Consider the following 72,089-nt stretch of genomic DNA (forward strand, 5'->3'; position numbering starts at 1 on the left):
CAGGATCAATATGGTCAGGCAATCATTGGATAAATTAATATGATTATGGATTATGTATGCATCTAAAAAAAGAAATCAGTGTAAAACTCAGATTGCAATGATGATGTAAACTTGTTGTTGACTTTCCCAGTCTGAATGACTGAGCAGAGGAGAGGGGGTGGGGTGTCATTAATCCACGGCGAGTGATGACCACGCATGCAAAAATGAGGTGTAGTGGGGGATGGGCGAGGACACTGTTGTTATGACTGGTGCTTGGCTGCGGGACAAACTTCCAGAGGCCTCGGCATTTTTTTCCCTCTGTTCCACCTCATTGGTTGGATTCAACGAGGAAATGTGGCTCCATTTTGCTGTAAACCTGTCAAACGGACCAGCAGCTAATTTCAAATCAACGCTTGAGGGCCGCTTGCACCTTTAACAAACCTTGCTTTTGGAAAATAGGTTAGTCACCGCGTTATATGATTGTTATGTGTGGATGAAATATGAAATAACGCTTTTGTAACATGTAGTTGTATTAGCTCATTCTACATGAATAACCCATCATACTGTGCCGTATTTGATCGAGGAGGCGGTGAATACATTATACATTGCCGTCGTCACGGGTTAATCGTTACATTGAGTTTGAGCAATTTGAAATAACAGTAGTTACAGGCGGCTCATTTCTGCATGTTAGGTCACCCCACTGTGTCGAATGTCTGAAGCCGTTGCTGGGTTCTTACCGCCTGCCTGTAGTTTAAATATTATAACCATAGAGATTATAACCTATCGATAGTTAATACATGTGCGTAAAGGACTTGTCTTGCAATCGATAAAAGAGATAACATGGTCTGACGTGAACACAAGAGCTGTGGAAGATATCGTCCATTGAAAGGTTTTATCCAAGTAGGTACGAGATTATAGCAGCACTGTCATTAGCATAGCATGCTAGTGTTAGCCACCTAGCTAGCGTGTTAGCAGAGTGGTAGCAAGCTGATGGTCTCACTGTACTTGCCATAAACCCTGTTTCAAAGAAGCGTACTTGATGCTCTCGCTATTTAAAAGAACCAAACACAACGGTTACCCATGTAGCTTGGACTGCATACGTTTGGTAGCTATACTACTCGTGACATGCATAAAATAAACAAAACGTTAAGACCCCTGTGCCTGCCTGGCATGTGTGGCGACCGTTACAGCCGCCGCCAAGGCAACATTAATGTTAAAGCGCATGTTAGCCTCTGTGCTAACATCTCGTTGCTCATGGCAATGCAGAGGGGGACTTGCGTTATAATGGGTTGTAAATAAACGGATAATTACACCATTTTAACGAGGTAAAAAAACAAGGCGCAAGTTCACGCGTTTACTTCACAAAAAGCTTAGAATACAAACGCCGATAAAGCCAGGTCTCATTTCCTCCATACATTCACGTAGTGACATGTGGACAGTATTGTCAGCCTAGCAGTACAGTACAACTGTAACGTGTTAAAGGGGTTGTTATACTTTATAGATGCAGCGCTGCTGTTTACTTGAGATTCCCACTGACGAATGAAGGGGCATTTGATTCAGTCTCATCTTACAGCATTAAAGTGCATTTTGAGTAATTCATTGGCACTAGCCGGTGTTGCTTTAAACAGCATGTCGGATAACGTACACACTGTAGTTTGAGCCCATTCAGTCGCCACGGTGTGTGGGGGATGGGCAATGTGTTTCCGCAAGTAGCTTGCCTTGCAATGAATTAATGCTAGTTTAGCTACCGGCAGTTTAGCATGGTGACTTAACTTGCACGAGATGAAACTGACTTTAGGAGGAAAGCAGAATGGCGACAAAACATTTCAAAAATAGCTACATACAAAACAAACTAAAACACTTCATTCAATGACTCTAGTTTGTGATCCAGTACCAGCAGTGAGATGGGGGTTAATATATCGGTGGCAAACATGAAGGAGGTTTTTTTACCTACTTGCATTATATATTGTATTCATTCAATACAACGCATATGCGTACTGCCCCTTTAATAACTATCATAATCATCAACATCATCAGGTGTAGTTACAACGTGCTGTGCATACATATTCACAGGCATTGCTGACCCAGTTTCTTTAATTGTTTTGATGACACAACCCGTTTCACCCACTCACTGACACACTGCTGCAGAATGTCAATTGTAATTAGGGTACTTTTTCACAGCTCTGTTAGAAAAATATGGTCTTGAGTGGATATTTGGCAGGGCCTCCATGATTTTTACTAAACTAGATTTTCACATCTATTAACTTCTATGACACGTGTGATCAGGAATTACTTGGATGCCAAATAAAGTTGGGGGCAGTGGTCCCATTCTACTTCTTAGCCCCCCAATTCAGGATTTTCTTACTATGTTCTTCGTCTATGATCTCAATACACACCTGTAAAGTTCTGTGACTGCATCTGGCATGGTTGCGATCTATTATGGTCCCTAAATGTGTCCATTGTCAAATAAATGACCAGCTCAGAACCTCCTCTGTGGTAGTTCTTGCTACGCTAGTGGCCTCCAGGAGCACTTTTTGCCCAGGTGACACTCACAAAGACTCACAGGGTGAAAACAATACCAGCGTAGCTCTTGATCTTAACCTATAGTTCCTAAGTGATTTTACTTTGGGGAAGCAGTGCCGTATGTGATCCAGGTGAAATGCCCACTCCTGGTGTTTCTTAAGTGTAAAACGTTGGAAGAAGTGTACTCATTTTCTTTCTTTTCTTCTCAGGGGCTGAGAGTTCCTGCTGAGGACAACAGAGCTATGACGGGCTTCTGAAGACCTCTTGATCACATGGGTAGGATATCTAACTGTCACACGTGTTTCCCATATGTAGATTTTGTTCGCCTATTTCTATGCCTGCACACCAATATATATACCTACAACAGTGGTCACCAACCAGTCGATCGCAATCGACCGGTAGATCGCGCCCCGTTAAAAAAAGTAACAAAAGACTGTAAAAATGTAATTTAAAAAAAAGTTTTTAGATGTAAGCCTATCATCCACCACCCCGTTAGCAGGTGCCACTTGATTGACGTGTCTTTGAGACATTCCCTGTCGCTCCCGGAAATAATAGACTGACTTCAAGTGATGCTGCATATTTTGGAACTCACTGCACTTATGGTAGATACCAACTACAACAAAATGAACATATTTTACCGTGATTTAATTGTAATACACGTTTCAAAATGATGCCGGAATAACTACAAACTGATACTGGTTAGTAAAAACCATGAATTAATGCTTTGACAAGTGTGCAAACAAGACGGCAGGCGAAAAACCTTTTAAAATGCGTGTTTTTCTGAATGGAGATCGGATCGATCAGGATAAACTAACCTGTAGCTGCTCCGTCCACACTCACAACAACGTCATACAGACAGAAATAAAGCAGCGACTATATTCGCCATGACACAGACAGTCTGTGTTTTGTTAATGTTATAACTTTTCTCCAGTTTCTGAACAGATATGAGGAGCTGTGAGCTCCGTGTGCTAACAGCTGACGGCTGATGTTTTGGTTTTCTGATTCAACATGAGTGACCGCAGGCTGAGATCCTCACCGCTGATTGGCTACAGCGCGAACGCGTAATTCGCATCAACCGCGTCTGTCCGAGTGTCCGCGTCTTTGCATTGACTTTACATGTAATCACGCCGCTCCCAAAAATCGCATCGCGTCCGGTGTGAACGCAATGCATGGATAAAGAATGTTGTTAGAATTTTGAATTTGTAAGAATTGTGTTAAAATAACTAGTTTTAATGTTGAATGTTGCACTTGCATGAAGCTTCAGTGGATAAGCCTCACAGTTAAAATGGCACTTTATGTTATCTGCTCACTGCAAGATGTTGTTTTTTTCTTTGTTGTTGTCGCTGTCAACAAAATAATTTACTCATTCACTCAAACAAATGGAAAATAAGCTACATACATTTATATTTAGGATTGTAATGAAGGAATGAATGAAACTTAAAATGATAGGTATGATGTAAATATATATATTTATCCTTTTTGACATGTTAGTTATGTTGTGTTCTTGGTTTAATCAAATTGGAAGTTGCACCAAATGATTTGATGCAATTCAGATGCAATTAGCCTACATAAAAGGCCTCAAATTGGAAGTACAGTCTGGGCTGTCTTTTTCACTCAATTCTGCAATAGGTAGATCTCGCCTTTCACCAAGGCCGAGGTCGGGGATCTTGGGCTTAAAAAGGTTGGTGACCACTGACCTAGAAGATCACATTATATATCATATAGAGAAGAGGGGAAGCAGAACAAATATACCTCTTCAATTAAATTCTTAATTTTCTCCGAAAGGCAAATACAAGAAAATACAAGGCAGATAGAGAAATACATTCAAGAAAACAAATAAATCCAACAAGGTTAATAATAATAATGGAGAGAGATCTGTGCGAAATTCAATGCAGACAGTGGTTAAGTGTCTGATAGTGTGCGATGTGTAAATATTAGGGCTGTCAAGTTAACGCGTTAATAACGCGTTAACGCAAAAAAAAATTAACGCCACTAATTATTTTAACGCGATTAACGCATGTGTATTTTTTGTCCTCGGGCGCCCCATAGTTTCAGAGCGCATCGAGTTTAAAATACCATCTACAAGCTGATGCTGACAGCCCCGCTCCTGCCGCCCGCTTGTGGCAGACCACACTTCCACGCTCCCCGGCAGGCCCGGACTGGCCATCGGGAGGACCGGGAGGGTGTGTGTATGTGTGGGGCGAGCGAGGCACACCTTACGTGTTGTTGTTAGCATCTGGTGCTAGCTAGCTGCGCTAACGGATATAAGGAGCTGTTTCAATGAAAACAGAGGAGCGACATTTCGCCGACAACTGCGCCGAGCACTTGACTTTATGCAGGTAGCCAGACAGAGGGACATTGTACGAAAAGTCAGCACGGATAGTGCGCGCAACATGATTGCAGCGTCCAGGCAGCTCCCGTTCGAGCATATATGCCTTGAGCTGCACATAGCTCCAACGATCCATCACAGTGTCTCTCCACACACACACACACACACACACACACACACACACACACACACACACACACACACACACACACACACACTGTATTATTGTATTATTGTATGAGAGAGGTTCCAGGTTGAATTGAGGCGAATATTTGTAATGTTCAGGTTGTTGTGTTTAATATTCATGAGAATATTTGTCATTGTTCAAATGATAATAAACAAACATATAAAGCATATTTGTCCACTCATATGTTGATAAGCGTATTCAAAACTTGAAAAATATCCCTCTAAGGTACATTTAGAACAGATACAAAATTTGCGATTAACTATGGACAATCATGCGATTAATCGCGATTAAATATTTTAATCGACTGACCGCCCTAGTAAATATATATATTAGTATTTATGTATTTGTGGGTGTGTGTAAGATAGGGTCCATACAAACAAAGTGTTTATTATTAAATAGTTTATTACGCACATCATTATAAACCAGAAATTGACAACAATACGACAAGTCCAACAAAGATTATGCTAAAATGTATATCATTTGTCCAGACAATTTAAAAAATATTGGGTATACTCTGGTTCAGTACACCTTCTCTGTTGAAATTCCTATAGGAGACTGTTCAAAGAATAGCTGTGCAAATATAGAAACGGCGATGGCCTTGAACCCCATGTATGTTGCTTAAGTGTGTGCAGAAATATTTTTTTAGAACGTGTTTATGTATGTCTTAGCTACTTTAAGAAAACATATATGTTGTATTGTTATTTTAGGTCCACAGTATGCAGATATCTTTGGTGTACTTCTTTGTTTGCACAGTTGACTCCTTTTTGTGCTGTTTTTTACACCCGTTTGAACTATTTAGAAATATATAGTGGGTGGTCAGCTTGGTTCAAAGTCCAACAGTGTTACTTGTTGATCATTTAGGGGGTTAAAAGGGAAGAAGAAGAAAACAAGACAAAATGTGGCAAAGTATCCAGGATAATGATTCACTAGTGCAACAAAGTAATTTTCATGTTATTACTTCTTATGATTAATTGCATGCTTAATCATATAATGAAGCGCACTGGATACTCTTGTACTGATTCACAATCAGATTGCATATCACAAATTACAAGATTGATCAATGAGTGCTCCACTCCAACGCCGATGTTAAAGGGGCCCTATGATGTAGGGCTGTGCAATTAACCGTATTTTAATCTCGATTACAATTTTGTCTTGCAACGATTACGAAAACAACGTAATCTAAATAAAACGATTATTTAGCTGCGTGCGCTTTCGCCCCTCCCTAAAAGCCCTCTTGGCCAGGTTGTGAGTGACAATAGTTTTGAGTTCAGCGCGAGCAAAGTCGGCAGAACAAGAGCAACTTGTGAACAAGAAAGGTAAAATGAATTTTTTAAACGTCAACATTTCAGTTGCGCTGACAGGCGACAGAGGTCCACAGTTTCCCCGCAGCTTCCCCGCAGCGAGGCCCCCCCCCCCCCCCCCCCCCCCCGTTGATAGTTCACAAGCGTGCCCCCTCTACTTCATCCACCACATCACAGTCATCAATTAAGGATGCGCTTTACAGTGCAACGGCCTACTCAACCAGCTCGCAAAGACACAAAGATATAACACATGCCATCACATTCTACATAGCTAAAGACATGTGCCCAGTTAGCACGGTGAGCAACCAAGGGTTTAAGCAACTGGCTAACACTATGGACAAGCGTTACGCGATGCCATCTCGGCATCATCTCACCAGATCTGCACTGCCTGCCCTATATGACAAATGCCGTGGGGAAGTTGAAAAAGATGTGGCTTCAGCTGAATACTTTGCAGTAGAGTTATACTTTAAGTTCAGGGTAATCAACTGTTAAAAAGATACTGTTCAACTTATTATTCTTTTTAAAAGTTCAATAAATGGATGTTTTCAAAGTCAATGAATAATCGTGATATCAATATTGACCAAAATTATCGTGATTATGATTTTTGCCATAATCGAGCAGCCCTACTATGATGCTTATTTTTTTTTTTTAGCAGGAGTGCATTTTAAATCTTTAAACCAGTTTGCCATCAAATGTTTGTTTTCATTTTGCCTGGTCATCAATATTGTGTCTTCAGTGGTTGACGATATGGATAGGGGGAAAAACCCTTTTTCCACTCACAAAGCCTAAATGGCACTGTCTAATGTAGTCTACTGATTGTTTGTGACCAATTTCAGTAAGTTCAAATTCTGAAAGCTCTCCATTCTAGCGACATGAGCCAATATTCGTTATTTGTTTGACAGACAACAGCTTCATAGATCTGAATCTTTGGGAATTATAATTCTGAACGGAACTGATACGTTTTTATAGCCTAAACTTGAAGATATGTTTGTTGACACCGAACTCTAGTTTACGGTCTGCTAATTAACATGTCCTTTTCTTTCTTATCACATCTCCACCTGAAAATGTTTTGGCGGAATTTGAATCAGTCTAGTGAGGATATAATTTGCATGTGTTACTCCAGTGTCATTTAGCAGCTATTTATCTTATAAGCGGGGATGTGTCAGGGCTCTTGATCGATTCTCACGTTCACAAAAGAGTGAGGTAATGGACGTTATGTCAGCAGAAGAAGAACTGGTCAACTTATTCTTGTAAAGAGCTCTGACCCTGTTCACTGCTCCTGCGCCACTTGCATAGTGATGACATTTGCCAGCACCCTGTCAAAACAGGCTAGTGTCTGAAATGCAACAGTGCAATGTGCGTGTAGTGCACCATGACTACACTGACCCTTAAAAGACCCTGTAAATGAAAAGTCAATTTTTCCCAGTTCTTTTTTTATTTAATATTATATATTTCGTTTTTTTCATCAAGAAACCTGTCTTTTGCCTTCCTGTAAAAGTGTTTAGATATTGATAATAAAAACACAGGATGTTGCTCAAAGTGCTTTAACAATTTACCCACATTCAGCATGTATACATAATACGCTCATATATAATTGCGAACCACTTCTGAATCACTTTGCTTTTCCGCCGAGCAGAGCCAGAGTGTAGCGACGACATACCGTCATTGTTTACGTCACTGCAACACAAAAACAACAATGGTGAACTACGTTGAAGCTGTGCTCATGTTGCCATTAAACTAACAAAGCCAGATTAAATTGCAAGCATGACTTCTAATTATATACCCTTCTCCAGAGTCAAATGGCCAATGCTATGTCAACACAATTCAGTGGTAATTCTCGACCACTGGAGTAGTACGCCGTTCCCGCTCCATCCACGTATAGCCTACAACTTCCTAAAGCCAGCTGCTGCTTGAAAGTATTAATTCACTGTCTGACTGTCACACAAACAACGTCCTATGACGCATATTGAGTTAAAAAGCATATTCCGTGTTTTATGTACACAAACAAAATGACGACACAAGCAATTCGCTGTATTCTAGTGGTAGAACTTCAATTTGAGAAAATACTAGCCATCAGGATTTTTTTGACCACCATGTAAGGGATGTCAGACGGACTTCTTCCAGGGCTTTTGGTCCAGTTGATCTTGGACTGCTGCCTTTGGGATGCGGCAGCAGGGCAGGCAGGCGTGATGGAAACAGTTGATGTTCTGTCCGCCATCCAGACCCCCTTGTTTATTTCCACTGTCCCATTTAAACGGTGCGGGTTCTGCGTGAATAAACACGAAGCCCAGACGCAAGCACTTTAAGATCTGCTACTGCTGAGCTTCAAAACCAATACTTTATCCCACAATACCCAGCCTGCCTCATGAAGGCGGCAGGTCATTATTTCCAGTTGTAGGTTAATGAATGGAAACTGGTGCCCTGCCTGGAGCAATAATGCTTCTACAGCCAACACAAAAACTAGGGAGGAAAGGCAAAACTACTAAAGCCTTCTTTCTGCTCAGTTCAATGGTCTGTAATAAAGAATCATCAGTTGCATTTTTGCATTGCATGATTCCCACTTAAAAAAACCTGAACCGCTGATTCCTATTTTTCTTTCTAAGAACTGGAATTGATTTATGCAAACATTTTGTAATTGATATTTCATCGAAAATTCAATTGTGTCTTCATATAAGAAAGTTATGTTTCAATATTATTCAATACTGTGTATATTGGCCTATTATAGACAGCCAGCTATTTATTATCTATCTGCAACTATGTATCAAGCTAGTTTGCAGCAGGAAAAGGGACAATAAAAACCAACCAATAGAAAATATCCCTTCCCTGATTCAAAGGGAGTGGAGGAAGGCTAGGCTGTTTTGGGAATTTTTCTCTGAACCCAGCAGCTGTTTGGGAACACAATTCCAAGCATCATCAATAAAATATTCATCTGTCTGGTGCCCAAATGTAATTGAATCCTTCAGGGATAAAACCTACGCTACAAGTTATTTGTTCAAAACTATTTATGAATCATTATCTATTTAAAAATAAATTACTTTATGTGTGGTGTGTGACGTTACTGGAGTTCCCGCTCTGTAGTGTGTAATACCATTAACTCTTAATTAAGCAGCACTCCCTGCTCTGTGTTTTTTTTTTTTACAGACTCCTATCCTGTGCTGACCAAATGGTTTAATCACAAGGACTAAAAATGAGCATAAGCAGTGATGAAGTCAATTTCCTGGTTTACAGATACCTGCAAGAGTCAGGTAAGTCTTGCTTTAATTTTTTTAAAGTACAATTCTGTGAAAAGAGCGTTGCGTTAATGGGGCCTAAAACCCAGAAAGTAGTTAGCATTTCCCCACTTCCGGTGTGGCGCTTTCACACCGGAGTACTTTTCCCTGTACTTTTCCCTTTTAGTTCCGATAGTTCCTGAGATTTTGCGTTCACACCAAAAAGATCTGGAACTAGAACTTAGTTCATGAGAACTTTTCCCCCCTTGTTAGTCCCTGCTAGAGAGCAGGTACTTTCCTGGGAGAAAAAGGTTCCTATTTCTGATTGGCTCGGTGAATTGCAAACCACGCCCCGTAAAACTCGGAAAGTTTTGTGAAGCCGCCATTGTATTTGCTGGCATTAGCATTATTAGCATTAGCCCAGCGCACCAACGGAGAGAGACTAACTTATGGCAACACAAACATGAGAGTGGTGGAGATGAGGAGGTGTCCGCGTTCTGGCGATTTACTCGGAAGGCTTCAGTAGAAGCTGCTGGGACTGCCAGCAGCTTCTACTGAAGCCAGTCCCCAACTCTGGGGACTTCCGGCCGGGGACTTCCGGCAACTTGTAAATGTCAGAAGCCTCTGACATTTAAACGGAGGTTGCTAAGCTACCTTTAGCTTAGCAATGGTGACGCGAAGTGATAATGTAGTTTCATTAAACTCTACCATTAGCTTTTTACTTCTGCCGATTGCATTTATGCCTCACAAATGATAAAGTGTCATTAATATGTGGAGATTACCCTGCTGATACAAATGTCGAAGTATCATAAACGAATTTGCCACAAATCTTATCTTCTCCAATCCCATTGCTTTTTGTCGACGGCCCCCTTGCCATGCTAACCTCCGTGTTAGTCTACACAAATAAGTCATCACTGTATTGCACTTGTTTTCCTACTTGTAATATTTCTAATGGTTTATTATACACTGCTGCTTGAATCCCTGCAATTGACTCATCCTTCCTTCCTAATGATCCCCACCTCCTCCAGGCTTCTCCCACTCAGCGTTCACCTTTGGCATAGAGAGCCACATCAGCCAGTCCAACATCAATGGAGCCCTGGTGCCCCCTGCTGCCCTCATCTCCATCCTTCAGAAGGGCCTGCAGTATGTGGAGGCTGAAGTCAGCATTAATGAGGTCAGCTTTTAAACTAATAATTAGTTTTATCCTACAACATTCAGATTCATTTTGACTAGAGTTGGTTGGTTTCTTTGCTGTATTTGTCATATAATCTAAAGGATAATGTGTATATATTTATGTATTTATTTATATTTGTCTTCCTAGGATGGGACCTTATTTGACGGGCGGCCCATCGAGTCCCTGTCTCTGATCGACGCTGTGATGCCAGATGTCGTCCAAACCAGGCAGCAGGCCTACAGGGAAAAGCTGGCCCAGCAGCAGCAGCAGGCGGCAGGCAGTGACAGCGCTGCAGGGCCCCAGGGAGGCCCCAAGAACGGAGAGGGCACTGCCAACGGGGACGAGAATGGATCCCACGCCTTAGCCAGTAAGCTAACTCATGGTTACAAAAACTCTCTGAATGAATAAGCTCTAAAACAAACGGATAGTCCACCAAATTCCACAAATGTATTTATGCAGGATGTTATCTCTATACAAATTACATAATCAGTTGTGTTTATAAGAGGCTGTGTAAGCTGTTTGGCATTCCCCCGTTAATATAGTTCTCTTTTCCATTCTCAATACCCAATCTGATACAACGGAGAAAAATTCAAGCAAAGCAATACCAAGTTTTAATGCTACCTTAACATGAATAGAAGCTCACTCGCTTTGAATTATATGAAACAATTCTGGGTGTTTTTCTTTGAAGTGCTTTGCTAAGTCGGAAAGGCTTCCCCCGTCTGTAAATGGCCCTGTTCTGGTTCACTTTTGCAAATTCATTATGATCTGCCTCAAACTTAATTTCAACGTACATTTGGAGAATGTGCAGGAACATTCATTACGATGTTATTTAATTATTCCCAGGTTAGTAGCTGGTTTGGATGTATTGCAGGACTGTAAGAGTTCTTATTGCATGGAGTTAAAGCTTACCACCTCTGTTTGTGTGTGTCTGCTTTTTTCCTTTGTCATGACAGCCGCAGTACAACATTTGGTTTTCCTTCTTTTTTTTAAGTCTGTGGCTTGCTTGGTATTACATAAAGGCAACTCTGTATTTTTCTTTAACCAGCACATATTCCCTTCTGGTTTTGTCCTTCCTGTGTAGCACTGTCTCCATGTTTTCACTAACCTTTTCCAAACACACAATTGTTTGTTTGTTTTAGCGTAGAAAGGAAAAATGTGGTCCGCTTGTTTTCCCTCAAAAACCTCCTTCTTTCTCCAATGGGTTTGAATCCCACACAACAGGACTCACACTAAAATGATAGAGTGTTATGTTCAGGTTCTTACGGGCTAAACACAAATCCAACGTTGGCTTACAGCGAGTTTAACCTGGGCTCGACAACTTGTTTTTTGTTCCTTCTTTTGCTGTGGGTTGGGCACAAGCTTTGGTTCTTTTAACAACAAGCACAGCCTGCTCTTTAATTCCACAGCTGTCAGCTGTTCAGTCTGGTGTTCACTCAGAGCAGTAGTGGTTACTCATTTCATTTCTTTTTTATTTAATCGTTTATTTGAACCGGGACAGTGCACATTGATGAACATTTTAAACAAAATAATGCTTTCAAATGTAAATGAGCCGGATTTTAGCTTTGAGCTAATTTCCATCCGCAGTCCCGTCACATACAACATATAAGAACATGACATTTATATACATGGCAAAAATAAATACATGATATGCAGAAAGAGCATGAGCAGCATACAAGCATTTACCACATGGCAGTACAATGTAGCAGCTACGACATAGTGCAAGAGAAGATAAAAGAGCCACATAAAGTGAGATACCCCTGTGTTAAAGTGCATTTAGCGGTGATTGCACTCGAGCCTTGTCCAAAACATACTGGTGTCGCCATTCGGTTTGAATGAACGAGATCAGACGATGGCGTACATGTGAAATTAGATCATGTCAGACTGTCCTCCACCATTATTAAAATGGATGTTTGCAGTTCCAACCCAAATGAAGCCTTTGTGTAGCGAAACACTGGCAATTGAAAATTAACAGGCAATTTACCTTGAAGCGGTGACTCATCTTATCTTGTTTGTACTCCATTGCCCTTGCTTCCCTACTACCTGCAACAGAAGGTAATGGATCCTGTAATGTGAGCTTTAAGTTAAAGGTTTTGTTTTCTCACTCCCTCCTTAAGATCACCACGCAGAGATGATGGAGGTGGACAGGGAAGTGGAGATCCCCCAGAATAAAGCCATGGTTCTCCGAGGCCACGAATCCGAAGTCTTTATCTGTGCCTGGAACCCTGTGAACGACCTCCTCGCCTCCGGGTTAGTATCTCCATATCATCCTGTTGTTGGCTATGGCCGTGCAGTGTCTAGAATATCAGGCAAAAGTGTCTCTCCTACTGGGACAGTGGATTTTAGTAATGCATTAACATCCTTAAAACAAGTTAGTGATGTTATTGGCTCTTTTCTTTTTCTTTTTTCATTTAATACAAATGCCTTTTTAATGACGGCCTTCAACCATAATGATTTGAATACACACTGCAGCAAGTGTTCTAATGAGTCCTAATGATGCCTACTGGTCCTGTGTGAGGCCAAGAGTGGGTTTATGCATTTACCTAAAAGGACCTGCATGAGTTAAAGCAAAAATCTTGATCACTTATTGTTAGAGATGCCCTGATCCTCCTTTGTTTCTGCTGCTGACTTTACTTTTTTTATAATGGTTACCAAGGGGTCTTGAACTCCATGAAAGTTTATGAGGGTAAAGAGGAAGTTTCTTGCCAAAAACTACATTTTGTAAGATTGCATTTGAACACATCATGATGACGCTTTAACTTTACAGGGCCACCATCTGCTAAAAGCTAATGTAAACAGCAGCAGGCTCCTCGAGTTTCATTATAATGCATTCAATTAAAATGTGTATTGGGCAAAGGTAAGTTGCGTTATCTTGATACGTTCAAATGTAATCTTAAAATGTATTTTTCGGTTTAAAAACATTTTTTTTTAACTTTATCAGCCCTTGTGCCAAATTTAACACAGGGTGGTTGTTTACAAAAAAATCACCCCCTGTACTTGTTGATGGTGAGTTTGCTGACCACAATCAAAAAAAGGACATTTTATTGTTGTTTCTTTTTGCAGATCGGGGACTAGAAAGCATTAATTCCGATTGCATATTTTAACTTCATTAAGGCAGATAACAATCGGAATCAGATCCTTCGGGGCATGACTTAAAATAACGTTCATGAGTTAAAGCAAAATAAATCTAATTTTGTCAGCTAGCTAATTTTTAAACCATTTACAGGGTTTTTAAATACGGGTTACTTCAAATTCAGGGATAACATTAATAGAGTGGTGCAGTGACGAGTCCTAAAACCCGGAAGTGAGTCAGCATTTTACCACTACCTGTTCCCTCGTCTCAAATCCAATGGGATTTCTCCATAGAATGTGGAAAATAGCTGGAAATAAGGTCTGTGGTTGACACACATTTAAGAGACGGATCACGTTTTGTTCTACGACATTAAATACATCAGCAGTGACCCCACTGGTCAAAAACGATGGTTGTTAACAAGTGGCTGAATAGGACTACAGAAGTTGTCGAGGCCGTTGTACGTCATTACACCGAACACGTAAACACTCCCGCTAAGTTTGTTTGCCCTGTTCTGCTTAAAAGCAAGTACCTGCCTCCTGCAAACTGTTCAAACAAACGCTTCAACTTGTACAATTTTGAATCTGTATTTTTGAATATCGATCTTAAGTTGGCGTGATGTTGAAGTCGTGCAACCCTGCTGTACTCGGCTGTAGTTAGTTTATAGCATAACGTTAGCATTTTGCTTCTGGCGATTAGATTTATGATTAGAAAATTATAAAAGTAGGGTAGACATGTGGATATTATCCGGCTGAACAAAACGTGCATTTATCAAACCGGTTCGTTTTCCAAAGACCTTATTTCCAGCTATTTTCCAAAATCCTATGGGGAAATCCCATTGCTTTTTTGTCGATGGAACCCATGCCCAGCTTACTTCCGGGTAAATACGTCATCCCTGCACCACTCTATGTGGGTGGTCTTTCTCTGATATACCACCACTAAACAAATCTTTGTTGGTTTAAGTCATTGTTTTTACAGTATGCTTATCCCTCTCTAGATGAATGGACTCATGCAGAAAAATCTATGTAATGTTTGTTACAGAGCATAGCATGTTTTACATGATGGCGCTGTAAATGAGCCGGATTTTCCAGCAGTAACTAATGACTAAAGGCTTATTGTTCAGTCAGTAAGACTAAGCCGTTATTTGGCAACCATGAATCTACTTACAGATCAGTAGACTAAGAGGGTTAGTTTTAGAATTATGTTGAGTTCACTATTGCATTCTTGGGAACCATGTCTGTGGGGGAAAGTTTCTTCATCTTTTGCAGTCAGCACTATTTACTTTTTAGCTTTAGAAAATAACAAGCAGATAGCCTCAAGAGTAGTGTTGGAATCTGTCTATGCTTTATAGTGTTTCCCACTATGGTGGGGGTTGTTGATAACTTCCCCTAAATGAAAGTTTTGTAAATTGTAAAAAGTGCTTCAGAATGCAATTGTCTGTGAAAAACACATGTTTTTTGTGTATGTGTGTGTATATATATAGCAGTAATTGATTTTGAGAGTCAGTTAGCAAAACACACACTTTACTAGTCCAAACACAGTTAAAAACCAGCGCTTTTCTAAAAAGTTTAAATATGTTCAAGCTCAAGCACTCGGAACGGCTGAAAAAAAGAAGGTGAAGCGCTTAGAAAAATGCTGGGTGTAGCGCTTTTTCCCAAGGCGGCCGCATGAGATGGCTTGGCTCTGTTATTGTAGAAATCCATTGAAGAAATGCGCCTAGTGTACCCGCTTCAAGACACTGGTACTGGCCTACCATGCTGATAATGGATCAGGCCCTTCCTACATCCAGGACTTTGTTATGCCTCACACTCCAGCACAAGCACTTCGTTCTGCAGTGGCCAATTGGCTTGCTACTCCCTCACTGCGAAAGAGACCCAGATATCCCTCAACAAAACATGCCTGTTTGCTATCCTGGCCCCAAAATGGTGGAACAAGCTCCCCATTGATATCAGGATTTGTGCTCTTGAGATTGCGTCAGCAAAATGTAATGTAGTCTACACACACACTGGTATTTTTAAACATATTCTATATTTCGTCCACATTCAAAAAGCGTTATGGTTACCGACAAAGACGATTTTATAAAACCCCTTCCAGGATGAAGATGATCAGAAACTCCGTTTTTATTGTAGACTGGGAGAACAGAGATTCTGGCCTGTAACGTTAAAGTTTGCACCGTTATCACCCTTGTGAGGCCTCGCAAATGAGGAAATATTTCATGCAGACGTATCCAAAATAGGGCTGGCTCTAAACTTGCTAACAAGACCTTTTCCATGGTTCATAAAAACGTTACTCTTCCACTGTATTGAGAAACAGAGTCGTCAGATTTCGATTCAGGGTGATTTACAGCTACAGTATCCAACACTTTTGATCCATATTCAGTGTTTCCCCTAGGTTTACTGCTTTGGAGGGGTGCTGCCTGAGCGGGGGGGGGGGGGCATTGGGATATTATTATTTTTTTAATTCCACTGGAGCAGAGAGAGGAGCTGTGGATTGTTATTGATTATTGCATCAGTGTTTCTTAGAGTCTAAAACACTAAACTCACAACTTAAAATGTAAGCGTTTCGTTTATTTAATAAAAGAGCACATGTTCAATGTGAGAAGGGACACTAGATATAGATTAGTTGCAATTTGGTGCTATATATATATATAAAAAATAATTATAATTTTATTTTTTAAACACCTTGAATTTCAGGGGGGGCGCGGGGCTCCGTTGGCGGGGCGCAGCGCCCCTCCAAGACAATGGTAGGGGAAACACTGATATTGGAGGATTGTTTTAAAAGGCAGTACGTGTATCGGATAATGGAAGAAATCTAAACATTGTACATGTGGAATACACCTAAAATAATAAAACAAGTTTTTAACAAGTCAGAAAAAGGCATGAACATGTGATAAATGTACTGCCCCTTAAACACCCATCCCAGGAAAAGCCTTGTCCGACTGTAAATGGCCATTACTGTGAGCCATCATTAACAGTTAAGTGTCAATCCATAACATGAATTTCCTTCCAAGCCCATGGATCGAAGCCAAGGGAGTAAAAATAATTGACTTAACTTTGAAAAAATTATTATTAATCATCTTCCTTAAAATGCCTTAATCTACAATTGAGGGCTCATTAATATAAGTGTCCAACCCAACAGTGTGCACACACTGTCCTGCTCCAATGCATGAGCACGCCTCACAAAAATAAAAAAACAGACCTATACATTTGACAGGGTGCATTAAGGGCCACGTAATCGCAATTAAGTTTTGTGCCTGTAAAATGTATTTTTCCTTTTTCCTCAACAGATCATGTGAAAAAGGGTTGTTTAGTCATTTAGAAAGATTTACGGAATTGATACTGGGTTCAGGTTCGAATAAATGCTTTCAAACCCCAGCCCTACTCAAGAGCAGCGATGGTCAGTTGGATAACATTTCAGTACTGGTTTGAAGAGTGGAAGCCATGTTACATGACTAACGTTAGATTGTGTGTGTGTGTTTTGACTGGGCAGGTCCGGGGACTCGACAGCGCGGATCTGGAACCTGAGTGAGAACAGCACAGGCGGGTCCACCCAGCTGGTTCTGAGGCACTGCATACGGGAAGGGGGCCAGGACGTACCCAGCAACAAAGACGTCACCTCACTAGACTGGAATGTGAGTATGTGTGTGTGTGTGTGCCCCTTTGACCACTACTCCTGCCGAAAGCATTCCTTCCATCCACACACATGGGGGCGAGTCTCTCCCATGGGGGAAAATACTTTTTCTACCGCTCAGCTGCAAAGTATTTTCAGCACTAATATTTTGTTTAGTCATTAGCTACTGTTGTGTTAAGAGAGTCGTGCAGTGATGACATGTTTCTGTAGGCTGATCTGGAAGTTAACATCACATCCTAAATCCTAAATCACATCCTAAATCCACACTAAATGGGATATTTGAAAAAAATAAGGTCTGTAGCAAACACACGTTTTGGTTACACGTTTTGTATAGCAGGATATTCTCCACCTAGTACCACCACATTTCGATTGTTTGAACTGTAAATGCAATCAGGAAATATGAAATGCTAACATCAGGCTATAAAGAAACTACATCCCGGTCACATGACTTCACGCTAACACCGCTGAGCTAACTGTGGCTAATGTTAGGTGTGATGACGATCATTAGTCTCATTTAACTACTTCTTAGTTGTTTCTTAGACACATAGGGCGCGGCAGTAGCTTAGTCTGTAGGGACGTGGCTTGGGAACTGAAGGTTCGCCGGTTGAAATCCTTATGTTTTTGGTCGGGGCCTCCTTTCCCAGGGTTTACAGATTCATTCCTCCACCACTCTATGTGTCTCGTTAAAAAACTGTGGAATATAAAATCACACTCAATCTGCCTGAATCAGCATGTTCAAATAAAACTGAGAAAGACTGAATGCCACTGACTTCAATTCTAATAAGAATCATGGCTCTCTTTCTTTCAGAGCGAGGGAACGTTGCTAGCAACAGGCTCATACGACGGCTTTGCTAGAATATGGACAAAAGACGGTAAGATCAAAGCTCAGTAGGGACGCTCAGATGATGAAATGTTTCCAGTCTCTTTCTTAGCTGAGGATATAACAAGAATTTTCATATTTCCAGGTAACCTGGCGAGTACATTGGGTCAGCACAAAGGTCCTATATTTGCACTCAAGTGGAATAAGAAAGGAAACTTCATCCTCAGTGCTGGTGTAGACAAGGTAAGGCAAAAAGTTTGATAAATGCTTTAAAAAAGTTTTTGAGATCATTGAGGTATTAAATGTTTTAACAGAACAATCAGAACAAGTTTATTCACTTTGTTCCTCAGAATGTTAAAGTCTTTAGGGTTAGGATGTTCACTATCATATTTGTTGGTGTTTATTGAAGTGTAGTAGATGCCATTTTAAACCAAATTCCCAATATTGCGACCAACATAAAATCTAGACTAGACCAGTTAAGCCAATTTATATTCTGATAGATGCCTACCACTGATTCATAAATATTTGCACACACTCTTGTGCTACCTAAGATTTTAAATCACAAATAAACATAACAAATAACAGTTTTGCATTTATTGAAGCTGAACGTGTTTCAGTGGGCCTTTTTATATACCTGAATCAGCAACAGGTGCCCAGCCGGGATTTGGAAGCACTTTTGGAACCAGTTCTCCCTCTTTTTGGGGATCCGGCTCTCCGAGTCCTCGCCCTGCGATTTCCCAGGGCTCTCAACATCCTGCCATCCCTGCTCTTCCTGCTGCTGAGTCTTCTGGAGGCTTTTTGTGGCCCGATGAAGGGCGGACCTGTTGTCCTGCCACTGGATGCGAACGCACTCCAACTTCTGCTCAGCCTTTCTTAGAGCGTCACCAAGCTTGATGTTCGCCTGTCCTTGCTCCGTGAGCAGAGCCACATAGAAGGTCTTTGCTTTTTTCTCCTACAAAGGAAGTACGTTCCTACGAAGTACGATTTCCAGCACCCGTACGAAATCCTTGAAAATGCTTGAATTTTGGGAATGGTGCTTGAATTTGGGATAAAGTGCTTGAAATTGTAAATGCTTTACTTCGCTTTTTAGATTAAAAGAAAATAAAGAAGTCGGAGCGCGCTTAATTGCTTAGCTTTTACATAAAACAGCTCCGCTCCGGCCTTCCCGCGCAATGCGCGTGACCGGCAAGTGTTTTTGTTACGTGTGTGACCTGGACATTCTGATGAGAGTGATAGATGACAGTATGCCAGGAGGTTGCCGTTTCAACGAGCGTTGGCTAGCAGAAGACAAATACAAGCCATGGCTAAGACGAGGGTCAAGCGAAGCCCAAGAGTAGCCTCCTGCAAAGTGTGCAACAATAACGATGCGAGAGTCTGCGCTGACGAGCCACACACCACACGAAAGGTACGCCATAGGAGAGCATTTTAGATTAGGCTAACGTTGCATGTAAAATACATGACACTTTTCTCTGTGCGCGGCAAAACAAGCTCGCCAAAATGGCTTCACTAGTCTGGCAGTATTTTAAGTGTCCGAAAATGACAATAAAATAGCGGTATGCAACGTGTGTGTGAAGCAGAAATCCTGCAGCTCCACCCGCTGTGACGGACCGGTGAGCGGAGCAGAACACACATTAAGAGTTAGACCTAACACACTTAGCTATTGTATCTACCTCTGGAACAAGCTAAACTAGTTATAAATATATTTATTCTTCACTGTCGGGTCACTCATTACTGGATCAGTGAGCTGCAGGAGATACTGACGGGCTGTCAGGAGAGAGAGAGGAGGGGAGAGAGGAAAAGAGAGCGCTTCCGCTAATTTCTCCCGTGTTATTATCCAAAGTGAATGTAAACTTGAATAATGTACTTCATTTGAATGTAATAATTATGTTGGTTGTTGTTTGTGGAAGCGCCAGTGAATGAGCCCCATTAACTGAGTTTTAAACATCACTTTAAATGGAAGGTCCCCATAGGCCCCGCCCACTTGATCGGTATCGGCCGATACTGATTCCGGCGATCGGCCCCAAAATTGGCGATCGGAGCATCCCTAATAATTGTATATGATATGTTTTATAATGATTGATCATTAAAGTGTTCTCAAAGCTGGTAAAGGTGCAGCTAGTTTGAATGACTTTGTATACTACAGAGTAGCTTGTGAATTTACTCCAGGTGGAACTAAAGTCTGATTTAACACTTGATTATATTTCACATCATTCATCCACATCTGTAAAGTAACTAAAGGTATTAAATACATGTAGTGGAGTAAAAGTACACCGTGTACCTCTGACTTGTGTTTACTGCCAACCTAAAAGTACCTCAAAAATAGTAATCAATAATGTATTGAAAAGTTATTTGGCTGATTGTTTTATATTGGCTCAGCCAGGTTATATGGGAGGCCCAGTCTACGTACAGATGGGTCACTCATTTTGAAATATTAAACTTAGTTTTCTTTTCTAACATTTTTCATCCTCATGTAGAATGCTATTATGAAACACACATTTGGTTGTTTATAGCATAAAGAACATCTGATTTAATGTGAGGTAGGGAAATAATCATTTGAGTACTTACAACAGCTGTAAGATACTTGAAAATGCACCTTGAAAATGCTTGAGAAGTGCTTGAATTTGACTTTGGAAAAGGTGTAAGAACCCTGACTTAAGCTCCTGCTGAGTCCATTCCAGAGCAGACTCGAGCTTTGTTTCTTTCTCAAGTTAAGCAAGAAGAGAAGCTGTTGATTTCTCTGCCTCCTGATGGAGGATGGTTTTCTCCATGTCGAAGCGGCAGCGTTGAGTCTGGGAGAGATGTTATGCCTTTTTCAGGGCAATTTGGAGATGCCTATTCTCTGCTCATCCTATTTGGAGATAACTCCCTAGCTCCACCTCCACGTGGTTTTAGACACTGCCAGCAAGCGTCTGTCAGCACAAAGCTCATCTGAAGGGCCTTTTTGTCTTCCTTCATGTGCTCCGATGCAACTTGCTGGTCCTTGTTTGTGGAGGTCAGTTGCACAAGATCTTTCTGGGCGCCGCGGAGCATCAGGCAGATCTTCTTCAGATGCTCTACCTGACTGATACTTCCAGCAAGCCCTTTTGTATCAGGGCTGCATTTGGTGACTTCCTGTCTTTCTCTGAAAATATCAAGGAAGTTGGCCAGTGAGTCCTCTTGTATTTCTTGGAGGACTCTGCCTTCAGATTCACCTGGGGTGAGCCTCGCTTCACTGTCCTGCAATGTCCACTGGGTACAAAACAACCTTAAAAATATGAAAAGGCATATCAGAATGCAATATGGGAGAAGATGTGTCTGTTTTGGAGACATTTGGTTTTGTTCAAGAAGAAATGCATTAACCAGTGGTTGTGACAGTTGGCTCTGCTGCTAATCTTTCTATAAAGTTGTAATGCATTTCATTAAATAAAGAATATACAAAATACAAATATATTCAGGAAAAGCTGTTTTTAATTTGTCAAGCAGAGAGCATCATAGCAGACAAGATTCAGCAGGGATACAGTCCAACTCTAAGTATTCAATACATCATTCGCCGAAGAAGGAATGGGATAATCCCACAAATGAATGACTGGTTGTTCTCGCACTGTCGTGGTCAATAGTCTGACTTTAGTGAGGTTAAACTTTTGATTGATTGATTCACACACTAATCTGCTTTTGGTCGATTGTGTATGATGGAACAAACATCACTACTCCCTAAAGTATTCAAAGCAACATGATCACTTCTCACCTAGAGACTAAATCATGCCGTTTTATTTCACAGAGTGTAAAGGGATTTAAATGTGGAGTTACTATCTTGGAGAAGGAGAAGATTCACTCCTCTTAAAAATGCTTGTTTGAAGTCCCTTGTGTCCCTTGGGTTGAGGTGTGATCTTTCCTCATGTAAATGTTCCCTTAACCAACACACAAATAAGCCCTTGCTTATCAAACTTGAGTTAACAACCAACTGCAAATTAGCGCCTAAATTGGCTTGGGAAAAGTCCAATTATTTCCTACAGAACTGAGCTACAACAACAGCTATCAACAAGCTTGTCGTATTTTGCTACTTGGACAGAACCCCTGAGCTACACCATAATGACGCTTTACATGACATCCAGGGACATAAAACGATGTTTGACAGAGAGCCCCTACTTTTAATGCAGCCGATTCAAAGAAAATACAAATAAAACATTAAACCGAAGTTTTGGCTCTTCTGCAACATCTGATGTAACACACTTGTATATTTTTTACTCTAAACCTTAACAATATAAAGATTAAACTAATCGATATACCTGCATGTCAGCCTCTACTTACGCTTACCAGATATTACTGATTGACAGGTGACCGGTGCACCTCCACAATGAACATACTCATGCTCCTGTCAGAAAATGACAACAATGAAACCTTTGTTGTTCAACATTGCCATCTAGTGTACAGAAGAATAATAGCATTCTCATCGTCACCTTCAGAATACATTTTAATACCCCTGTTTTGGTGTCTTGGTGGGGTACAAAGCGTGTGAGTGATTGTGATGTATTAACTGTCTGTATATCCTCCTTCACATTAGTGTGTGTGTGTGTGTGTGTGGTGTGTGTGTGTGTGTGTGTGTGTGTGTGTGTGTGTGTGTGTGTGTGTGTGTGTGTGTGGGTGTGTGTGTGTGTGTGTGTGTGTGTGTGTGTGTGTGTGTGTGTGTGTGTGTGTGTGTGTGTGTGTGTGTGTGTGTGTGGTGTGTTGTGTGTGTGTGTGTGTGTGTGTGCTGTGTGTGTGTGTGTGTGTGTGTGTGTGTGTGTGTGTGTGTGTGTGTGTGTGTGTGTGTGTGTGTGTGTGTGTGTGTGTGTGTGTGTGTGTGTGTGTGTGTGTGTGTGTGTGGTCTTTCTTCACACAGACCACAATTATTTGGGACGCACATACGGGAGAGGCCAAACAACAATTTCCTTTCCACTCAGGTGAGTGACAAGAAGCTTTCTGTTTTAGACTGACTTAACTTTTGCTAAACTCTAGTGACACCCAAGTGACGATAAATTCATATAATCAGAGTTCTTTGCACACATTGTGACTATGTGTTTCTGCCACACTCAACCCAACTTGTCTGTACACATTTTACACTCAGCTCCGTGTTTGACATGGTTGCTATGTTGCCGTGCAAAAGTGACCATTAAATAAATGTGCTGAAAGCTTTTTTTTTGTTTAAAAAACAATATCTGCCCTTAGAGTAGGGTAATAGTGAATCATCAGATTCAAATATGGCATAAAGAAATCTATTGTGTGGTGTAGTTCCTCGACCCCAAAATTAGATAGCATTTTAACACTTCCTGTACCCTCGTTTCCAAGGCAACGCTTTTTGGTTAGCTTCCCAAAATAAGGTGTGTGGTTAACACAAGCTCACAAGATTTTCCCGCTTTGTTCTACGACCAAAAAAAGTTAATAAATACCCCACTCGTGGATGTCTGAAGTTTCTAGGTGTCTTAAAAATAACGGTTTCTAACAAGTGACTGAATAAGACTACTAAACGAATCACGTCAGCTTTAACTGCGTTAAGCTTAGCGGTGTTGATGTGAAGTCATGTTACCGTCATGTGGTTTGTTTTCATAGCCAAATGTTAGGTATTTACTTCTGGTGATTGCATTTATGCTTTCAAATTCACAAAGTGGTGTCAAAATGTGGAGATATTCCTGCTGAACAAAACGTGACGGTGTCATAAATGAGTCGGAGCTTATTTTCTGTAACATTCCAAAAACCAATCGAGGGAGTGCTTGCGATGCTAACATTTGGGCCGGTCACAAAAAGATGTAATCACTGCACCACTCTGTTGTCATAGCATCGTGTTCATCTGGTCTTCTCTCCTGGTGCTCTGTGCCTCAAAGCTCTCCTTCCTCCCCACAGCACCGGCTCTGGACGTGGACTGGCAGAGCAACAACACGTTCGCCTCCTGCAGCACAGACATGTGCATCCATGTGTGTAAGCTGGGTCAGGACAGACCGGTCAAGACCTTCCAGGGACACACGGTGAGACAGGACACGTTGGCTCTTACTAACTTTAGCTTCTGATTTAAAATAATGAATGCCCCTTTAGGGTATTAGGTGCTTATCCAACGTCGGTGTATGACCTACAGTACTGTTTACTGTATCAAAATCCACATTTTAGCCACCTTAAAGAAAAGCCTACCTAAAAAAGAAATTAGAATCAGTTTAAGTACAAGCTATATTTAGAATATTTAACTATTTTACCTTGACATAAGAGAGCCCTTTCTGATGGGAAACTGAAGGCGCTATCAATAATTGCCAAAGCCACCAGACTTTGTTGAACTTTCTTTTCTTTTTTTATACGGAATTTACTTTTGTACCGCTGCCTCAATTAGATAGTTAGTTTGTGTCGTTGTGTGATTACAAACCAAGCAAACTAATACACAATAACACAAACAAACCAACCAATCCAGTCGGCAATAAACCAGCCGCTCCCGTGCTCTGCAATTTCAGATTAATATTTTTCTCAGTGGAGTCTGGTGGCTTTAAAAAAAAAAAAAGCATAGATAACGGCTTCAGTTAAGGATTTTTTAGGTAAGCCTTTCTTTTATCTGGGTAAAATACGTTCTGCTACTGACCCCGTCCTCAGCAGTTAAACACAGTACTGTAGGTAATACACTGACATTTAATTACACCACCTTCACCTTCAAACTATCCCTTTAATAGCATTCATTCACAACTCTAACAACATACAACTGTCTACTATGGGACGCTACAACCCAGTCTCACGGCAATTCGTGTTATATTCACGAAATGAATCTATTGATTCGTGTTCACCAACACGATTTCCCCATTTATTTCGTGTCACACAGAACGATCTTTTTTTTGAAACTTTTTATTTTAGTTTTTTATAAACAACCAGACAGACAGCACAATAGCAGTTGGCAAACAAGTAGGATGACAACAGTGCGATTCGAGTCCGACAGGACACAAAACAAAAAAAAAAAAAAAGGACTGCGACAGGACAAATAAAACAACAAAATCTAAAACTAAAGGCTTTGAGTCTAAGTCCATTATTAATAACGTAATGAAAAAGTAGAAATCAAATAAAAACATAGCACTTGTTGGGTCAGTCAGCCGCCCACTAATCACAGTTTAACACCGCAGGTCCACCATCATATTGTACAGAGACATCCGGCATGCCCAGCTCCCGTATATACCTGTAGAAGGGGTTCCACATCTTGTGGAATTTCCCCAGGGAGCCCCTCAGTATGCACCTTATTTTCTCGAGTTTGGCTGAATTTAGGACTTCTTTTAACCACAAGGTGTGTGAAGGGGATATTGGAGACTTCCACATGAGCAATATCAGGCGTCTGGCTAGTAAAGTAACAAAGGCTATGTAGGCTGTCTCCAGAGAAGAGAGTGGCCATGTGGGTGGGGTTACACCAAACAGTGCGGTCATAGCATTAGGAGAGGTCGGTTTTCCAGTGATTTCTGACAGTGATCTAAAGATTTCAGTCCAATAAGAGTGTAAAACCGGACAAGACCAGAACATGTGTGCATGACTCGCCGGTGCTTGGCTACATCTGTCACAAGTTGGGTCCACCTCCTTATATATTTTAGAGAGCCTGAGCTTAGTAAAGTGTGTGCAATGCACTACTTTGCACTGAATCAGTCCATGTCTAGCACAAATAGAAGATTTATGTACATTAGCAAGGGCTTTTTCCCAGAGTTCCTCAGAAATCTCCTCCCCAAGATCTATTTCCCAAAGAGATTTAATGGAGTTCAGGGTAACCAAACAAAGAGAATAAATCTGAGCGTAAATACACGTCATCATTCCCTTCAGAGTAGGTAACGGCCTAAGGAGTGTGTCTAGTGGCGAATCAGTTGGGTGATTAGGAAACTGAGGAAATCTATTATTAACAAAACTGTGAATCTGTAGATACCTGAAGAAATGTTGCCTAGGTAGTGCACATTTGTCAGATAGCTGTTGGAAAGAAGCAAATGTGTTGTGAATATAAAGGTCTTTGAATGTTTTAATGCCTTGGTTAAACCAAATAGTAAATGCGCCATCTACTAAGGATGGAGGAAAAACATGGTTTGCAGTTAAAGGGGCTAATGTAGAGTATGTTTGGAGACCAAAGAAACGTCTGAACTGATTCCAAATTTTCAAGGATGCTTTGACAATTACATTTTTAGTGTAAGCAGAGGAGGGTCTTAATGGGAGAGTGAGCCAATGCTGAAAGAGATACTGGACTACAGGAAGCAGCCTCCATTTCAAGCCAAACAGGCAGAGAGTGCTGTGAGTCAGACTGCAGCCAGGACTGTATTATTCTCAGATTAGTAGCCCAATAATAGAACCTCAAATTCAGCAGAGCAAGTCCACCCAGCGCCTTTGGTCTCTGTAAAAATTGCTTGCGTATCCTTGGGGTTTTCTTGTTCCAAATAAAGTTCGAAATAATAGTGTCAGTTTTACGAAAAAAAAGTTTGAGGGAGGAAAATGGGCACACATTGAAATAAATATAGACATTTTGTGAGTATATTCATCTTTATAGAATTAATTCGGGCAACCAGAGACAGATTCAACACTGACCAGCGGTCGAAGTCTTCCTGTACGCGGGACAAAAGGGGGGCAAAATGAGCTTTATAAAGATCTTTAAATGTATCGGTCACCTGGATCCCGAGGTAAGTGAAGCTGTGTGGTGCAGTTTTAAAGAGAGTCCGAGTTCAAAATATTATTTACATTGCTTTTAAAATCGTTCTGTGTGACACGAAGAAAATGGGAAAATGGTGTTGGTGAACACGAATCAATAGATTACATTTATTTCGGGACTATTACACGAAATGTCGTGAGACTGGGTTGGACGCTAAGACAACATCTATTTTGAAATGTATTGCTAAACTAGGTATATTATTTATTATGTTGCCCTTGTATGTCAGTCAAATATGCTGTGTTTTTTTTCAATTTCTAATCTTCTGGATGCAGAATGAGGTGAACGCCATCAAGTGGGATCCCACTGGCAGCTTGCTGGCCTCCTGCTCAGACGACATGACGCTGAAGGTCAGTCCTCATCACCTGCATATTTATTTTGTGTCATTTTATGGCTTAGATGACAACTTAAATGAGCCATAATCAGACAAATGACTCATTATATGTAGTGATAAATCCATGCTGACAGCTTGTTTCTTCTTCTCTGGTATAGATCTGGAGTATGAAGCAGGACACATGTGTCCATGACCTCCAGGCCCACAGTAAAGAGATCTACACCATCAAGTGGAGCCCCACTGGGCCCGGGACCAACAACCCCAGTGCCAACCTCATGCTGGCCAGGTGAGAGCGCCAAGCAGCCATCATATGCACAGTCTAATGTTCCTAAACAGGCAGTTTTCGAAAAATAAGATATTTTATAATAATTCTGAGGAGGTATCAGGATATCAAGACAAACTCAATACATTGTGTTGCAGAGGTGGACTCGAGTCACATGACTTGACTCGAGTCGCATATTTTTGGACTTGAGACTTGCTTGACTAACATTGATAAAAGACTTGACTTGACTTTGACTTGGTACTTATGACTTGAGACTTGACTTGACTTAACTTGAGACAGATGACTCGAAAGGACTTTACTTTTTAAAATTAAATATTTGTTTTTGTATTGTACGGAGCCCCTAAAGGGCAATGAAAAAAAAATATATATACTGTATCTCGTTCGCTCAAGAAAGTTACCGGAGTGCCAAGTAGGAAGTGGAGCACACGGGAGACAACTGTTTCATTGCAGACTGTAATCTTTATGTTGGGAAATGGCAGTGCATACATTATTTTAGATATATTTTGAACTCGGACTCTCATTCACTTCATGAAATCTCTACAGCACCAGGAGGCAGCGGGATGTGTAACTCCGCCTCTGAGAAGTGCAGCACCAGTGCGCAAAGAGCTGTGCCTTTTACGCAACGCCTTCACTGTGTTTACTTTCATTAGAAAGAAGTGTGTGTGTGTGTGTGTGTGTGTGTGTGTGTGTGTGTGTGTGTGTGTGTGTGTGTGTGTGTGTGTGTGTGTGTGTGTGTGTGTGTGTGTGTGTGTGTGTGTGTGTGTGTGTGTGTGTGTGTGTGTGTGTGTGTGTGTGTGTGTGTGTGTGTGTGTGTGTGTGTGTGTGTGTGTGTGTGTGTGTGTGTGTGGTGGACTATGATTATGATTTCAAGAGTGACTCCATCATGCTCTGATGATGTCAACAGGGCGCTGTCTTTTCATCGTACACACTCTGCAGCAGACTGTGTGCTGATGGTTGTTACTGTCAGAGTGTGTTTAAGACAGACAAAGGGAGAAATAAAGAAGGGAAGATGAATAACAAATGCTTGCCTCACCCCTCAGGATATTTGCTCTGGTCTCCGATGCTATGCTTTTGCAAGGAGTGTCACTACCAGATGTTATCACTCACATCTGGCTCCAATGTGTTTTTCTCACATGTTGTGCATCCACAAATTCTCACAACATCTTTTAGAGTTTTTTGGGCCATTTTTTGTGGCAGCCCATATTGTCACTAATATTATTATTAACATATTAAGCCTATTAGCTTTGGCTCCCTCGCTAACTTCTGTGAGACCTTAGGGCTTCACTGTCTTTACTTTCATTAGAACAGCTGAAGAGCGACCGCAGGCTGCTTTGTTTGAACCACACACACATCGAACTGCCCGATTAATTATATTGTGTGTGTGTGTGTGTGTGTGTGTGTGTGTGTGTGTGTGTGTGTGTGTGTGTGTGTGTGTGTGTGTGTGTGTGTGTGTGTGTGTGTGTGTGTGTGTGTGTGTGTGTGTGTGTGTGTGTGTGTGTGTGTGTGTGTGTGTGTGTGTGTGTGTGTGTGTGTGTGTGTGTGTGTGTGTGTGTGTGTGTGTGTGTGTGTGTGTGTGTGTGTGTGTGTGTGTGTGTTCAAGTTACCATGAACAGTCATTTACACACATCTGGCCGACTATATGTATATGTGGGTGTTCCCAAATGAAAGAAATGTGTTTAATCTTAATGTTGCACTGTCAGCACACACACACACATATCATGCGCCCTGGTACATACACTATTCCGTTGTATTGGTTTTAATGCAATATTTCTTTGTGCACAGACACAGTTAGGAAAACAATGAGACAGAGTCATATGGGAGCGCCTTACACAGGAGAAATGCTGTGACCCGGCTGAAGGGGAGCCAGGGCAGGAGGCTTAACATGTTGATGTAAAATATTTGTGTTGTACTCCTGTTATCACTTTAGAGCCCTTTTAGAACTTATAGGGTTATCATTTCAGCGCCCCATTCTCCATTGCTGTTTATGTTGAAAATAAAACTAAACTTTTCATAACCACAATATTTTAACTGATTTAAATGCGGAAACTGGGGTTATTCATCAGAATTTAGTATGACTTGACTTGTGACTTGCTTGACCTGAGCAATGACTTGGTTGAGACTTGGTCATGACTTGCACATGTATGACTTACTCCCACCTCTGGTGTGTTGCATAGTCTAGAGCAGGGGTGGGGAACCTCCGGCCTCTGGGCCGTATACGGTAATTTATAAACACACGCAAAAAAAAAGAAAATGAAGAAATCTAGACCGCAAAAGAATTAAACAAGCGAGTGCCTGTTTTTCCTGGCCATGGTCAGGGTCCTTGAACACAACACGAGCCTAACGTGTCATCACGTGGTATATGTATCGTCTGACAGGGGTGCAGTGCTGACGGAGAGCACCAGAACGCCACTCTAGCACTTAAAAAATTGCAGTACCCATAAGGAGCTGTACACATGCCGCAGTTTTTTCGTGGCTGTGTCTTTAGTTGTAAGCCCAGTGGCGATCTGTCATACTGATCATACAATAACGCCATCGAAAATAATATGATACAGTACAACTACTTCTGGGTCTTTGTGTGTCATTCAAGTTCGGCTGTGTGTGTGTGTGTGTGGCACGAGCGCATTTTGTTTGAGTAGCGTTACTTTTATAATTCAGTAATCACACTACAGTTACTAACATTGCCCGACACGCATTACTTCGTTACTTTTATAAAATCAGTAATCACACTACAGTTAGCCTACTAACACAGAATGACTAGATTCTCCCTTTGACAGACAAGAGGGATTTCCGCCGCAGGTTTATATTTACGTAACATTTGCGCGACTTGCGCGTCCACATGCAGTGCATAAACATGGCTGAGTCAACAGCGATAACTTTCGAGGGGTGGAGGTATGCCCATTATTTTGAGTTCTTCCGAAGAAAGGACAGGAATGTGACGGTGACACCCTTTAATTTACTGCGACGACATGTCGGGAAACCCCCTCAAGGCGGCACCATGCATATCACGCCGTAAAATGCTGCTTCTTATTTTAAGTTTTCTTGCCTTGCTCCGCTCTGGGGGGGGGGGGAAGAGTGTGTTGGGGTGCCACTGATGGTGATGAAAGCTGGTTCGATGGGCCCCCACAGACTCTAGAATCGCCACTGTCGATGGGGAACAAAGCTGTCCGGTCCCACATGCTAAGTGCTAGCCAGAAAGCCACGGCGTTTAAGTCCTGACTCTCCCGATGGCCAATCCGTGCCTCCCCTGACTGCACGTCACTGACACACACCGCTGCAGTGCAGACTCTGCACGGAGGAGCAGCGGAGTCCGGGCGATGCTGCTCATCCAAGGAAGAGACACGTTCACTAAGCCAAAAAAACTATATCCGGTCACAGAGATCTGCTATTTTAAAGTAAAGTCAACACATATCGACTCTTAATATAGTCTATATTAAGAACGAGAAAAGTCTTAACATATATATCGTTTTTTGTATGACAAATGTGCGAGGGTGATGACGTCAGAGCATCGTCCTATGTGCCGGGGCTTAGCCCCGGACAGCCCCGGCCCAATTTAACCCCAGGGTATTTGTGAGGGAGCCCCTATATGGCATTACCCCGCTGAAGCTCACCAAAGTTTAATATATTTCATCGTTCAAAGTTTTGTCAATTGTTATGTGTATTGGTCAAATACTGGTTTCTAATGGTTTCTGAGGAGTTTTACTGGAATGAAAGAGCACAAAGTGTGTCTACAGAAGCAACAAAGCAGCATACTGCATTACACCTGACCTTGACAGAGAGGTTGAAGTTCATGTGGAGAGGAGGCTTCAGTAGTCTGTCTGTTTTATCTCTTGGGAACAATGCCTAAATCAATGCATTGGGTTGGTCACACAATTCATTCTCTTGTGCTTTGTTCTATCTGAATTATGAGAAGGAGTTATCACAAGCTGTTTAGTTGTGCTATCTTACAATCAATACTGTATATTGTAAATTTGAGGTAAAGTGTGTCGCCAATGTAACCGGTTAGAACTCGAAGTTGCGATGAGGTCTTAAAATGTATGGAAAGGGTCTTAAAAAAGGTCTTAAAAGGTATTACATTTGACTTCAGGATTCCTGCATATACCCTGATGTAATATATTACTTTTTGAGTAACGACTAGGGCTGCTCGATTATGGCAAAAATCATAATCTCGATTATTTGGGTCAATAATTGATATCACGATTATTAAAAACGATTATCCATTTACTTTGAAAACATCAATTGATTGGAGAAAGAAAATGTGAACAGTATGTTTTTAACAGTTGATTACCCTGAACTTTAAGTATAATTCAACTGAAAAACCACAAAAAAAAAAAACTAATAATAATAATAAAAAAATAATCGTTTTATTTCGATTATGTTGTTTTCGTAATCGTTGCAAGCCATAATCGTAATTGCGATTAAAATACGATTAATTGAGCAGCCCTAGTAACGACCCCATCTCTGCGCGAGTCATGGTAAGATATCTGGATTAAGAGGTTGCTTTTTCTTTGCACACATGAAAGAAAGAAGAAATGAATGGGCTGTGATTTTAGTTTTTTTAAGCAGAGGTCAATAATTTGTACGGCCCTCAGAGGATGTTGTAAAAATTGAAATGGCCCTTGAGAGGAAAAAGGTTCCCCACCCCTGGTCTAGAACAATTTATCTAGGTTTATCGAAATTGCATAATGGACTAGTGCAATATTCAAGTTCCAGGATTCACAGTATTTGTTAGAGTCTATGAATATGGTGAAATATCATTCTGTATGAGGTAATGTGGTGCTGCAGAGACATCCCAGCATACTCATCATATTTCACAGACTTAAAAAAGGATGTTTGTTTGGTACAGATCTCCCTAAGAAATCTTACCATCATAATTCAATGCATTTTCCCTAATAGTGAGAATTATGATGCAAAAATGATCAATCCCTCTAATACCGGGAACCATATAGCAATTATGAATTATTTCCAAATCGTGCAGCCCACCTGCTGCTAATATAATATTCAGGTTTGACTTGCCTTAGTTTTTGACTGATGATAACATGCAGAGCCAAACAACCAATACGCCTCAGTCTTATTGGTTGTTTGGATGCTGAGTCACCACACTGCCAGTTTTGATGCTCCAGCTGCACCTGTAAAGGTTGCCACTGTGGTGGGCTCGGTCAACCGGATCAGAGAGGGTCTTCCACCCAAGCAGCCCTAAAATCCCAGTGCGCCTGAGCGGAATAAACAAACTCACAATGCCATCCACGACATAGTATTGAGAGACAGAAGTATCCCTCAGTGTTTCAGATAAAATGACTGTGCCTGGTCAGGTCTGTCACAACAACGACATTATTGACTTATTGTACGATTGAAAACAACTTCATACATTTTCCTGATTATGGTCCACAGCTCTGGTTATATCTAACTTAAAGCTATTTTTTTTTTAACAAAGGTCTTAACCATTTAAAAAAACTGGATTGGCAGTGTAAAGCGTGTTTAGGAATGAATAACACTCTCTCTTTACTTACGACGTTTGTGGTTTTGTTAGATTTATGTTTTATTAATTTAAAACATGTTCCATAATTATTTACATAAAAATGCAATTTTTTCTGAAATGACATATGTCGTTGAACAAAAGAAGTTATCGGGAAAGGCCTAGATATGGTCTCAGATTAGAAGAACATTTATAAATACAATTTATTACCAAAAAAATGCATGCATAAATAAAGGAATTAATGAAGTAGTTTCCCTTTAAATGAGATCCAGCATTTCTATTGTGCATAATGTTTCTCACGTGTCAAACATTGCAGTTGATATTCCTGCGACACCACTCTTTGACACCCCTCCCTCCTCTGCTTGTTCCCTCGCTGCAGCGCATCGTTTGACTCCACGGTGCGGCTGTGGGACGTGGAGCGGGGGGTGTGTATCCACACTCTGACCCGCCACCAGGAGCCCGTCTACAGCGTGGCCTTCAGCCCGGACGGCCGGCACCTCGCCAGCGGCTCCTTCGACAAGTGTGTGCACATCTGGAACACTCAGGTCAGGGATAATGCTTTAACATTTTTGCACATACACATTAATATCAAAGCATTAGGAGAAGGTTTGCTGATGTGTGTGTGTGTGTGTGTGCAGACGGGGGCTTTAGTGCACAGCTACCGGGGGACAGGAGGGATCTTCGAGGTGTGCTGGAACGCCACAGGCGACAAAGTAGGAGCCAGCGCGTCGGATGGATCGGTGAGTTGTTTCTCACACACACTTTAACCTCTATTCACACTACACTAACCAGACACCTGACCCAGGAAGTGAGTGTTCTTAAAGGTTGACCCCAAGCCCCCAGGAAGTGCGCCGGACTCTGAGGAAAATATTGTGGCCAAACGGCGGTACTACACTTCCGTATCAGTCGCTGGGCCCGGAAAGACTTTTTCTCATTAACTAACATTGGGAAAGAGACGTCTGTAAATCGTTGGATATTTTTTTTTAAAGTAAATAAACTACCCAGTATGAACATTTATATAGCCCTTATTAAAAACATTCGGACCACGCCACCCGGCACGTTCATGTGACGTGTTCAGTACTACATGAGTTTTACCTTTACCCATGGATGCACAATAAGAACGGATTATATGAATACTTTCGTGACGTTTCGCTCTCTCAAAAGTTGGGCCATTTTGTCTTCATGCGCCAATGAGCAACTCTCATAGGAATGAACGAGGCCCCGCCTCCCACGCTGTATCCAGTTCTTATTATACATCCATGGTTGACCCAGGTAGGCCGACCCCATAAAAGCTCCGGGTGAAACCTGCCTCTGCGGGGCAAGGCAAGGCAAGTTTATTTATATAGCGCCTTTCAACACAAGGCAATTCAAAGTGGTAAAAGGTTTTACTGCTTGTCCCAGGACATGTGGTTTCAAGGACTTTAGCACCAAGGCACTTGAGATTGTAATATAATACAGACTGCTCTGGCGGCTGTGTTTTAAAAAAAAAAACAGGAGACAGCTTCAAACACAGCCTCAAAAACTGGATACAATTTATATTTGTTGGAGTTCAATTCATAAACACTTAATAGAGCCATTGGTATCTGATGTTGTTTTACTGATTGCTAAATAAGACATCTAATGGTTGTTGCTCATAACTAGCAGCCTAACCCTATTAACAGTTGCTCTGGATAAAAACCCTTTTCGTGTTTGAATCATATTCTGAAAATAACTAAGAACATTAATTAATACTTATTTATTCAATTGCAGTCCTATATTTGTAAGCTCTCTCTCTACATGCTAATAGTAGAAGTGTTAACAAGCATTGACCCGGGGAGCAGCAGGGCAGAGAGGCTGAGGGGGGACGCTCCGGAAGCCTGCCTCTACGGCTGAGTGTCTGCACTACTGCTGCAGAGCTAAAGAGACATGACAACACATCTGGATTCCTGCAGAGTAACGCTATAAGCACTCTTATTGGCTGACTTTATCGCAGGTATGCCATGTGCAACCATGAAATAAATACAGGTATTGCTCAATAATGATTTCCTTTAACCCTAACCTACAAAAGGTTCATATCTACATCAATGTTTCAACACGTGTTATCTTAATCTCTTGACAAGCCTCCACAGTGCACAGATGATTAACAATTGGATCAAGGCTTGAAACAAATGAACTAAATGAGGGTTGTGTTTCACAACAGCAAAACATGATACCCATTCGCAAACTCTCACAAAACATGTGCAGTATAATCTAAGTCTCATATTTCCAGTTGTTTTCTGACTACTTTAAAAAGAACAGCCTTTTCTTGCTATATTAAACACTTACACAGATGAGCAGTGCAGCAACACAACTACCAGGCTGTTTATGGCTATGTACTCAAAAGTGTAGTTTTAATGAAAATGCATGCGTTTGTGATGGTGGGCATAGGACTGGATAAATGAGTTGCTTTTGTTCAAACGCAGAGCCCTTTTACCTCAATTCACTTTTCTCTGTTTTTGAAACTGGAGGCATGTGAGAAAAAAAATCCAAGGTAACATGGGTTAGGAATATGACAAAGTATTTAGAATTATTCCTGTAAATTGTTGATGAGCAGGCTTGGGAAGTGACTTGTTAATTACGTTAATTATGTAACTGGATTACGCAATCAAATACAAAAAATGACATCATCAGATTACTGGTACATTAAATGGGGATTACTGGAAGGATTACAAATGATGTATTAAGAAGCACACGCGCACACATTACAACACTTCATGATTCTCACAAAATCAAGTGAAACTAGTCTCGGATAAACCATAGCAAATGTTCTAGTTCAGTGGTTCTCAACCGCGATCATATCGCAGAACAAAATAAAAATCAAAAAATGGCATAAACTATTATTAAATATGTCGGGTAGTAATAGATTTATTTATTTTCTTCTCAGAGTGTACCAGAATGCGTAGTTTATATGTTAGTCTTTCTAAAAATCTCCTGGGGGACAATCCCCCCAGACCCCCTGCTGGGGTTGGGTTTTCAGCATGTCATGTTTTCCACGTGTGGTGAATTTTCAGGATTGGCTCCAAGTCTGCCTTTTTATTGAATACAAGTCAAGTGTGCCTTTTTTTGTTATACAGTTCAACTTTGATTCTAGAAACTTAATGACCATCATCAGATTAAACTTTCTTTAAAAGCTTACTTTTGTTCTGTGAAGGAATATAAAATGCACTGTACTTTACTTTAATTACAATTGTATGCTGATTTTTTGTTGAATAGATTTGAGCGGTTCAAAATTGTGGGTCACGATTTATTGACGAAGGAAAAAAGTGGGTCCCGAGGCCTGACCAGTTGAGAACCACTGTTCTAGTTCATCGTGTCTTTTCTTCTTTAATAATGTTATATTATTCTGTTGTCTTACATTATACACTTAAGTAAAAGCCCTCTCATTGATATGTATTTTCTCTTGTATTTATATGCATTGCTATTGAGCTAATCCTAAAAAAGTAGTTACGGAAATTAATCAGGTTAGATTACTTTATATTCCGATTCTTCGATTTGGTTACTTTTTCCAGTTATATAGTAATAATGGAATTCCTTATTAAAGTAACCCTCCCAACCTGCTTATGAGTAATGAAACATACATCCTGCCAGCGCCTGTGAGACTCCTGACGTGGGATTTACTGAAACAGGAAGTAGCCTTTTGTTCTGACTGTCTTACTTCCTGTTTTTTCCAGGTTTGCGTGTTAGACCTGAGGAAATGACACTCGTCAGGGGGAGCCATGGACCGACTACGAATGTGTACATAGCCAAAATGACTGAGTGTCCCTGCCTGTCCGCCACACTGCTGTAGTCCCATCTCACACCATGGCCCGCCATCACAGCCAAATGGAGGACCACACCTTGGACACATACAGATGTAAATCATCGCATGGACACCTGTGCCGCTCTCTCAGACGTCCAGCAAACAAACATTTGTCTGTTTTGACAGACACATCACTCACACACCCAAACACTAGGACTCCTCTCGCTTTCATCTTTTTATCCTTTGTACCTGAACGATTTTTGGTTCTCTGTCGGCGTGTGCATATTGCATATGTCAGCAGATGTGTCATTGTTTTGAATTTTACTGCTACCTGCGGGTTAAATATTACATGTGGGGTGGGAGAGAAGAGGGGTGGGGCGGGGGTTTGAAAGGTATTAATCTTTTTACAGCCGGTGTTTATTAATAAGGTGTTCATTGGGAGATCCACTTATTGGCAACAAATGCAGAAGTTTAGCTTAGAAAAGGAAAATGGTTTTTAATTCTGTGGACTATTTTTTATCCAATCCAGTTGTTTTTTTTAACAAAGTATAAAGCAGTTAATCAAAGGCTGAACCGTCCTTTGTTTTTGCAACCTCAGAAATGGTTTTCAGGTGTTCATAACTCATCAGGTTAATATATAGAGCTCTAAAGAATTCAAAACCTTTTAGGCTGAAAGATAATCTTTGTAACAACATGTCACCAAACACCCATGTGCGTCCAGTGTCAGGTTTCCGTCACGGATCTGTGGCGTGAGCTTACGGATAGACGGCGGCTGAGCTGTGTCAGTAGTGAGGTAACGTGGCACAGGAAGAGCTTGCTTTCTGCCGTCGGTTCAGCTTCTGGGATCTGTGGAAATCAGAACTATGTCTGCTCCATGTGACGCCAACAACTAATAGTTGTAATCGTGCTTATTTCCTCGATTTTTGGCTTCTTGCTGACATTGCTAAATGATAATCAGACTAGGCCATTGTAATGTTTCCTTTGCTTGTTGGCATCACTTTAACACATCGAGTAGTGGTTTCGCTTAAAAAGTCCTGACTTTCACTCTGACAGCTTTCTTTTCCAGCAAGTACACACTACAGTCCCTGCCTTGGTTTGCCGTTGATAAAAATTAACACACACACACACACACAATCTACGCTGTGTTCCGGCCTATGCATGGACAGACAGCGCTTACGGTTTGTAGTTTTCAGAGTTGGCGTCTTGAGGCAAGTCTGTGCTTGTTGTTAAAAAGCAGACTCGCAGCATATGATCTGCATATAACATATATATATCTGTGCTATCACATGGGACTCTTCTTGTATGCCACTACGCTAAGGGTAGTTTTGAAGATGCTTCAAATACAGTGTGATGTCACTGTGCATCAGCAAGGGTCTTTACCTAAGGAATGGTGTCTTCTTTTTATGAAATACCATTAAACAGTCATAGAAAAATGTAAAAAGAGCAGCCATGTGAAGGGTGTTTTTTCTTTTTTGCACTTTAGACTAAAAATGTAGAAACAGGTGTGTTTATTTAAGTCATCGTAGACACATCTAATAAAATGCTCTTAAAGGTGAATTAGAATTGCTGCAGAAAGTGTGCATTGGGTAATTAAGGCGTCCTAGGGGTTCATCATTTAGGCAGACTTCGTGGCATTCCGGTTTTCATCTCTCAGCCATAACTAGCAGCTAACGGCTTGACAAACATGCGCGTATCGTCGGACTTTTCAGAGGTTTTCTCAGAATGTTAGTCGTTTAAAAAAAAAAAAAAAAGTACTGAAACTAAAGACTATTTTAAAGTTTGCTTTTACAGTCAACTGTGATTGGACTGTATGACAAAGACACTATTTCAAATGATGTCTATGACAGTGGAATGGTATTTTATAATGTTTTGTTTTTAGATGATAAGCTTTTTACACTGCATTCAAGTGTGTTTGCTTTTGTTCCTACAAAAAGTACTAACTTTAACTCTATCTTTGCTATGTCGGAGAGCCCTTGAAGGTTTTGTACTCCTCAAAACTTTTGTAATTCTGATTTATTTGTAGCTACGTACACAAAATGAAAACAAATAAATAATTCCGGATTAAATTGTCAATGTATTATAACCTGGAACATGTAAATACCAATTTGCAGATTTCTTTTTGTTGTGTTGTCTTTGCCCTCACTTATGTTGTACTCTTTTTCTCTCTCACTCACATGGTTGCAGTCAGCAACCTCTTGATCTGACTGTTGTAATATCACTCAGATTTCAAGGTCTAGAATAAAATCTATTTTGATAATATCAATGTGTTTGGTTGTACTTTCCATGTTGCTGCACTAACAACATTTCTTATGAAGGAGTTAATATTATATGGATTGCCATCCAGTTTTCTAGTGACAAAATGTTCCCTAGAACACTTATTCCAACCCTTTCCCTTAACTGACGACCCCTGAATTGTTGAGTGACATTTTATATTATATTTTATATTGTATTCATTCAACAAGTCAACAGTAAACTCACAAAGAGTAAGCATAACTACAGGAAATGTGTGTAAAATTAGCAAATTGGATGAATTTTGAGCAGATCAATTTCTCTAAAATTGTAAACTTAAATGAAGGTTTTCTTCTAACAATCAGTTCTATTCTTTTGTTTTCTCAATAGTTTGAGTAGAAGCCAAATACCTTCAAAACTAAAGAAATTCTCATCATTCTCAGCTGTACTTTATATTCAGCGCTAAAAAGCAAATGCTAGTATGCTTGCTTACATGCTAATCCAAGATAGTGAACTTGTTAAACATTACACCTTCATAACATCAGCATGCTAGCATTGTCATTACATGCATGTTAGCATTGGTATTTTGAGCATTTAGCATTTTTATCATGAGTATGCAAGCATTGTCACTCATAGCACATTAGTATTGCCATTGTGAGCATTTGAAATATGAGCATTTTCATCTTGGGACGTTAGCATTGCTACTGTCAGTCTTTTAGAATTGTTTTTTTAAGCATGTTAGCATCGTCATATGAGCATGTTAGCATTGCCATTGTGAGCATGTTATCACTGTATTAGTCAACATGTTAGCATTTTCATTGTGAGAATTTTAGAGCTACTTAGCTTTGTCATTCTGAGCATGTAAGCATTTGAATTTTAGCATTTACTTCAAAGCACTTCTGTGAAGATGTTGTTATAGCAGCAGAAGAGGTGGTTGTTTCCACTGCACATAATTAAGCAATAGCTCACGACAGGCCGTGGTATATGGTCATTATATCACAGTTAAGGGGCGTGGTTCCGCCCGACGCGACCCTTAAAGGCCCTGACACACCAAGCAGTCACCAGAGAACTCGCCGACTGTTGCGTCGCCGTGTTCTCCTGCGTCTTGGCCATGTGTCGCACTGGAACACACCGCAAAGACTTCAGCCGAGCACGTACGAACTGCGCATGCGTGAGTGGCAATAACTCTCCTTACCAGCAGGCGGCGGTAGTGTGTATTCGTCATTCAAAAGAGGCAACAACCGGAAGACAGAGAAGAAGAACAGACTGCGTGATCTAAACAAACAACAAATAGCGTGTGCGTTCCATTTTCGCTCTCGTCCATCGAAAACATGTTTCGTGCGGTACTGGAGCTATCAGCCATTGGAGTGTTGCTTGTGGAAGACATTCTCAAGCAACCGTTTCGCTTCTCATGCACTGCTTCGCTAGCTGAACAGCCAATCAGAGTGATTTCTTGGTCCGACTGCCTGTGTCCGACGCACGGCTGATTCAACATGCGTCGGCCGTGAAAGGCCAAATAAGGCGTGTCACGGCCGACGGTTCGGGACACACCAAATTGAGTTTGGGCGACAGGGCACGCTTCGTCGTCCGACTAACGAAGACGGCCGATTTTGGCCTGGTGTGTCTGGGCCTTAGCTGTGATATAATGAGCATATATCACGGCCTGAAGTGAGCTATTGCTTTTATAAAACGGTTACCAAGTGTGGCAATATGAAAGAAAAATACACACTCTAATTTAAATAGTTTTTATTAGTAAATAATGATGTTCAAAATAAAATAGTCCCTCTGTTGCCTTCTGCACGAAACATAGTGCGAGGTGGTTGCTATGCAACAACACTAACAGCTAGCGAACATAGACAGAGAGCGTTGATCCATTATTTGGCTATTTATTTACATTAATGTGTATGTTGCCGTTTATTGTGCACCTACTGAAAAACTGTCCAGCATCAGTAGCATGGCTTACGTGGTTACTTGTATAGGTTGAGGTTGTTCTAGGCTGTTGCTTGGCGTGGCGAGAATATTGCTCCACTTTCTCCGGTCCCTGAGATTCGGCTTCCAGTAGCTCTGGAGAGAGCTTTCGCACCTGTGGCCACTAACGGTCATAATTTCTCTGCTTTGTTTCAAGACCCGCATCAGAAAGCTTTTGAAAGGTGGTACTTTTCCAGTTGGTCTACCTGCTCTGCATGTAGCTCTGCATGTCGTCGTTTAGGTGCTTTTTTTTCTGGAGATAGGCACTGCTCAATCCACTCCTCCATAGTAAGGCCACCCCGGAGGTCGAAGTTAACCTTAAATGTTCCCATCTTAAGCTTTGTTAGTTAGTTAGTTTCGTAACGGACGTAATGTAACAGTTGTAACGGTTGTAGCTTTTCTCAGACGTGGAGAGATACATGACTTGTGAAAAGTAACTACAATTCTACCCGTGATATACGCTCATTATATCATGGCTAAGAACCAATCAGATTGCTTGATTTGACTTGTCCGTTTTATAACATATAATATACATTCGTCTTTCACATTTTCACCTCAACCTTTGGCCTTACTGCAGTGTGTACCTATCTCTTTTCTGAAGGGATACTTCAAATCAAAAGAATGCTGGTACTCTAGTTTTCCAAAATATATATTTTACATCAATAAATACAATATTTAAAATATATATATTGTATAGGAAAATAAAAGTCCACACACACATTGACACTCATATTCATTCATTCGAAAATTGTTCTACAAAATATTCAAGATTTAACAAAGGACCTTCTGTTTCAGTTCTTCATTGAAGCCATAAAGTGCTTACAAGGTAATGAATAGCCCTACAGTTCAGCCTTCTTCTCTAGAAAAATATGAAAGGTCCCATGTCATGGCCATTTCTACTGATCATAATTCCATTGTTGAGGTATACTAAAATAGATTTATACTGTGCAATTTTCCAAACTCACATTGGTTTCTCATACAGCATCTCTGTATAGTATGTGTATTCACCAGGTATTCACTCTCTGTCCTAAACGGCTTGTTGGAGCTCCTGCCCCCCCCCCCCCTCCCTGTGAGCCCAGTGTGCTCTGATTGGTCGGGAAGTTGCGAGGCTCGTTGCTGCGAGCTGCTGCGAGGAGCAGACAGGCTTCCGGGTCGGCGATACAGCGAGAACAAGCGAAACTCATCCTGAGCACACACAAACACTCACAGCCGAAGTAAAAACAATAAGTGTGGCTTGATATTGAGTAAGAAAAAGGTTTATAACGCTGTGAGAATGGGTCTGCGGAGAGCATTTCTCCGTGATCCCAACGTAGCAGCCCGAAAAACGTTTACCCATTTAAACAGTCGTGGTAAATACCTTGTTTGTTTTAAACATCATAAATACACAAACAACAATGAATACTTACAGGTTGTGTACCCGAATCTCCCGCTGGTCCAAACAAAGTAGGAACAGCATCGTTCTTCAGTGCCCTACGCTGTACATATCCGGCATGAATCCCTGAGAGGTTTGGGAAGCTTTGTTTCGTGAAAGGCTGGCAGAGGGTGTGGCCTCTGGGTATCCCCACGTCAGAGTACCCAGGAAGTAAACAATGGAAAATGAGAAATCTCCAACGAGGCGTTTTGGGGCAGCATAGACTGTGTTAGAGTTTTACTCGCTACAGGGTGTACTTTGAGGGGTTTTGACTCTGCACACCGTTTACATGCATAAAAACCTTCATAACACACAAGGGGACGGGTAATAACCGGAAAAGCATGACATGGGCCCTTTAAGCAAAATGATTTATGTTAGAAAAATTACTGTCTGGCCCACTTTTGGACTGCTACTTGTAAACTGTTTAAATACATTATAAAAGCTTTGAATTTATACAATGTCGTATTAAAGGTCCCCTATTATACTGTTTTTGATCAATAAATTATAGGTCTCAGATATATACAAAACATTTCTCTGAAGTGTTTGAGTCAAAATACCAAACACATCATTGCAGCATCCCATAATCCCCTCTGTTTCAGCCCTGTTTCAAAAGTGCTGATTCTGTGTCTGTTACTTTAGATGAAAATAAGGAGCCACCCCCCACGCCCCTCTGAGAGATATTTGGTTAAAAAAAACACAATGGTGCTTGTTGAGGTCTCCATATTAAGTTGAATAATTAAAACGAATGTTAATATAATCAAATATAATCTTGTATAACCCACAATAAAAATGCATTATATTTCATGTTTTATCACCACGGTATATACAAAGTGTAAGTGGTTTGGAAAGTTGAGTTTAAGGCCTATTATAGTTTATGGCTGTCACTGTTTAGCAGAGGGGAGACAGTTGTCTTCATGTAACAGTTGTAAATATGCAGTGGGGTTTATTTGTAAATCATTTTGTATAATCACACAAATTCTGTGTTTTATATTAAGTAATTATGTGTGTGTATTTTATTGAATATTCAATACCTGACAAGGTCAGAGATCAGTGGGCGGAACCTCTGAAGTGTGGTCGCTGTGCTCAGGAGATTATTGTTGTGAGGACTTCCCCCCCCTCTATATATTTTGTCCCTCACGTTTCCTCTTCCCTTTTTGTGAGAGGAGTCACTGTGAGGGAAACCTAATGTAAAACTGATCATTTAGTGGGAATGCTGATACAGCATTCCCACTAAATGTTATGCTACGGACAAAAAGTTTATTATTATTATTCCGCCGACTTATTTTGGCCCTCTTCTCCTCCCACATTCAACATCGCAGAAACTCTGTTCAAACATCAAAACGTTCAGCTCGGTCGGGAATCGCAGGCTATTACTTTTCTCATTCATAACTTTCATAATTCCAGAGATACATCCCATAATTCATCAAATTTTTAACCATTGAAGTCAATGGAGATATTCTTCAGACTTCAACAAATCTTCATACGACTTCAACTGCTAACTGTTCATTCATACTTTCACTCAGAAACCTCATTCCAACTTTAAAATGTTGCACATCTTTCTGACATTATTCGTGTTACACAACTTTTAAATCTGATTCTTACTTTTAGAGATATTAAACATTGTTCAGACCTTGTTAAAGAGGTTTTCTTCAGATTGTAACATTAACTAGAGTGCGTGATGTCACAGCTAGAGTGGAGCAAATCTTGAAATTTGCCTTCATATATGTTTTTAAAACTGCCATAATTCCCAAACCCTACATTCCTGAGACATAATTTTTCATGACAAACGTAGGAAAACATCTCGTAGCTTGAAAAATGACAAATAATTAAGCAAAAATAATTAAACAAAATGCCTCTTGAGGGCATGAAGTGACAAAAACGTTCAACATGTCTCCATTAAAACCCATTGTAATTTCAGGCTGATATTTCCTCACAGCAGCAGCCGCACACCTTTAGTTAAACTGCCAAAAAGGCCACATTATTTACCCGAAAGTACACAAACATTACACTTCAGATACTCAACTTCCTTGACATGCTTCACGTTTTGAAATTTCACAGATATCTGTTATCGTTCTTCCACAAAACGTTCACATTTTATCTCTCATTCAGAACAATGCAAACCTTTGAGCTCTTCAGAGCTCGTTAGCTCAACTATAAACACATGTGTAATGGAACACGATGATGTCAACACTCCAGCAGGCAGTTCTAACTGTTCATTTCATTTTGTCTCTCTCTCTCTCTCTCTCTCTCTCTCTCTCTCTCTCTCTCTCTCTCTCTCTCTCTCTCTCTCTCTCTCTCTCTCTCTCTCTCTCTCTCTCTCTCTCTCTCTCTCTCACACAGACACAGAAACACACACACTCAGGGTGTCTCTCAATCGCGAGTACGCTTGCTTGGTAGCACATGTCTGCCGAGCATCTTGCTTCAGAAGCGAGGCAAGAATACTTCCTGGCATTCGGAAAACAAAGAGTGGAACAGGCTAGCAAGTGTGCAGGTGTGCGTCATATGAGAGGCCCCGCCTTACATTTTCCGTCACAGATTTGGGGAAATTGGTCCGTGCGCAAAGCATTGTGGGGATGTTAAGACCGCGGAGTCTACTCATGTGCAGCCTCGATATTTCTCCAAACGGAGTACGCCGGGCTCGGTAGATTTCCAAGTATGCTGGAGATTGGAACAGTACTTCGGCGGAACTCGATGACGTAGTATGCTTGAAATAGTGGCTCTGAAGCAGCTTTACTCGCGATTGAGAAACACCCACACACTCTCTCTCACACACAATGGCTGCGTCTCAGGTCGACTATTTTAATTTCCTCTGTATCACCGGAAGTTGATTTGTCTGCGCCATCTTGAGTAGCGTCCCATGGCTCTTATATCTGCCGGAGGAGCGAGGAGCGAGGAGCGATAATGGAGGAGCGATAACCGAGGAACTACCAGACCATCCTCCGATGAAATCCTCAGATACTCGCTCCGCCCCCTTACTGTGTATCGCTCACTGATTGGACGATGCAGCGCATGCACTGATCTGATGCTTCTTGACATGAGAGCAGTTTCCCAGCGGAGTGAAGAAAATACATGAAACTCACGAGAGTCACTATATACTCTTTATATAGAGTCTATACTGTGTTTTGTTTCAATTAATGTATCATTTAGTTACAAATATGTGATATATCTGAACAACAAAGTGGTCAAAAATTATTTTATTCATTTATTGAATAATACATTTTTTCATGAAACATTTTCATGATCACTTTTTTCGTTTATACATTTTAAGAATGGCGTTTATCTTTTTTGAGAATGAGTTCTTATTTTATTTTATTTATTTGGGTCTACAACAGATGATACAAATGTATATGTCAGTAAATGTGTACTAACAGGCGGGGGTGTGTGTGAAAACAACGGGGACAGAGCTGCTGTGTGGTGTCATCACAAACGGACATCGCTTCACGTGACGCTCCGGAGGGAAGGACGTCCCATTGCTCTTAAAACTCATTTCCCTGGTTCTCGTGGTTTCCTTGCGTCTCTCCATGCTTCCCTGGTGGGAGGGACTAACGCAGGGAAACGACGCAAGTGAGGGACGCAAGGATTCCATTTAATCGACCTGAGATGCAGCCAATGTTCCAAACGGCCCAAAACTTCACAGGTTTGGTAACGATGCAGCCATCAACGCATCTAAGCATAGTATGGGGTGTCATCAAATGCCGTTGCCATGGCGACAGACCACTCGCCATAAAACACGATGTCCCTTTAACTCCTATGAAAATGTTCAAAAAGTGCTCAAAATTCACATGTGTGCTAACAGTCCAGCTGTGAAGACATCTACAAGACAGTTTTGAGATTTCTTCAAATGCCGTTGCCATGGCAACACAATGCTCGCCATGAAACACGGTTTTCTCATAACTTCAGTGAAAATGCTTCAAACGGCCCAAAACTTCACAGGTTTGGTAACAATGCAGCCATCAACGCATCTAAGCGTATTATGGGGTGTCATCAAATGCCGTTGCCATGGCGACAGACCACTCGCCATGAAGCACGATGTCGCTGTAAGTCCAATGGAAACGGTCCGATCGTCCCCCAAACTTCACTTGTATATCACCGGTCCCGCCCTCAACAACTCTACGTCAATTATGGGGTTTCTTCAAATGCCGTTGCCATGGCAACACAATGCTCGCCATGAAACACGGTTTTCTCATAACTTCAGTGAAAATGTTCCAAACGGCCCAAAACTTCACAGGTTTGGTAACGATGTAGCCATCAACGCATCTAAGCGTATTATGGGGTGTCATCAAATGCCGTTGCCATGGCGACAGATCATTCGCCATCAAGTTAGTTCAAAAGTTTGCAGTTCAAATATTCTGCTGCTTTTCCAAGCCTTTTTACTTTCTTTTCTTCACTCATCACACATTCAAGCCCCCAGTGTTCATGTATCATTTCAATCTAAATTCTTCACTTTCTTCTTACACATTACATTTCAGCATAGCAGTTTAGCGTCAGCTTTTCAGCATAAAGCATTCCCACTAGCAATTTCTTCAGGAATTGCATTCTCTAGTTTTATCTGTTGTCAGATTGTCAGTAATAAAACGGAGATCGTCAAAACTGTATGCTGGCTCGGGTCATCCATGAACAACGCAAAACACAACGCAGAGACCGCTTAACGACACCGGTTACATTCACTCACAGCAGGCTGTTCACAGGAGGCCCCTGACTCAATGGAAAAGTACTGGAGCCCCAAAATGTGTTTAGGCCATACCATAGGAGAATATGTCTGCACATGTCCCGTCCTGCACACCAGAGGCCATGACCTTTTCCCACATATATGGGTATGAAGGAGGTGTCTTTGGTTTTTTTGTCCCTGTGTGAGCATAAAAGCACTGGTTGAGAGGGAGAAAGCTCCAGAGCGGGGTTTCTCCCCTGGTAAATTCTCTCAAATTGGTTTTGTTTTGACTGTGTTTTACTAAACCAACTGAAGTGGGCAGTTGAAGTTAGATTTTAAATGTTACAACTGAAGTGGCCAGTTGAAGTTTAGGCCTAGGCTCCACGGGAACGAAAACGGGTTGAATCCGCATATTTCTCATGCGTATAGCCCTTTAAGCTCGACGACGCCGTAACGGAAACGTAGAAACAGACCCTGCAAACGACAACGGGTCCAAAGGTGGATGGATCTGGGAACGGAGCGCTCTGGGGGGTCCAACGGGGCCGTGGGGTCGCCTATACGGTCATCCGTTTGTGATAATGACGACTCAATAGCCCCGCCTCTCCCCACCTCTGCTGGTCACCCCCGCAAAAGTACACTGCACACTGAATTCAGATTATTTATCTTTATCTCGATATGGACATAAACGCGAGTGAAGTCTAATCTGACAGGACGGAGACACGCAGCTCCTCCCGCTGTGATGCAGCGGGAGGAAAACACACACTTCAAGTCAGATCACCACCCTTAGCTATTTTAATTACCTCTCAAACTACCTAAACTAGTTATAAATATGTTTATTTTTACTGTCGGGTTTACTTACTGGATCAGCTGCTGCATGAGGAAGCATGAAGATTTAAACTTTAACACACGTTGACCGGCGAAAAACTCTGCGCGGTTCCCTCGGCCCCCACCGCGGAGAATAAACAGAAGTGCAGCCATGACAACCATTCTTCTTCGCTGCTTTTGTGGAGGAAGTTGCTGCTTTTTGTGGAGGAAGTTACAGCGCCACGTACAGGTTCGGCATATGTACTGCAGCTTTTTCAGCGGTTGGATGTAAACGGAGCCGTCTCGTGGAGCTTGACACAATCCGGTGTATATTGCGTGTGGGCGGAAGGTTTTTTGCGGTTGCGTTTGCGTTACTCCGATGCGTTTTGCCGTATGCGTTCCCGTGGAGCCGGGGCCTTAATGTCACAACTGAAGTGGGCAGTTGAAGTTAGAATTGAAATGTCACAACTGAAGTGGGAAAGTTGAAGTTAGAATTTAAATGTCATAACTGAAGTGGGCAGTTGAAGTTTGACTTTAAATGTTACAACTGAAGTGGGCAGTTGCTCCAGAGCGGGGTTTTCCCCCTGGTAAATTCTCTCAAATTGGTTTTGTTTTGACTGTGTTTTACTAAAACCAACTGAAGTGGGCAGTTGAAGTTAGAATTTAAATGTCACAACTGAAGTGGGACGGTTGAAGTTAGAATTTAAACGTTACAACTGAAGTGGGCCAGTTGAAGTTAGAATTTAAATGTCACAACTGAAGTGGGACAGTTGAAGTTAGAATTTAAACGTTACAACTGAAGTGGGCCAGTTGAAGTTAGAATTTAAATGTCACAACTGAAGTGGGCAGTTGAAGTTAGAATTTAAACGTTACAACTGAAGTGGGACAGTTGAAGTTAGAATTTAAACGTTACAACTGAAGTGGGACAGTTGAAGTTAGAATTTAAACGTTACAACTGAAGTGGGCAGTTGCTCCAGAGCGGGGTTTTCCCCCTGGTAAATTCTCTCAAATTGGTTTTGTTTTGACTGTGTTTTACTAAAACCAACTGAAGTGGGCAGTTGAAGTTAGAATTTAAATGTCACAACTGAAGTGGGACGGTTGAAGTTAGAATTTAAACGTTACAACTGAAGTGGGCCAGTTGAAGTTAGAATTTAAATGTCACAACTGAAGTGGGACAGTTGAAGTTAGAATTTAAACGTTACAACTGAAGTGGGCCAGTTGAAGTTAGAATTTAAATGTTACAACTGAAGTGGGCAGTTGAAGTTAGAATTTAAACGTTACAACTGAAGTGGGACAGTTGAAGTTAGAATTTAAACGTTACAACTGAAGTGGGACAGTTGAAGTTAGAATTTAAACGTTACAACTGAAGTGGGCCAGTTGAAGTTAGAATTTAAATGTTACAACTGAAGTGGGCAGTTGAAGTTAGAATTTAAATGTCACAACTGAAGTGGGCAGTTGAAGAGATTCTCATGTATTTGATTTCACACCCGGTAATCCATGAGGATTTTCCTCTGAATTCCACCGGAAGAGGTTTTTAATACAACTGAAGAGGGACAGTTGAAGAGAGAGTGACAAAATAAAATAAGAAATGTAAAACTGTGAATTGAGGTTTCATATTATTAATTGACCACAGAATGATATGTTTTGTATGATTGTCATATTGCAACGAGAGAAGGTAAAAACCCTGTAAAAGTGTGGACCATTTTCTTCAAATAAAATCACCTGGGGGGGGGGGGGGCGCAGCGCTATTGCAGGGGGGGCGCGTGAAGCTTGGGAAGAAGTTGTAAACAAACATTGTTTGCTCGTAAAAGACACATTTTTAACACAACCGGCAGTTAAAAGAAAAGTGGAAAAGCCCACAACAAGCCTTTCAGCTATAATGCGCAAATCAACAAAGTATGATGAGGCACACATCTACCTTGGTTAGTTATTGGCTAATGGTTACACAAGCCAACAAATCGTTATGACATCATAAAGTGGCCAAAATCTGATCAGCTCATTTTCAGACAGGTTTTCATATAAATGGATCAGGACAAAAAGAGAGAGAATCTTTGTTCCTGAAACTTTCAGAATCTCTTTACACAGAGGGGACACATGTTTATGTATAAAATACATGAAAAAGTGGATTTTGCATAATCGGTGACCTTTTTAAGACTTCACCTTTTTTCGCTTATCTTAAGATTTTGTAGCCTATATTTAGTGTCATTGCTGAATCATACACACTTTCTCCAGCAATACATCCGTGTTTAGGTGTTCTTAACCAATCATGTGTCCGCTTCAACATACAGGTGGTTCATTAATTGCTGTTGTACTATTGGAGGACGAGAACTACAGGTCTTTTGTTTATGTTCAGGGAAGTGTTCATCAATCTTGCATAATGCATTTTGATATTTGAAAGAATCAACCTTCACATAATGGGTGGGTAGTGTTTGAACATTATCTAAACTATTTACTCAGGATTATCATCACAGCAAACATATCAGACCGTAAAATGTATTAACAAAAACTGGAATGAACCCAAACAGTGTGAACAGATGTCAGTAGAAAATGTCTTCAGTTAAAAGATGATGGAGTTGTATTGTAGTTTGAATGTAGCTGAAAATTGTTTAAACGGTATTAAAATATTAAATGAATCATTTCAGAAGCAAAATACTGTTAGGAGAAAGTAGTAAAAACGTTAACTGAAACTATTATTTTTAGATTTTTTGTAATCGACAGCAATTTCTGACCCCTTGTAATAGGTGCACATACTTGCTGAATATATAAAAATAATTATGCGCTTAAAGTTGGAATAGCTAAATTGATTAAAATTAAACTATACTGCATATCTTCCCAGACATAAAGCTAAATTGATAGTACGGAAGGAACAACCGATCATTTAAAAAAGAAATCTCAGAATTTCCCATCCATTTCTTATTAAAATGGCTCCCTCTCCATTTACACAGGGGTGTCTAGAGGGTGATACTTCAAACTCAACCAAGATTTCATGCATCCTTTAAAAAGCATTTCAGTAGTATCCCCATAATAGGAATTGAAACTAACAAGGATATTTAAAAAATAAAGAATATATGAATACCTAAAACATCTTCCGAGCAATTTCTCCACTTGAATGGAGTTGAGCGTTGAAGGAAATATGTACTTCTCACAGTTAGTATAGACATAAAAGTACATTAATAGCATTTTGTATTTAATCCAGATAATTTAGATAACAGATTGAAATAAAGTATGAAACCATCTCAAAAACTAAACTTTACTATGCTTTTTTTTATGAGGAAGGGAATAAGAGCGGGAATCATAACAGCAACTTTTAACCTTTTCACGTTAAAATGTCTCATTCTTTCAAAAAATAGCACAATCAACTGAAACAAGTTCTGCAAACATGAGTTTCCTGTGAGAAAGTGTGCACACAAGGTTAACATACCTCTTTTTTTACACTTTCCTTGAATAATCCCATGATGAATTATTAGTCATGTGCTCAGCAGGACCTGACTGTCTTGTACTGTAGTCTCCTACATCCGTGACCTCCTGACAAGCATTTCTCCTAATCAGGTCACTTAGTATATTTTTAGATATCCATCTACTGCACCACTCTCTAAACTCTCAGGTGAAACTCAGCAGCTGCAGGGAAGAAGGTTTGTCAGTTTGGAGCCCGCTAGTTTGTGTCTGCCTGCACTAAATGGAAAACGAGTAGAGACAAACCACCAGGATTTTTTTACACATGGTTCCTAATACGCTGCATAATCCATAAAGACACGGAAATGGGGCATGGATATGCCTTAACTGGGTGGCTTTTGTCACGTTTCGGTCAAAATAATGAGTGTGGAATAGTAGAGAGTGGACGGGTCATCCTGGAACAAGGAACGTCTTTAGCACATTTGGAAAATCTATGTAACCTCAACAAATAGATACAGTATCTAATGAAATTGAATCTGTAAAAGTAATTTCTGGGGCATTTTTGGAGCAGTTTCCATAGAACGTCCAGCAAACAAGAGATCGGTGTTTGGGTTACAATTACAACAGAAGTGAGGTTACAGGGAAGTGGGAAGTTGCGAAAACAAAGTCAATGTTGACATCTGGTTTCACACAGGAAACTAACAATGCTCTCTGGGGACAGTGTGACATTGTAGTGCACTATTCTTTGTAGGTATTAGCACAAACAGTGTATAAAACAGTCAGATTTGTTATTATGTTGACATATTTTACTGGATAAATAAAACACTTTTCACCTGGTGATGCTGTAAGAGAAGTCAGAGGATGATAAAAGTCATTAAGTGGCTGAAACCTGCATTTCTTCTTCTTCAACAGGGGCCTTCTCCGTTGGTTGCCAAATAAGGCTGCAGCCACACGAGGACGATAACGGAAACGCACCGAAATCGTTATCAAAAAAGTATTCCGTCCACACCATAGACTGTATATATAAAGGTCCACACGCAATAGGCAGAAACGTGTCCGTCCCATAGAGTGGCGAAGTCCCTCCCCTTAAGAAATAAAGTGCTTGAATTTCACTTACCGAAGAAACTGCATTCAGGGACGGCCTGTTTTAACCGCACAGAGCCATAAGATAAGTCCGATATTTAAATGAAGAATACTCCACCAGGCACCAACACAGCAAACACATCAACAAGTTCAAGTTGTGTTCCCTGCATCAGCCTTGCAGCTGAGCCCATGTAGCATCCTGGAGCTTACTGAGCTAACGGAGCTACTAGCAGAGAGACAGAAAGCTAGAAGCAGCACTCACTGCAGAGACCTGTCACTCAAGGTGACCACGCTGGTCACCATTAGCTGGTCAGACTGGTATGATCTTGAGTTGAACTTTAGCTGGGATTACTTGATGGTTAAGCTGGTCATATATGATGATGAAACACTCTCACCCAATTGCAGTAGCTCAATGAACATCTACTGTATCATTTCAGATCAGAGCACCTACCTTACCAGAAAGGTACCAGAATGTATAGAATGTATTGTCTGTAAATAAATACTCATACATCAAATGATTAGAAGCAGGAAAATAATTTATAACACACAATGAACATTAACACAAATTTGAAAACATTTTCACAACACCCATTACTTCATATTTTTAAGCAGTTTCCTTCAACTGTTTCTTTCCGCTTTTCACAAGGTCTTGTATTTTTTGTGAAATGTAGTAACCGGCCAACTTTTCCCTCTCGGTCTTCTCCACGTTTTGTGAATTCAGCCATCCTCTGAAGCACTCTTGAAAAGAGAAAGGAAAAACAGATTAACTTTTAGCTTTGTGTTATGATTACTTAAATATGTACACTGTGAGATGAAAAATGTATCAAATTTAGTTTTGAACATTCACTGTGATTGGGTCTATTATCCACGCAATACACCGTATTTAATTTTTTTCTTAATTTACATTATTTAATTTCATATTCTGTTCTTGTAAATATCATATTCTATTATATTACATGTATATAAACTTTTTGCACTACTTTTTATTTTGTATTTTTGTATTTTATTATATATGTTGCATTGTTGGAGGAGCTCAGGTCAGAAGAATTTCATTGACATTTCTACACTGTAGCTGCTGAGCATATGAGAATAAAAGCTTTGAATCTTGAATCCAACACTTTTTTCAGTGGAAAATCCTGAATTGTAGGATAGTTTGGCCATAATAATGCTTTATGATTACATTTCTAGTGAGAAGTGTATATTTTACTTTCAGAATCTACCTCCAGTGGATGTGTAGGATCTACAGTATGATAGATATATTACTTTACACCCGGAAGTATGTATTGTCATTCTTATTGTCGATAAATTGAGGGATACACGCTATATTTTATTAACACCAGTATGTACTTTATACATCCACCTCGAGTGTTTGTCTCTGCACCGGAAATCATTTAATTTTAAAGTTCAACCGCATATTATATAAACTATATCAGCGCCACACCTGCGTAACACATGGTGCCTCTTGTCTGAACCATTTTTTAAGCGATTTGTAATCTATTCTTGTCGACTTGCAGCCTAAATACAAAGATAACTCCACTCTCCTACCACTGCTTACCTCTAATGAGCCTTGGTAGAACTAGTGTCCGAGTCATGGGGTCCAGAACTGACTGAAGACATGTGGAACAGAGTACATGCATGGTTCCATGTACAGGGAACTGGAACTTTGAACAGGTGTTTTCATCTTTTCTGCCTGAAGATTCACAAGTTCTTGATCAGGTGTTTGATGTGGGCTGGCATGATCCTTTCTGCAGCGATGAATAAAGAAAACAACGAAAACATTTTTAATAATAGTAATGATGGTAACAACAATAATATTAGTATAACTATTTATATAGCACTTACACAATTGCAAAGTGATTCTCACAACAAAAATAAAGAACAAAACAATATCAACAATAAAAAAACAAATGATTATAGGAATGTTAAGAGACAAAGAAATTATAAACATTCTGAGAGGCCGACTACAAAAGCTAGACTTAATGTAACATTTGTGATATTGGGCTATATAAATAAACATTGATTGATTGATTGACTTAATGGCTTTTGATGACATCAATGAGCAGTCCCAATAGATGCTGTTGTATAAAAAGAAATAGAATAGGTCCAGATTTCTTCTATTTTGTGTTGGATGATTTGTTTTATTGATTGCTGATGGATGTATATATATAGGGTTTATTCAACAGCAGTAAAGCATTAAGTTGCTAAATTAACGTACACTGAACTGTAAAACAACCAGAGATGGGGTCGTTACTAAAAAAAAGTAATATATTACATATTACATATTACTTTAAAAAAAAGTAATATATTACACTACTTCGTTACTCTCTACATAAAGTAACTCGTTACTTTACTCGTTACTTTACTCGTTACTTTACTCGCAGGGCCGGCCAGCCCCTCCCAGCAGGCAGATCACGCAGACTGCTAAAGTTTCAAATGTTCTCTTTAGTTCAGTTTCCATTGTCGCATAAGACTGATCCAGATAGCTCTGACCATGGCTGTCCTCTGTCTCCTGCTATCTGTATTTTGCGCAGTATATCTCTGAACGATGCGATGGTGATTCCACTGTGCAAATGGGCAACATTTCCTCTACTATGAAGGATGCTACAAGCCTGTCCATCTCTGCTTTGGTTACCGGTCCTCCAAATTCTAATTGTTGCTGCTTCGGAGTCGGCGGCGCACTCACAACATCCTCACTCTGGGTTCGGGGTCCTTAGCTATTAGCTTCACCTTAGCATGTGTTCTTTGCAGGTGTTTGTTGAGGTTTGACGTGGTGTTTACAGCAGTGTATAACAGCTTCTGGCCTGGACACAGTTTGCACCTCACCGTCACATTCCTGTCTATTCTTCGGACGAACTCAAAATAATGGGCATACCTCCACCCCTCGAAAGTTATCGCTGACTCAGCCATGTTTATGCAGCATTGCACGTGGAGATGTGGACGCGCAAGTCGCGCAGATTACGTACATATAAACCTGCGGCGGAAACCCCTCTTGTCTGTCAGTGTGATTATGACTGATTTTATAAAATAACGAAGTAACGCGTGTCGGGGCAATGTTAGTAACTGTAGTGTGATTACTGAATTATAAAAGTAACGCGTTACACTACTCCGTTACCGACAAAAGTAATATTATTACAGTAACACACCCAACTCTGAAAACAACTTACCACTATTTAGGAAAGGCTCTGATCAGGAGGGTTGAATAGTAGGACAGCAAAGAGGTGGAGGAGGTCTATGTCATGTACAACCATTGGTAGATGTTACACCTGAAAGAAAAATAAGGAAATAAGAGAAGACAGGAGGACAAACATCCTCTTAAGTAAAAGACCAAATCATGTCAAGCTTTAACCTGAGCCTGTTTTTTCAGTCTTTACAATGCACTGTTGGAAAATACCTTCCAAAGGCTAAATTCAAACTCAATACCATAAATAACTTAGAATCTCACCTTTTTCCTGGATGTCAGGAAGGCCAGGAAGTCGTTCCCTTCAAGTCCGCAACCAGTCATAGGAGTTCAAATGCAAAGCCTGAACGATGACAAGAGCGGGAGACTTACATTTTACAATTATATGTTTAATTAATACCAGAGCAGTGTGTACGACATGCAAAGAACATATCAAATCCCCTGACAGACTCACACACTTTGGTGATGTCCTCATCTGATAATGTTTCATTTTTTAGCAGCAAAGTAACATTACTCAAAGTATATGTCGGACCCAACTAATTTACAGTATGTTTTGCATCTCCTCAACAATGGTCTGTATCATTGAGTAGAAAAAAACTGTCCCTACAATTTCAGGTAGATTAACACACATTTGTAAGAAAAGTTTACAATGAAGCACAAAAACCCTCTTTGTATTAAGCGAGCTGCCACACAAAGTACAGCTTTCCCACACATAGACTATACTTGGGCGGGCCGCCCAGGTATATTAACGGCCGCCCAAGTATATTTCACGACCCATTTTTTTTTCTTCTTTTTTTTTTGTGACCGCGACCACGATGCCATCTGCGATCGATTAACTTGTGGACAATGATCCCTCGCCCTACGCCTCCTGTACCCAGTCCCGGACTGGCCATCGGGAGGACCGGGAGGTTTCCCGATGGCCTGGCCTGTTAAGTGGTCTGCTGGCCTGAGGATATTTTGTATGTATTGTGAACGCAACGCTGCACAAATGTGGGTCTGCCTCACACAGGGTGACTGGCTGTCTACATGATGTGGCCTGCCGACATGGCCACTGTCATACAGATCATAAATCAAAGCCCTCGATTGGTCTCTGTGTGTCATTCAAGCTCGGGATAACCTCAGCTCAGGTGAGGTAAAGGACTCTCTGAGTGTTTAGATAGTTAACTTAGTCTAAGTTCTCAGTGGGTCTCAAACGGTTTGGTCACCATTTTTGTAAACACATATTTCCATTTGAGGGGGGAGTGATTAGTAAAATATGCATGAATTAAAAAAAGTTAACTAGGTGAAAAAAGGTAAGATACACTTTTAAAACTTGTTGAGAGCTAAAACTAGTCTCTGCTGCTGCCTCAAAGAGGAGAAGAGAGGAGGGAGACAGGAGAGGCTGGTTCAGGAGCCCAGACACACTCACAACTATAAATGAACCAAAAATAAATAAATAAACAAGTTTCAGTGTTTTTTCATATTGGAAATGGTATGTTATTGGTTATGGCCATGATTTTATGATTATTGAAATGTATACAGTTCTGTTTCATATAGGTGTTCCCATAGATCTAGTCTCTTTATTTTCCCCTCAAAATGCACCAGATTGATGCATTTAACTCCAAAATAAAAGAAAAATATCTTACCGGGGGCATGCCCCCAGAACCCCCTAGAGGATTTGAGGTCCACCCCCACTTAAGATTACATGGATAGGTTCCTAAATACATTTACAATTTGTTTTAAATAGTAACCCATGTCCATATGTTTATTTGCGGGTAGTAGATTTAAACTATAGGGCTATCACTATGGGCCCTGCCTGTACCTGTTCGCTCTGCCATCGCATGAAGGGTCTGCTAACAAGCGACCAACAGAAAGGTTAATGTTAATGTTGTTGCACGTCACAAAGGCACGTTACCTCAAAGACATTAACATTAACGTAACGTTTTAAGAAAGCAAAACGAAGCTTCGAGAAAGCTTTTACTCTCAGACTTGGTGAAATTGTGTAGTGTTGCTTACCTCCAGAAGGACTTTTAGTGCGTTTCCCAGTAGACAGAGCTGTCAGAGCGGTTCCTCTCAGAAGAGCAGCCGCTGGGCGGAGTCACAGAAACGCTCAACTGATCTTCACTCCTCGACCGTTAGTGCCAGTCAAAACATACCGCTTTGTTTCAACCACTGCCGTCTCGCCGTTCCCCCGTGTCCCGCCCTCTCTGTCTGTCTGTGTCTGTTTCAGTTTTGCTGGTAGACCAACATAAATACCAGCTTCACCAGCATAGACCAGCTTAAAGGAAACCTATCATGCTATATTTAAATGATATATTGTAGGGCCATACCTATATAAGGTATATTTATACGTTTCTGTTTTCAAAATACCAAACAGATCATGCATTTTAGCCATGCCTCATTTCGCTCTATGTGCTGTTTGCTGTCTACGGGTCTGATTTTGCTGACCACGCCCCCCTGCAGGAGAGGTGAGCCGTGCTCTGATCAGCTGCTGGGCTGTCAGAAGAGGGGGAGAAAAAGAGATCTCCGTCCTCCGTGTTTTATTATGTAGAGTCGTTATTCATTTGTTTTAAAGCTCAATAAATAACAAAGAAGACCTTTGACCGGCACTTTTCTAATTTTGTCCGGAAGATTTAAACTTTAACGGACATCTTGACCGGCGAAACAAACTGAAACTGAAACTCTGCTGCACGGTCCCCTCGTTCCTTGGAAGAGGCGGAGAGGTGGGTGTTTGTCATCTGCTGGTGGACTAACCGGAGAGAATTACAGTGCTTGCCTTGACAGGGAAGGGATTGCATTGCAGCAGGAGCAAACGCTTGCCTTGGGGAGGGAGAAAGAAAGCCACAGCGGAGAATAAACAGAAGGGTAACCATGGTAACCAAGTCTTCTTCGCTGCTTTTGTGGCAGACTACAGCGCCACTTACAGGCCTGGCATATGTACTACAGCGTCTCCAGCGCTTTCGAACGGCAATGGCCGTGGCTGTCTCCTCCTGATTGGTGGAGTTGGCCCAATAGCCGTAGCGCCACCGTCCTGACGTCAGGACAGTGTTCAAATCTGGATCAGTTTTTATCAGATCCGTTGCAGCCCCTTTTTTAGAGATTTGGGTATGAAGGAAAATAGAGAGGGTTGTGTTTTCTGACACTTGGTGAGTTCCCTGGAACACCGGGGACACATATTCATGTATAAAAGACGTACAAAAGTGCATTTTGCATGATAGGTCCCCTTTAACTACCAGCTAAAACCGGTTTAGCTGACCAGGCTGGTCTTGAACCAGCAAGAACAGCCTGGCCAGCTTGTCCAGCCTGGTAAACCAACTAAACCAGCCTAACACCAGCTAAAACCAGCAAAACCCAGCAACCATCTTAAGCTGGTCTATGCTGGTTTTTTCAGCAGGGTTGAGTTGAGAGGTAATTAAAATAGCTAAGGGTGATGATCTAACTTGAAGTGTGTGTTTTGTTCCGCTCATCGCTCCATCACAGCTGCAGGTTATCATGCAGAGCTGCGTGTCTCCTCTCCTGTCTGATTGGACTTCACTCGCGTTTATGTCCATATCGATCAAATCTAGCTGGAAGCTCCTGCTGGGTGCACTGTCCTGCGAGATACCGGGACCTAGCTCGAAACACTGGGGCTATTGCGTCATCGTTAGCAGGAAATGATCGTTATAGGGCGTAATCACGGAGCCGTTTGGCCCCCCAGAGCTGAAAAAACCAGCATAGACCAGCATGGATTTCATGCTGGTCTTTGCTGGTCTTTGCTGGTTTATGCTGTTTCATGCTGGTCTATGCTGGTGAAGCTGGTTGTTATGCTGGTCTGCCGGCGCAAAAGGCTGGTAGACCAGCATGGTGTTGCTGGTGAAGCTGGTATACCAGCATGGTATTTTTAGGTATAAAAGAAGTGATGTCCCTGCTGAAAAAACCAGACCAGCAAGGAATTCATGCTGGTCTTTGCTGGTCTTTGCTGGTTTTTGCTGGTGAAGCTGGTAGTTATGCTGGTCTACCAGCAGTCTTGCGGCTGAAGCTGTATCACCAGCAAGACCATGCTGGTGTACCAGCTTCACCAGAAGTTGGATTACCATTTTAGCTAAATAAATAGAGAGAGAGACATAGAGAGACCATAGACTGTATATATAAATGGATGTAGGGTCCGTGACGTCACCCATAGGATTCTGCAGAGTTGCAGAGAAGCCCTTAGTAGGCGGAGTTGGCCACTAACGGCTCGACAGTGACGTCAGAGTCCAACTCCCGCCTGCTCCAGCCTGCTCCAAATAAGGGCAAAGAGGCGGAGTCAAGGCGGGATCTCCTGCCACTGAGCTGGAAGTTCCAGAGCTAGCTGAAGCTACCAAGCTAAGCTAACATGCTCCCTGTCTGCACACTGCCGTCGCATTTTATGTTTCTAAGGTAAGCGGACATGAAACTATTCAGCAAAACTATAAATAATAATCTAAGTTATTGAGTTTTTAGCATAATACTTCAGAATCTTAAAATCCCTTGACGTTTGTATGCAATTGTGCTAAATTCAACACTGTTTGCATGACATTATTTATTTATATTTTGCTATCACTTAAAGGTAGGGTAGGTAAGTTTGAGAAACCGGCTCGAGATACACTTTTTGTTATATTCCATGGGATGCTCTTAACATCCCGATAGCAATGAATATCTTAAGTGCTTTGACAAAAAATCCATAAAAAAATGTCATCTGTGGAAGCCGTAATACTGTAAAAAGTACGACCAATCATTTTAGCCGGCCCGGCTAAAATAACTGGATGGCCTACCTGCCTGTCAGCCTTCCATCTGTGCACAAACTTATCTCGTGCCCACATTGGTCATGTGCGCGTTCGTGTGTGTTGGAGGAGGGGCTCTGTAAGGAAGTGGCAGATTTTCTCCGGTTGTCGATTTTCAAATTCTAGCGATCTCGAGCCGGTTTCTCAAACTTACCTACCCCACCTTTAATTATAAGTTTAATACATTTAAGTCAAGCTAAGGTACATGTGATGGTAGCTAGTTAGTGCTCTTACCTGTGATGCCTCCTCCAAACAGCATTATAAACAGACTGTATCATTAAAACTACAAGTACCAGTTCTAGATCCTTGACTTTAGACAAAGAATTCAAAAGACAAAATGTATTTAAAGACCAATCTTTATTTGAATGTGCCTCTTAACCTGAGATATTAGTTATACAGTAATAGTATTGACAATCTAAAAAAAACTGAGCAACTCAACGGTTCACTTTTATATTTCTTATTGTGTAAAGCATTTATTATTTTCATTTTTCCCCTCTCATATTCAGTGTGGACGGATTGAGACAGCGTGGTGTCCAGAGAGCTGCAGAGACTTCAGGGAGAAACCTCCGTGTGATGGACGTCCAGTCTGTTAGTTTGGAGAGGACTGAGGGTCTTTCCTCTGCGAGGAGGACCAGGCCTGATGGAGGAGCCCATGCTGGGCATAGCTGATACCAACTGCACAGGCCTAGTCTGTCACTTTATTTGACTAAATGTGTTTACTTATACATTTAATAGGTTTACACCTTCTGTCCATATGTGCTTTTTATTTAAAACATTTTTGATTAACGTTTGGTTCACATTTCAATAAATTGAATTTGTATTTGCACTCCTTTTGTCCATTATTCTTACTGAAAATGTTAGATTACACATTCACATCTGACTGAAGATTGGCCCCATTTATTTGTGACGTTGCAAACTCTGCGGTACAAGGCATAGGTGTTGTGAAGCTCATAAAGTGAGGCAAATAGAAATTAATGCAAAACCGCATTCATGCACCGTCTGTTTTAACCGCAGAGCGAGTCACAATAGTCCGATATATAAGCATGAAGAACAAACAAACACGGCCTAGTTCAAGTTGTGTTCCCTGGATGAACTGAGCAGGCAGAGTCCTTGTCTCTCTGCTAGCTTCACGGAGCAGCTAGCAGAGAGACAAGAAGCTTACAGCAGCAGTCACTTGACAGACCTGTCACTCAATGTGACCACGCCCTAATTTATGCAAAAACTTTAAGACCTAATATAAATAAAAGGGTCATGTTAAACAATTCCCTCACCAATTCATAATCATGAAGGTGGAATCTAACTATATCCCGAATAATCTTTATTGCATCCAGGGGTAGAAACATGTTTATTTCTGCTGTAAAGTTGGGCATTTTAACATGGGGGTCTATGGAAATTGATCCTTTCTGCAGTCATCGCCTATATGCCAATAGATGAACTGCAGTTTGTGGCACTTCCTTATTGGTGTCCCGGCTCTGCCCCAGAGTTTGCCGCTTGAGAGAGACAGACAAACAGATAGACAGACAGACAGACAGACAGACAATTCAATTCAATCTTTATTTCAGACTCAAGGTCCATATCACATACAGAATGACAAGATACACATCAATAAATAAGATTAAAAAGCTAAACACAAAACAAAAAAAACAAACAGATAAAAAACATAAAATCAGTCCAATTACAGCTAGCCACACATGCTCACTGTCTGTGGAGGCTATTGCGCCAATGTCTCCAAATCATGGAAGAGAACCGAGTAGAACTCTTCACAGGGTTAATTAAAATCGAGATAACATGATTGTCAGAGTCTTCTAGGCGACACATGAATTTGTACGTTACATTTCTTAAAAGGGCTTGACAGGTAGGTACCCCCAAGTTAACAAACTGTGCCATCTTGGTACCCTCACCAGCAACCGTAAAGCATCTTTTAGTTTTTGCATGCTTCTAGCCTTGTAGTTACTCCACAAGTGAGCCGTGTACAATGGTGTACAGAAAGCTTTAAAAAGTGATACCTTGACATCTACAGAGCACTTGTGAAATTTCCGCATTTTGCCTGGGCATACAGTTTGCAGCGTTGTCTATGGATGTCTTTGTCATCTGTAAGATCATCAGAAATATAATGACCAAGGTAGGCCTACTTAATCTCACTGCACACAAGAAGAATGTTGCTACTGAGAATAAAATTAGGAAATACAGCCTTTTTATCCTCTTTACTTCGCACAATCATGATGCTACTCTTCTTGGCGTTATACTTAATATTAAAATCAATGCCATACTGCGAACAAATCAGACAGACAAACAGACAGACAGACAGACAGACATACTGTGACAGACAGAGAGGGCGGGACACGGAGGAACTGCGAGACAGCAGTGGTTGAAACATAACAAAGTGGTTTAAAACATGGTTTTTAACTGGCGCTAACGGTCAGGGAGTGAAGATCAGTTGAGAGCGGTTGAGAGCCGTTTCTGTGACCCACTGCTGCTCTTCTGAGAGGAACCGCTCTGACAGCTCTCTCTAGTCTCTACTGGGAAACAGCTAAAAGTCCTTCTGGAGGTAAGCAACGCTACACAATTACACCCAGTCTGAGAGTAAAAGCTTTCTTGAAGGTTCGTTTTGCTTTCTTACAACGTTACGTTAATCGGGATCAACAGACTTCATGCAATGCTTCATTGGATGCATATATTAGATAATAATCTCTATGTCACTCCTAAAACATCTAAATCTACTTCCAGCATCGATACATGTTCATAAAATACATCCATTGTTTGTTCTATATGCTTCTTGAAATCCTAAAAAACACATCGTTTTTCTAGAACAGAGCCAAAATGGTACAAACAAGTGGCAACATGTGTGATGACGAAGGTGTTGCGCTGGGCTATATCATGCAATCGAAAGTGAAATTTAAGCTCGCTCCATTGCGGAGATATTCCCCTGAGAGTGCGGACAACTTAAATTAATGTATTCAATAGCACCTAAATTGGTATAGAGATTTGAAAGAATACCTCTGTTTGAGTCAGATACTCCTCCCACCTTTTGGGTGTCAACAGGCAGAGCACAAAGATGAGGCAGGCCTTCTCATCATTTCCTCCCCCCTCACTCTACATCCACCCACCCTGACCGCAGACCACCCCCACACTGACAGAGGAAAGGACTGTGGGAGGGGATAGAACCAAAGCAACCAGCACATGAACAAGTAACTTACAGTCTACACACACACACAGGGCAGAGGGAGGATCAGAAAACACAGATTCACACACAGGAGCAGTTTGACAAGGTACAGGAGGCTCCTTCTGACACACTCTGACAGCTGAGGAAAAGTAAACTTCAAACATAAAGGAGGACCTGTCAAGAAGACTCATTGGAAAAAGGACACTGTTGCTTGGATTCACACACACATTTCTTCTCCTTTTTTACCGGTGAGTGTTGGAGTGATCAGTACGAGTGATGGCGTGATTTTCCCTTCCCTCCCTCCCCTCTGTGTGTTTCAAATCTATTTATACGAACGGTGACTTTAGAAATATGCTAGTGCTGTGGTTCACTCTCAGAGCGCTTGTTTTAGATGCAGCTGAGACAGAGGGGACAGGATGCATGGTTGTATTTGTTCTCAATGTGGTAGAGTGGAGTTTTGACAGGATGTAAAGGGGCAACACCCTCACTCAGCTACATTACTAGAACACACAATCCAATAATAATTATCTCAGGAAACTGGTAATACATATTGAAGGGAAACGTTAAAGTATATGAGGTACTATTCTATGCTGGAAAAATGCTGTAGTAATTAACCATAGCCACATTTTTGTCCAATGACGTTGCACCTGTCACATGAGCCCGGTCTCACTTCAGTTAACTATCTCTTGTGTTTGTTTTACTTCTTCAGCAAAAAAGGGAGTTAGCATTGCTTCCCACTAGACCAAAACAAAAGATTGTCAATGCAAAAAAAAGTATTTTATTGTAAATGGAAAATGTGGTGTGTGTATATGAGTATAATACAGGAGGCAAAAAAAGGCGTGTTACAGGCCTGGACAGCTGGACATACCTCGTCTTTTAAAGGGCCAGTCCACCCAAATTCTAACCAACTAACTGAATTACTTTGGTGATTGTGTAACTCTTGGAGCTCTGCCACTCCCTCTATGCAAGGAGCTTGAATACGATTGCAACATCAACTTGTTTTTCCAGAGAAAATGGGAAAATAGTTGCACAATGTTTTCTGTGCACAGTAATTCAATTAACCAACCCTTTGAAGTTAAAGGTCCCATGTCATGCTTTTCTGGTTATTCCCCGTCCCCTTGTGTGTTATGAAGGTTTTCTGCATGTAAACGGTCTGCGGAGTCACAAACCCTCAAAGTACACCCTGTAGGGAGTAAAACTCTAACACAGAAAAGACCTGTCTATGCTGCCCCAGAACGCCTCGTTGGGGATTTATCTGTTTCCATTGTTTTCTTCCTGAGTACAGTGACGTGCCCATATCCAAATGGACCAATCCGTGGAGCTCCTCACATACACACACTCTCTCAGCGGCAAAACTGTGACGCGCTGGGGGCGGGTGCTCGTGGTATGGGCTCAGAACAGTCTCATAATACACACATGCACACAGAAGGATTCACACTTGTATTTCATGATCCGCAAAAGGATTCACACTTGTATTTCCGGATCCACACTTGTGTTTTTCAATGCACACACAAATGTGTTCCGTTTCATATACATGTAAATAAAATCCAAATACAGACAAAAGTTTTCCATATGTATTTTTGATCCTCACATATTTGTTTTCCGTTTAAAACCTCTGAACCTGCAAACACAAACCACTTTCTGTGCATGGATCGCTGTGCATTCGTGTGTGGGTTTTTTGAGACTCCCCTGACGGTCACCCGATTCGTACTTGTAATTTTTTCTATCTATAGCCAATCAGATGTCTCCTTCATTCTAAGCCAATCACATGAGCGCGTCCCCACGAGGGTATGATTTATTGCGTTCATGACACTTCATATACGCATTTTGCGCTGTCCGGAGCAGGGTTTCCGCGGACAGAATTTATTTTACCGGACAAATTTGAAACTTACCGGTCATGTTTCAATAATAATAATAAGAAGAAGAATTGTGTAGCTGAGTTTCCGTTAGCAGGTAATTACCGGACTATGACCGGATTTGGCTAATAACACGGGAGTAAGGATCATCTCTTTTCCTCTCTCCCTCCCTCTCTCCTGACAGCCCGTCAGTTTCTCATGCAGCTCGCTAAAACTTCACTCGCGTTTATGTCCATATTGATCAGATCCAGCTCTCCTGATCGGCCTTTATAGAGAGCACCGATCAAACTATTAAGAGTGAATATCGGCCGATAATGACCGGCGGGGCTCCCCCCGTTGACAGTTCACTGTCTAGCACTGGCTTCGTAGGGTACTGATCGATTAGGCTAAGCTAACCTGTAGCTGCTCCCTCCACACTCACAACAACTTCATACAGACATAAAGCAGCTGTATTCGCCATACAGGAAACACACATTTAAAACGGTTTTGCCTGCCGTTTTTGTGTACACAAGCATTCATTAATGGTTCGGAAAGTGGCACTGTACCTTAATAATATAAAAGATTGTATTTGCGTGCATTTCCTGCTCGGAAAGTGGCAATGTACTGAGAGTGGAAGTGTCCTGAGATTAGCGCCTGCAGGCAGGCTCCATGGACCTGTCAGCTCCGGACAGCGCAAAATGCGTACATGAAGCGCTACGTCATGAACGCAAGAAATCTACCCTCGTGGGGGCGCGCTGATGTGATTGGCTTAGAATGAAGGAGACATCTGATTGGCTATAGATAGAAAAAATTACAAGTACGAATCGGGTGACCGTCAGGGGAGTCTCAAAAAACCCACACACGAATGCACAGCGATCCATGCACAGAAAGCGGTTTGTGTTTGCAGGTGCAGAGGTTTTAAACGGAAAACAAATATGTGAGGATCAAAAATACATATGTAAAACCTTTTTCTGTATTTGGATTTTATTTACATGTATATGAAACGGAACACATTTGTGTGTGCATTGACAAACACAAGTGTGAATCCTTTTGCGGATCATGAAATACAAGTGTGAATCCTTCTGTGTGCATGTGTGTATTATGAGACTGTTCTGAGCCCATATAGTGGAGCCTCGCAGCGGCTATATAACACACTACTGTACAGGAAAGGGTAAACCCCAAAAAGCACAATAGGGCCGCTTTAATACATCATTATTAACAATCCAAGAACATAAATAAATGTTTTTGTATTCATTTGATTCAAACCATACTACTCTAGGCCCAGATAACACTAGAAAGCAAATTTCAACAAAATCATGTTTAACCCAGAAATGAACCCAGCTCACACTGTCCGCTCCTCGCAGCAGCGAGCCGCGCAACGTCCCGCCAACACGGCACCCAGACCCCACGCAGCATTCTCATCTGTTTGTCCTTACTGGTGTCATTTTCTGGTTGCTAACGCCATTGTAACACATAATCACTGATGTTCCGCTGTAACGGTGGTAGACTCATCAGAACAGAGTGGGCGAGCTGACCAATCAGAGCACAGTGGGATCACAGGGAGGGGGAGGGGGACATGGGACCTTTAAGGTTTTATAAGTTATTACATGAATCCCCCCTTGTACTCTTAGGTTCCTATGTAAAATGTGTTGGCCACAGTCCAGCAGGTATATGCTTATCACCATATCCCATGTCTTTTTATGCTGCTGCAACACAAACATTTCCCAAATTGGGATCAATAAAGTACTTATTGACTGATCTTGTCTTAAATAGAACATAAAAACGCATCACCTCTCGTCAATTCATTAACAGGAGCAGGACATTTTAACTGAAAAAGATTTACGACAGAGTGGAAAGTATGGTATACTGCCCTGCATTTTATAACAAAGAACTGGGTTAAAGTGAAACAAAGGTGAGGCTCTTATTATCAGAGAAGAGGCATTCTGGGCCAGTGGCCCCATTAGGTGCGGGCCATCCAATGATGTTTAAAAAGCTCTCGGGGTGCGGTGGGAGTCCCAGGCCCGGGCCCATCATGATCCCCCCTCGCTTTTAGCCCAGGCCCGGAAGCAGGCTATTCTCGTCCAGCATTGTGCTGCCAAAGTATTCTAACTCTGTCCATTGTGTCCGAATGCTTTCCATGACTCTCAGCGATTTTAGTGGGTCTGCACCTTAAATCCCTTCCATTATAGAGCGGCAGCGATTTGCTGCGTTTGCTTTTGTATTCAGTCGACCCGTCCCTCTCACCCCTCCTGCTAACGTTTGACTTTTCAGCTAACGTTACTACTTTTGCACTGAAACACTGAATACATGTGGGCGTAGCCATGTTCAGATCTGAAAGGGCTCGGTATGGTCACAGACAAAATAATTCACGATGATGATTTAATCGCGATGGTCCTAGATCCAACCATGAAAAAGTTACTGTAGCATCAAACTGCTGCTAATGTCCTGAGCGCACTTGTTTTTTAAACTACAATATTTTTTACTACATAAACTTACTACTGCAATGTTTGTAGTCTCTATTTGCATTCACACTCTGAAGTGATTAAGGGCTTTTATTGATGGCACATCATTTATTTATGACCCTTACAATTAGTTGAATGCACATTACATTGCATTTAGCTGACGCTTTTATCCAAAGCGACTTACAATAAGTGCATTCGACCAAGAAGATTGGTCAACTATAAAGACAACTATTTATCCAACCGCAAGCTGCTCTGTTAGACACTTGCAAAATGTGGAACATGACAAAATACATGCTTTCCAAATCATCTCTCAACATGGTATTTATTTATAGAGACTCTGCTTCCAAATAAGGAAATGGTGACCAAGCAGGCTTGGTTTAAATGTTTGCATCCGCTTTTTAAAAGAAGTAATGAAACAATAGATATGTCACCCCAGTAAGAGTGCTTTTTCTTTTCAGTATTCTAGGAAGACGGCTTCATGGGTGAAAGATGAATCCCCGGCTGTCGGGCGACTGTTCGAGTGATTCTTCTGCAATGGAGGATGTTTCCCAGCACACCCAGTGACTCCCTCCATCGCCTCCGCCTCCTGCTGAATGCGGAAAGTCTAGGATGGAAGACCCACCAAGTGCTGATTTGAGGCACCGGAAAAACGATATTGACCTTCAACACCAACTCCCCTCCTTCCTTGCGAGAAGATGCACAACTAGCTGCTTTGCCGCCATCACCAACCAGACAAGGACCACCGCCAACGGGTGACAAGACTTCCAGGATGTTCGTGAACTTCCGCCGGATACGAAAGTGCCAGTTTATGCAGCTGATGACCACCTGCCTGGTGCTGTCGGTGGTGATGGTTTGCTGGGAGCAGCTGGACAACAGTGTGGTCAGCCACGTCAAGTCCTACTCCTACCGCTACCTGGTCAACAGCTTCACCTACATCAACAAGAGCCTCACCATACCCCGGGAGCAGGCTAAAAGCTTCAGCAACTTCCCCTACCTGCTGGACCACACAGATAAATGCGTCAGCAAGGATGTCCTCCTGCTCCTCTTCGTCAAGACCTCCCCAGAGAACATTGAGCGGCGGAACGCCATCAGGTCAACCTGGGGTAATGAGACCTACATCCAGAACGCCCTGGGAGTGACGGTAAAGGTGGTGTTCGCCTTGGGAGCGCCTCAGGCCAGGAACAAGGTTCCCTCGTGGAGCAAGAGATTTGGCTTTCAGGAGCAGCTCATCAAGGAGGACGGTCTCCACGGTGATTTGATCCAACAGGACTTCTTAGACTCCTTCCACAACCTGACTCTGAAGCTGATCATGCAGTTCCACTGGGCTCATAACCACTGCGCTCACGCCCGCTTCCTCATGACCGCTGATGACGACATCTTCGTCCACATGCCGAACCTGGTGAGCTACCTGCAGGACGTGAGCAGCAGAGGGGTCACAGACTTTTGGATTGGTCGAGTGCACAGAGGGGCACCGCCAATCCGCAGCAAAGACAGCAAGTACTACGTGTCGTATGAGATGTACCAGTGGTTGTCGTACCCCGACTACACAGCCGGGGCCGGGTATGTCGTCTCCAGGGACGTAGCGGACAAAATCTACCATGCCACGCTGACCCTAAACGCCTCTCTTTACATAGACGATGTGTTCATGGGCATCTGTGCCAATGCTGTTGGCGTGTCACCACAAGAGCACGTCTATTTCTCAGGCGAGGGCAAAGCGCCCTATCACATGTGTATCTATAACCAGATGATGACCTCGCATGGTCACGTGGAGGATATCTACAACCTGTGGAAGGTGGCGACGGACCCGCAGGTGAAGCAGAAGACCTCTGGACTCATAGGGAGGCTTCACTGCGCAGCCGTGAAAATAGCTCTCCTTTGTAAACCGTACTATTTTAACACCTACCCGTGCAAAGCAGCCTTTTTGTAGTACTATGTCAGGTTGCATTTGCAGACAGAGAGGAAGTGTGTCATAGATCATAATGCAAGAAGGATCATGGTTGCAAATATTACCTCAGTCCTTCAGTCGGACACCCATGTGAAAACACTGGAGCCTGTGTTGTGTGTTTCCCGAGTCAAAGACACCACATGATTCCTGTTTGTTCTTTGTTGTGTGTGAGATCTCCAACACTTCAATGACAACTAGTTTTAAACTTTAATAAAACTGGCTTTGCATTTACAGCAGAATGAGTTCTGAATAGTTTTTTAAAAGGTGCTGTTTACATGTAGTCCCAACACCATGCTCAGAAATGGAACAAGACTATATTGAGTATGATAAGCAGAAAATAACACAACGTTAAGTCTTGAAATGTGGTATGCATATGTTTCGGGTAAGTATCTAACAGTACAGCTTTGCAATGTTTTTTTAACCACATGAAAAATTGCACTTATCAATATTCAAAGTGTGTACTTTTGAAGAAACTAAGAAAAACACAGAAACTTTTCTAAAATAGCATTATGTTTATATTTTTTATTTAAAAATGGTTTTGAGTTCCAAATACTTGATTGTGCTCCTTCTAGGTACAACCATTTTTTTATCGTATCGTTTTTAGTTATTGGGCACATGGGACGACTGATTATTCTATTAATTTATTTTTCTATTTAGGAACAAACTGTGGTCCTAAAGACACATTTTTCATTTAAGCCCACAAACACAACATTTAAAAACTTGGTATTTACCACTCATTCAAACTCCAATAGTAAAATGCAGAAGCAACACAGTTTTGATGTGTAAGTAGGTCAGTGTCAAATCTAAAAATGTCTCCATGTCATAATGTGGGAAATTCCTCACAGTGAAGTAGAACAGATGAGTCACAGACAACATTTCCTGTGCTGCAAATAACAATGAAATAAAAGTGTGGACTCTTTTTTTGTAATTAACTTTGTGAAAAGGTTTTTTAGTTAAATAAATTCTCCCAAGTTAAAGTCAAAGTGTTTATTATTTTAATTAGTGTTAGTACTTGCAGGCATCAATAATGTCAATTGGTTGGCCAATAATAATAATAATAATAATGATAAATTCCATTTATTGAATGCTTTTCTAAATACGCCTTACAAAAGTACAATTCAAACAACAAACAAAGAAGAAATGAAGTAAATGAGATATACACAACAGTGAACTGGAGGAGTAATGATGTGGGGGAGGGGGTTTAACAGGGAAATGCAAATCTGAAGATGTGGGTTTTGAAGGCTTGTTTGAAGGATGATAGGGTTGTTGACTGTCTGATGTGAGTTCCAGAGAAGGGTGCAGCAGTAGAGACAAGACTTTAGGAAGCAACTCTTCAAGAAGTAAGGCAAGGCAAGTTTATTTATATAGCACCTTTCAACACAAGGCCATTCAAAGTGCTTTACAAACATGAAAGACATTAAGAAAATGGCATTTAAAATCAGTCATTAAAAAGCAAAGATAATAAAATAAACACTAAAAGAAAAAATACATGGATAAAAGTTACAGTGCAGTTTAAGATGTGAATAGTTCAATTAAAAGCAGCGACAAAAAGAAAAGTCTTCAGCCTGGATTTAAAAGTAGTAAGAGTTGCAGCGGACCTGCAGGTTTCTGGGAGTTTGTTCCAGATATTTGGAGCATAATAACTGAACTTCTCCATGTTTAGTTCTGACTCTGTGGACAGAAAGCTGACCAGTCCCTGAAGACCTGAGAGTTCTGGATGGTTCATAATTTAGCAGGAGGTCAGACATGTATTTTGGGCCTAAACCATTCAAAGCTTTATAAACCAGCAGCAGTATTTTGAAATCAATTCTTTGACACACAGGAAGCCAGTGTAAAGACTTCAGAACAGGAGTGATGTGATCCACTTTCTTAGTGTCAGTGAGGACTCGAGCAGCGGCGTTCTGAATCAGCTACAGCTTTCTAATATATTTTTTAGTGAGACCTGTGACCTGTGATTACAGTAGTCGAGTCTACTGAAGATAAAAGCATGGACAAGTTTTTCCAAATCCTGCTGTGACATTAGTCTTTTTATCCTAGATATGTTCTTTAGGTGATAGTAGGCTGATTTAGTAACTGTTTGAATGTGACTGTTGAAAGTAGTCACATGACCCCTCGTCAAACTACAACATGTTGTTTTTATACTACTGGTTAGCTTAGCTGAGCCTTAGAGCACAAAGACTGGAAACATCTAGCTCGGCTCTGTATCTACATCCAAAAACGATACATTGTGGCTTTTACAAACGGGTTGCAATATCAATAGAGTGGTGCAGTGACGAGTCCTAAAACCGGAAGGGAGTCAGCATTTTACCACTACCGGTTCCCTCGTCTCAGAGCCAATGGGATCTCTCCATAGGATTTTGGAAAATAGCTGGAAATAAGGTCTGTGGTTGACACAAATTTAAGAGACGGATCACGTTTTCTTCTACGACGGTGATTTCTGAAGAGTTTACGTGTCTGAAAAACGATGGTTGTTAACAAGTGGCTGAATAGGACTACA

The 72,089-nt window shown here is 41.2% G+C and overlaps 2 protein-coding genes across 6 annotated transcripts; both read left to right on the forward strand.

Annotated features, from left to right (window-relative positions):
* The first annotated feature begins 236 nt into the window (after positions 1–236).
* On the forward strand, positions 237–38,972 carry LOC117488741 (F-box-like/WD repeat-containing protein TBL1XR1). Of its 4 annotated transcripts, none has more exons than XM_034137808.1 (16): positions 238–438; positions 2,712–2,778; positions 9,461–9,564; positions 10,557–10,702; positions 10,850–11,069; positions 12,817–12,949; positions 17,259–17,400; positions 18,208–18,271; positions 18,365–18,462; positions 23,078–23,138; positions 24,076–24,197; positions 27,142–27,216; positions 27,359–27,486; positions 33,336–33,501; positions 33,595–33,696; positions 36,646–38,972. In XM_034137808.1, exons 3-16 carry the CDS (start codon positions 9,507–9,509, stop codon positions 36,670–36,672), a joined length of 1,542 nt encoding a protein of 513 aa, XP_033993699.1. In that variant the 5' UTR covers positions 238–438; positions 2,712–2,778; positions 9,461–9,506; the 3' UTR covers positions 36,673–38,972. The 4 variants fall into 4 exon arrangements, with proteins under 4 accessions (XP_033993703.1, XP_033993699.1, XP_033993702.1 ...); XM_034137811.1 differs by lacking the exon at positions 238–438 and adding an exon at positions 697–883; XM_034137809.1 differs by lacking the exon at positions 238–438 and adding an exon at positions 697–879.
* A 23,540-nt stretch (positions 38,973–62,512) lies between these two features.
* On the forward strand, positions 62,513–70,512 carry LOC117488738 (lactosylceramide 1,3-N-acetyl-beta-D-glucosaminyltransferase A-like). Of its 2 annotated transcripts, none has more exons than XM_034137804.1 (2): positions 62,513–62,735; positions 68,106–70,512. In XM_034137804.1, exon 2 carries the CDS (start codon positions 68,417–68,419, stop codon positions 69,572–69,574), a length of 1,158 nt encoding a protein of 385 aa, XP_033993695.1. In that variant the 5' UTR covers positions 62,513–62,735; positions 68,106–68,416; the 3' UTR covers positions 69,575–70,512. The 2 variants fall into 2 exon arrangements, with proteins under 2 accessions (XP_033993695.1, XP_033993694.1); XM_034137803.1 differs by lacking the exon at positions 62,513–62,735 and adding an exon at positions 63,305–63,598.
* Positions 70,513–72,089: the final 1,577 nt, after the last annotated feature.

Source organism: Trematomus bernacchii, unplaced genomic scaffold, assembly GCF_902827165.1.
Source record: "Trematomus bernacchii unplaced genomic scaffold, fTreBer1.1, whole genome shotgun sequence".
Classification (NCBI taxonomy): Eukaryota; Metazoa; Chordata; class Actinopteri; order Perciformes; family Nototheniidae; genus Trematomus; species Trematomus bernacchii.

Coding starts and splice junctions, on each gene's coding strand:
- LOC117488741 (XM_034137808.1), top strand. CDS start 9,507: ATGAGCATAAGCAGTGATGAAGTCAATTTCCTGGTTTACAGATACCTG. Junction 12,950..17,258: donor AACGACCTCCTCGCCTCCGG/GTTAGTATCTCC, acceptor TTGACTGGGCAG/GTCCGGGGACTCGACAGCGC. Junction 17,401..18,207: donor TCACCTCACTAGACTGGAAT/GTGAGTATGTGT, acceptor TCTTTCTTTCAG/AGCGAGGGAACGTTGCTAGC.
- LOC117488738 (XM_034137804.1), top strand. CDS start 68,417: ATGTTCGTGAACTTCCGCCGGATACGAAAGTGCCAGTTTATGCAGCTG.